We start from the raw sequence: 57,854 nt of genomic DNA on the forward strand, positions 1-57,854 counted from the left end.
AGCGCTGTCACGCAAACTATGCTAAGAAACTTAAACGTTCATAAAGAGTAGGGGAAGGAAAACTCGACACTTTTCGATCACAAAGCTTATACAATGCCGGGTCTCGTGATTATTTACCATTTTGTTTTAGGCTATATCATTTTAGGCTATATAAAAGTCATGAAGTTCTGCAAAACACCGTGACTTATTGGATTTTATGAAAGTTTATAACCCCTAGAAGGCAACTTGGTTTTGAAATACTGGAACAATATGCGGAGACGTCTGACCATTGCGTTGAACATACTAATAATGGCTAAGTATTTTGTAGGTCTCAAGTGATGGCACCAAAAGGCGGTTACAGGAAAATCTCTGGTGATGAAGATAAAAAAATCAGTTTTGTATCTTCTCTTTTTTTTCGTTGGATGAACGGAGTCCTCAAGGAGGGCAGTCAAAGACCTTTGGATCAAAATGACTTTTTACCCTTGTCAGACGAGAACTCTGGCCGTTTTGTCACCGACAAGCTTCAGAAGATCTGGAAGAGCGAGAAACATCATTGCAAGATGAATGGGAAACGGCCCAGACTTTGGAAAAGCGTGTTTGATATGCTTTCTGTCAAAGATGTTATCATCATTTTGACGGGGAATGTATTGTTTACAACTTCTCGCCTTCTCCTTCCTCTTTTTCTCGGGTATCTTGTTTCTAAGCTTATGTCAACTGAGGCAGAGAATACTTATCGGCTCTACGCCTGCGCGTTAGCTATGTGTCTCAATGGTTTGATCGGTGGTCTTGGTATGCACCAGCAAGACTACAGATGTGAAATATTGGGGATCAAAATAGGAAGCGCCCTGAGGGGACTTGTGTACCACAAGGTAGGCACGATCCTAAAGAGTATTCTATACATTTTTCAAAGGCTCAACCGATTTTTCTAATTCTCTAAACACCCAAATCAAGCCGAACAAACTCGAACACATTTATTCATGTGATAAAGAATGATTTTTTACAGAAATCTGATCGATTACAATCAGCTATGCCATATGGAGACCCAGGAGTAAAGGGTTATTAAACATCATCGCTTGCTTCTGCGAGAGCAAGCAATCCTACTCACCAACAAAAGCATCGAAGAAACAAACAGTTAATTAACCAGCAGTTAATGGGGAAGTAGGCTACAGAAATCATAACGTACAAGGCCGTGCTTTTCAGCGAGAATCAAAATGAAGCCTGAGTTGTTGCTCTTTTTACACATTTTAAGATAATTTGGTAAAGGTTTGGATACTCTCGTCTCCAAACGCAACCACGGATATCTTTATGCCGGTGATTAATTAAAATCATATGGTTTATGGAACAAAATCTCTCCTTTAATGTCTAATCTGTACTCTCTTTCAGACGCTTCTACTCAGCAAGCAGACGTTACTGAAATTTACTGCAGGACGCTTATTCGACCTGATATCCAATGATGTTAAAAGAATGGAAGAAGAGACAGTCAAGTTTTTTGTCTTAGCCGTTTTGGCAGTCCCTGCTTTTGCAGGGGCAATATTCCTTATCTACAATTTGATTGGTTGGCAGGCTGTTACGGGTGTGTTCCTCCTGTGTATTCTCATGCCATACTTTACCATCTTGTCCTATGCTAATGCTAAACTGCGTTTGCGCACAGCTGTAGTATCTGATCAGCGAATCTCCTTAATGAATCAAGTAGTTTCCGGGATCCGGGCGGTCAAAACACATGCGTGGGAGGACGAATATGGAGGAAAGATAAAACATGTAAGAAGGTAAGGTAAACTGTCAGTTTTTAACAAAAGTAGGCTAAAACAACTATCTTTATTCATTCCCTTAATTGTTGACCCAAATTATTCAAAATCCACAAATATGGTTTGTCTCAATTGAGAGCTTTATTAGCTAAGTAATTTAAACCAGCCAAAAAAACAAAAAAGCTTTGGACCGCGGTATGAGCCAATCAGAATTCCTCTTTTCAAAAAGAGTAAGTGTCTCATATAACCCATATCATAGCCGCAGGACTGGCCGGTCAGTTAAAAAATATCAGCATATACTGAGTAGATAGTGTTGAAAGTGCACTCTGATACATAATTGGCTACTCAAACTCTGAATAGCCTTTTCAATTCACCTTCGAGCTACTCGCGTGGGATTTGCGCCCGAAAATATTGTAATCGTTTTTACCCTTAGTGTCGATGAAAGGGGGTTGGATATCACCTCCACTTCGGAGAATAATCGTTCATTATTATAGGTAGAACATGTCAATGAATCTAATTTGACTTCATTTGGTATTATTTTTCATACGCTGTCGTAAGGTCGCAAGAGACGCTCTTTCACAAAGAACGACGAGGAAGGGTGCGGTTGCTGCCCGCTTACCTCGTTAATATTTCAAATTAGATATAACACTGAATGCCCACGCAACCTATGATAACCTTTTATCTTCAGAAATGAAATTAGCGTCATTTCCAAGAGGACAGCCATCCAGTCAAGTATCGATGCCTTGTTATACAGTGCAACACCACTGGCCACTCTGGTATCAGTAGTTACTATGGTGCTTACAGGCCAGACCCTCACGCCCGCCAATGTTTTCATGCTGCTGTCGTTTATGGGTGTTTTAAAATTTATTGGCATGTTGGTTATGACGTCTGGTCTAATGGTAACGTATGACGCCTACGTTTCCCTCGGAAGAATCGAAGAATTCCTTCTTTTGGAAAATCTTTTGGAAGCCTCAGAGAGTGGTAAAAGCAACGAGCCACAGCAAAAAGCGAAAAGGACCTCAGGTAGCCAAAGTCGCATTTACTTGGAAAAAGAAGCAGAAAATATGGAGAAAAGTTCCCTGTCTCGTGAAGCAACAGAATTAAGGCCTACTAATCTATGTGTAACAAATTTCAGCTACGCAAAAACGCATCGTGAAAACGAATTTATTCTTGAGGGTGTCAACTTCTTTGCACCTTCAAATAGTTTAACAGTCATCACTGGCCCGGTTGGAAGTGGTAAGTCTACTCTGCTCTCAGCGATCGCTGGTGAAATTTCGAACGCCAGTGGGACGATTGATTATCAAGGTTCTGTCATTTACTTGCCTCAGACTGCTTGGGTGTTCTCGGGAACGATAAAAGAAAACATTCTTTTTGGCCAGCCCTTCGAGGAGTCCAAGTACGAAAGAATAATCGACGTCTGCGCTCTGAAAGAAGACTTTCAGCGGCTACCTGATGGTGATCAAACAGTTGTTGGAGAACGCGGCGAGGTTCTGAGTGGAGGACAACAGGCGAGAGTAAGTTTAGCTCGTGCAGTTTATGCTGAAGGAGATATTTATCTATTGGATGATCCGCTGAGTGCTGTCGATTTTAAAGTTGGCCAACACATCTTTAACAAATGCATCAAAGATTTACTAGTGGATAAAATCGTTCTTCTCGTCTCGCATCAGCAACAGCACATGGAAAATGCTGATGAAGTGATTGTGTTGTACAAAAGGTGTATCCTCGACAAGGGACGCTTTACTGAGCTGCACGAAAAAGGTGTTATCAATTCAACCGTTGACCCACTCTATGAAGCAGCTCTGAAGGACAAAACAGAGTCATCTTGGCCGTTCGGCTCGGAAGATAAGGAGCAACACGATGATGCTGAAAAGTGCAAGAAAATACATCCTCTGCCTAATGAAGCGAGGAGTTTGGAGATAGCAAAGGAGGATCGTACAGTCGGAGTTGTGACATCCAGGCTTTATTGGGACTATTTCAGAAGTGGAGCACATCCTTTGATGATAACTGGAATGGTTGGTTTAAGTCTCATAACACAAGGTAAACTTATTATTAGGTTGAGTTAGAAACCTTGGGTCAGGCCCTAACAGGGAATACAGCAACCATTTTTCTATATTTCTTTTATTCTACTTCGTGCAAATCATTTGACAATGGCTATGCTTTTAACCAACAATACACGTTGTTTTTAGATTAGATGGTAGAGTTAAGAGACACTGCACAAATATCTGACCATGTTCCCGATATCTCATTTGCTCCTACAAGCACGAGGCAAGTACGAGTCGAACGTGAATAGCGAGTCACGTCCTCGCGTTTGCATTGCACTTGCCTCCACTCGCTTGAAAAAGGTAATAACTGAAAACTAATCGCTCTACAAACTAACTTTCTGAGACCGAATGTAGTTTTCTAACAATATTTAGGTGTAACATGGTTGACTGCTTTATTTATTCTGTGACGTTGTGGTGCTTGCATAAACATCCCCAAGATATTAACGGTAGTAGCTAATCAAGGCTAGTTGTGTCTAGGCCCAATAAATCTTACAATGTACAACCGAGTGATCATATAGAAATACATTTCAACCACTACATATTAATGTTGTTTCTTTCAGCCATTATAGTTGCTCCAGACTTGTGGCTTTCGTTTCTTGCAAGGCTAAACCAAGAGGATCAGAAGAACAAGACTTATCTATCTGTCTTCGCCTGTCTGGTTGGCGCGTGTTTTATATTTACTATCGTTCGGGCTTATGGATTCTTCCATGTTTGTCTAAAGTGCGCCGAGCGCCTTCACGATAAAATGCTTGTGGCCATTTTACAAGCACCTGTCCTGTTCTTTGATTCAAATCCAGTGGGAAGAATCCTAAATCGCTTCTCCAATGATATTGGCTGCGTAGATGAGTTGTTACCTAAAACATTCCTGGCGGCAATGCAGATGCTCTTGGTGATATTTGCCCAAATTCTGGTAACAGTTGCCACAAATGTTTGGCTGGTGTTTCTTGTTGTTCCAATTTCCGTGCTGGTCGGTTTTCTATCCAATTATTACTTGAAGACTGCCAGAGAACTAAAGAGGTTGGAGTCGATATCCCGAAGCCCAGTGTTTGCTCATTTTTCGGAGACCCTGATAGGACTGGACACGATTCGTACGAGAGGAAGACAGAGAGATTTTGTGGATGCACTGTACAGGTATGTTAGAGACATTGATTCAGGGTGTGGTGCCAGAGCCAATAAATGCACAGGGCACAAATGACTCATTATTCCTCATTTTCAGTGAGCTGTTTATTTTTTATTTACCGGCAATACACGCAATTGCATCACGCTTTCTTTTGTAATCCTATCTGGTATGTGCTAAGACACTGGTCAGCGGGCAGTGGACCTTTCCGTACAAGGCACGGTTGCGAAACGAAGTTATCCAGTGGTGAGACTACAGTACTTGCTCTGTGGGGTTTTCGTTCTTCTGATGGGATTTCAACAGACTCATAATAGGAACGGTCAATCAACAAGATCGCGGGATGCAGAAATTTCACGATTAGTCAAAAGTGTAGCAAATGTATCGAACGCGATTGGTTATCACCAGCCCGATTAGAGAACTAATAGGACAGTGTAAGTGTCATGACGAGTCATGCCCGCGTGTAAGTGTATGCGCGCGCTGTTGTCGGGAATTTCGCGGTTTTTTTAATGAAAACGTATAACTGTTGTCTAGTTTCTTTCTTTACTTTGTCATAGTTTTGATTAATTGGTAAGAGAACGTCATGTCGTCCAATTTTGTCTTTAATAATACTCGTAATTAAAAATATCAGACTCCCGCTTCGCAGTCGTCCTTTGTTAATCTTTCGTATATTCACTGACCGAATTGGACTCCATTATGAGTTTCTCCTTCTGATAAATGTTATACTTAGTATAAGAGATATAGTTGTGATAGTGAACAATTAAGAATTGGTTTTTTTGAGAATTTACCATTTTTAATGGAAGAGTATCCATATCGTTAAAAAATTCGGCTTTAGCGGTTCTCACTTCATCTCGACGAATGGAGCATACCTAAGAATAAGATGTGGTTACGGAAAAGATCTTTCGGATACTTAGCTAGAGGCTTACGGATGTTGATTGGAGAGTAACATCTTTTTGAGAGGGTGGGGTGTCGGGCAGAATTTGTTGAAGGACTCCATTACATTGTCAGACCAAAGGAGACACTGGTCTCACTTCAGTTTGCAGATCCGATGTAATCTATTTGAATTTTTTTTCGGAGTGATTGTCGTAAAAAAAATAATGCGATTTAACAACAACAAGCCAATCAGAGCAAAAGAGAAGATCACAATTAGTGACAGAGGACTTAACTTAAAAACAAGGAAACGGCATTGAACGTTGACAAACGCGTTCGACTAATAGGTTGGTTTTGCGCAAGTTTGCTGGACCAATCACTTAGCAAAGTAATAGAAAGCTCATACAATCCGGTTTATTGTCAACAGGCCACTAAAAAATCACTCTATTATTAAAACTTATTATGATTAAAACTCGTCCCCTCAGATATCAAGATGTTCATAATCAGGCGTACATTATGGTGATGGCCAGCGGTAGGTGGCTCGGTGCACGTTTGGATTGTCTCGCTTCCTTCCTCCTCGGTGCAGTTGCTCTGGCTGCAATCTTGGTATCTCAAGATGCTGGTAAGCTCAAGATTCTTAGTAAGGAACATTTTTTAATCTTTCTATGTAAAGAAAGAATTTATACAGTCGTGTATAAACACAGCATGAATAACTGAATAATTTTATGAAATAGGTGTAAATATACGTGCTCTGTCATCAACGGGTGGTTTCTAAACACAACAGAAAAGTTAGAGTCACTCGGCTGGCTTAAGTGCTAAGCAAAGTTTGAAATGTCTTGTATGATTTAAAAAGGGAAACTCGTGTTGATAACTCCTCTGCGCCTGCTAAGCTTGGAGTCAAAACAACGACGCTGAGAAAGATGTAAAAAAGACGCGTTATTTATTCTCTCCTTTTAAGTGACTGCCTGGACCAAGCTAGGTAACGTAGCCTTGTAAAGTTTTTCCTTTCGTCATATGTTTTGAGCTATCGAGAGAAAACAAGTCCGGAATTTATAGATTAAAGTTCAATTTTTCTTTTCAGCTTACGCTGGTCTCGCTCTTGTTTACGTCATCCAAACTCTGAGCTCGACTCAATACGCTGTTAGAAAAACCTCTGAAGTGGAAAACTACATGACGTCAGTTGAGCGAGTTATGACCTACACCCAACTCGATCAGGAGCCTGGATACGGGGAAGAACGAGCACCACCAAAAGACTGGCCTCGGAGAGGAAGTATTGTGTTGAGAGATGTATCATTGACATACTATCCGGGCGGACCTCAAGTGCTGAAGAACATCAATCTTAACGTCAAAGGAGGAGCAAAGATCGGAGTTGCCGGCCGTACGGGAGCCGGGAAGTCATCTTTTGTAGCAGCTCTCATGCGCATGCCTGATGCTGATGGGAAGATAATCATCGACGATATTCCAATTAAAGAGATAGGCCTCCAGCAAGCCCGACGAGGTATCTCGATTCTTGGCCAAAGTCCTGTTCTTTTTAGCGGATCTTTGAGGAAAAATCTCGATATTTTAGACAAGTTTGAAGACGCTGAATTATGGCAGGCTTTAGAGGATGTGCAACTGAAAGATTTTGTCGAGAGGCTCGAGGCCAAGCTGGATCACGAACTTCTGGAACATGGCGCTAATGTGAGTGTCGGAGAGCGGCAGTTAATTTGCTTGGCTCGTGTGCTGCTACAGCGAAGTAAAATCGTCATCTTGGACGAGCCAACTGCGCATGTTGACCCAAACACAGAGCAGACGATTTGGAATGTAGTGCGGGAAAAATTGAAGGAGTACACTGTGATCACTATAGCTCACCGTTTGAACACGATAAAAGACTGCGAGAAGATTCTGGTCTTGAAAGATGGAGAAGTTAAAGGATTTGACAGTTGTGACTCAATAATAAACATTAAGTGAGATGCGGTCTATTATATTGTGCGGTTTATAATCTTCTCCAGAGCTGGCATTTGATGTTATTGTTCGGTTCTGGCTCCTTTATACTCCTATGCATCCTTAAAATCTCTCTCGCTGTCATGCTTTGGGGTGTCAGGCAATGTCCAATTTGCCGTGGGTCTGTTCTATGATATATAGATTTAGCCAACCTAAAAGCGGAGCTCGCATTTTTTTTCCTGCACGTCTCAAGGGCACAACACCTTGCCCCGGCCAGGACTAGAAACCGAGTCGTCCGACTCGGAGCCCAGTGCACTGACCACTGGGCTACTGAACAAAGCCGTGGTGTTGGCTTGCCCGCGGTACAGATGACCACGTATGTTGAAAGTAGCACCTTGTACGGTTGTACGGTCGTACGGTCGTACATCCAAATTTTTTCGGCCTGATGGGTTACTACTATTTTGTATAATTATGGGGCTACGCTTTGCGAGCTTCGCTATTAAATCACAGACGAAGTCATAATGTGGTAAGAACAGCAAAACGGCACACTAGGCGCAGGCAAGTGTGTCACTGCAGTTCCAACTGCTCTATGACCTCCTCTGTGATCTATTAATGAACAGACCCACCGTAACATAGATAACATTTATTTTATGTAATAAACAAAGCAAATTTTTTTTCATGTGGACGTCACTTATCCGTCTGTCCCCCAACTGATCATAAGTAAAAGACCAATGGAGATGCCCTGGGAACGACTTACGAGCGCCACTTACCACCCAACGCAATGCGCACAAGAAACAAGATAACAGTTTATTCAGAAATAGAAAACTGTTCAGCAGTCTAGCTATGAGCAGATTTAGGGTCCGATATCAGAGAGTAACAGGTTGTCACGTCAACATTCGCTTTGGGTATAAATTTAGATCTCCTCGGATGAGCATGTCAGCATTTACGTTGGGTAAAAATTAAGATCTCCAGCTTGATCATCCTGTTACGCGTGGAAACATCAAATGTTACTCACATATTCAGATAATTACCTGAATCAAAAGTTATATATTTTTGAATAACCTGCTTCCTTGAATTGTGCTCCAGAAATAATAAATGGCATGAGAAATGAAACTTTGTCTTGAATGTTAATTGCAACGGCAATCAAAACACCTGCGAAGCTATAACAACAATTACCTCTCCATGTAAACAAACCATAATGAAGCATGACAAGAATAAATTAATCTCACCCAGTTTGAATGTAGAATCCAAAATCTAATTACCGAAGCTTAGTAACCAGACATCAGATCGGACGCGAACATCGGACACCTTTTTCAAATGTTCCCGCAGATAAGCCGCACCCACAATTTCTAGCGATGATTTTTGGAAAAAGGTGCGGCTTATCTGCGGGTTTTTATGGTAACTTACTGGTGAATAGGAAAAAGTTCAAAGCATTTTCACTGCTTCTGTCGTTCTAAATATTACATGTCAGTCACGCCACCAATTTCCCCTTTAACCCCTAAGAGTGACTAGCATCTAATTTCTCCCTATAATATCACCTCTGAATCATTCATTTAGGTCATGAGAAGAAAGGAAATGATCATCAACTAAAGAAGCTCTTGATTGTTAAACAAATTCTCCTTGTCAGAACCTTAGGAAATGTATGGAGAATGGTATGGAGAATATGCATAATGATCTTAGGGTGTGAAGGGTTAAGTGTGTTTTTTTTATGATGTGTACTTTTTCTTATGGACATCTAATTTTAGTATCTATCTTTTACCAGCTGACATATGAGAAGAATCAATTCCCCATTAGTAATTTGACACGTTGCAGGCAAGCCCTACAACTGATTACATTCTATTTGATAAAAAAACATGAAGGGCAATAGAGGAAATTAGCTGACACAATTCAAGTTTTCCTTCGCAAGTATTTTGTGATGTTTTTATCTATGATATGGTAAAATTTACAGTTTCCCTCATTTCACTGTCTTCTTTTCTTCTTCTCCTTTTCTTTTCTTTTTTTTTTACCTTTCTTCAGTAGGGCTTTCTCGGCATCGCTAAGGGACCTAGAAGATAAATTAATAACCCAGTTAGTTTTGTCAACATACGGTGTATCAACCGGTGACACAGCCGCCTGTATCTACGTGTAGCCAGGCTACGTGGACGATACCTTTACCATCCTGGATCGCGGAAAAGTGGATGTCTTCTTACAGCATCTAAACAACCAGCAGCCTTCCATCCGCTTCACCATGGAAACAAGAGAATGACAAAAAAAACTCGCCTTCCATCTGTCATCTGTTCTGGTTTCTACTGATTATCCTTTTTTCTTTCTTGCAGAAACTTATCGAGATCGGAAAACCAAAAAACAGTGCCGAACCCGTCAACGAGTTCAAGGCTACTGCGGTTTTACCTTATGTCAAAGGTCTGTCCGAACAGCTTCGCCGTTGCCTATCCCTGTGAATGCGGCAAGGTGGACAGCGGAGACAAAATTAAGGAGCACGATCGAGACAACCGACTCGCCCGTACCGAGACCGCCGCCGTTTCAGAGCATGCCCACAACACCGGACACAAGCCACTCTGGAACGAAATAAAGTTTATCGATCGTGACCCTTATTATTACATGCGCAGGGTCAAAGAGGCAATTTATGTAAGACTTCACCCTGACAACATCAACAGGGATAGTGGAATCGAAATTCCAGAAGCGTGGTTGCCCACGATCAAAAAACACAACAACAGGAGATCCGTGGGACAGCGGACCGCCGAGGGAGTAAATCACTGAGTGAAACAGGAAGGTTCGAAATGCACCAATCAGAGCAGTTGAAAGAAAAACTAATCACAGCAGAGCATCATGCTTTATAAGATCACACGAAGATTGGGAAAAACAAGGTTTGAATTTTTCTGGGCCTTAGCGTAAGAGAAAACCCAGATAAGACACGACTCACCTCCTTTTCTTTCTCAGATCCTTCGTGGTTCGCTTCTCTTTGTTGATGACCCCTTTTTAGTCTGTTTTCTGGAAACCCTTTATCCACGAACTTGAATTATAACAATTTCCTGCGGTTGAAAAAGCTTTAGTTCCGCCGGTGTGTTGCTTTGCGAGCTAATTAAAAGTTGCAAAGTACTGAGAATTACTGTAGAAATATAACATCAGCTATTTTGATCTCTCGCTCAAAACGCATGTTGCTAATTATTTGCTTCACATTTATTAGCCCACGTGAACCGCTCGTGTAATGCTTAACAGTGTGCACGCCGTACGCTGCGCTTAGTATCGGCACTGGAGTATGAGCACTTCATTGGGATCTACCGTTGTCTCCAGGCACTAGCGGGGTACCCTATTAACGCACACAATCGCGCCTGCGCATTACTTTCTCCTTGTCCCTTCCATTACGTACGTAATGGCTAAGATAGTGCCCGCAATGCAGTTAGCCGCGCATGCTAAAAGTAGCACCTTGTACGGAGGTCTGTACGGTGTCAACTCCAACTTGTTTCGGCCATGGGTTACTTCTATTTTGTATATCTATGGGGTTACGCTGCGCGCGCTGTGACCTCTGCTACTACAGTATCTCCCGGACATTTACCTCAAAGAGGAGTTCAAAGCTTCCAGAAGCCCCCCTTACCCTACCACACCCATTCACCTCTTACGAACAACGAACTTTGTGTCACACATTTAGTTGTCCTGACAACTGAGCACAAGCACGTTGAATCGGAAGCTTATTCTGTAAGAGTTTGATACACATTATTTTCCTAACGGAGTTTTCTGTAGCATCGTTCCTTTTCATTTCCTCAAACTAATGTCGCCGCAATGGCCGGCAAGCGAACCTTTATGTAAGAGGCAAGGTTGAAGAGCAAAGCTTTACGTATCCTCATCAACGGTAAGCCATGTTTTTACTAATTGGCCGTCTGAAAGAGATTCTAAAGTAATATTTTGAGTTTTAGCCCTTCGTCAGAGCGAAGAAATTCACCTATGAATGTCAATCAAATTAAGAATGATTAACGTATAGTACAGTTCCCAACACTCTAGCAAGCCACGAATTAATTTTCAGTGATTATTTTGTGGACGACAGCGCCTTCACCTTCAGAATACTACTTTTAAATCCAGGTTTATCTCCCGGAGTCAATTTAATTAGAATTTTTTGGCGAGTTTTCGTAAACAAAGTGGTCTATTGTGACAAAACATGGCGTTTTTGTCGTTTTCAAGCGGTAAACCTGTCTCGAGCGGTAAACCCGTTATTCCCCGTGGATAACCACCAAATACTGGTTCTACTCGGTATCTTAAATTGCGAATTTACTGCACCAAGGTTTTACAGATGTAGAATTACTGCATTTTGATGCCTGTTTCGTGACCAGATAACATGATAAGTTTATTATCATAAACATTTGGTTGAGGAGCCCTTGTCATGGTGAAAATTATCGTCGCACGCATTTGTCAAAGGGATGAATTAGCGCTTAAAGTTACTGGTCTGCTTATAAATTGAATACACTTCACTCTCAAAGTGCATCCCAGCAAAAGGGAGTACAATGATATCTACGGTATGACAGGGAAACCTTAGGAAAAGGGGAGGTTGAGCTATAATCGCTCCCACGGAAAGCAGTGATAAGTCTGGAGGGTGATGTCACTTTTGAGGAACGTTTTTGTTTTAAATTATTTTTATGCGGGGGAGTCCAGAATCAGTGCAAGTCAAGTTTAGTGCGATTGAAATTAAGGTCCAGTTTACTATTTTGCTAGAAAACTTTGAGGAGGACTTTAGACTTTTAATGAATGGTTTAACAAACTTATTAGAACGAAAGAATGTATGGCGCGGGACTATTTAGATAACAACTGAAGTCGAAAATTTCGATATGAACCATTAATTAAAGTCATATTGGGGTCCATTCTTCATTGGAAAAAACTTCCCGACAACATTTCCAAATTTTTTCTAGCCAACAAAAAAAAGGAACGAATGTTTTCCACTCACACTACAACGGTGGTCAACGGCGGCAGACAGATTCGAATGGACCTTGATCATGTAATTACCAAGAGCTTCGTTAAACCGCCAAAAAATTGAAAGAGCATTGATGAGAGCTTTTTCACTCTCTCGGAGAATTTGTCTACTAAAAAACCAAGTACATTTTTAGAATCGCATGACATTTCTAAACAAACACTCTGATCCTCTTTAGAGGTTTCAAGGAACCATTTAGTGGCACTTTGCAGAAAATTTCTGACTTTCGGGCATTTAGCCTTTACGTGACCGTGCCCGGCAATCTGATCAGAAGGGTCGACAACCGAACAATATTACAAGCTCGAAAAATTTGTCAACTAAAAGAGCAAGATAATTTTTGGAATCGCTAAACAATTCTGAGGAAGCATCTAATATTCCTACGAAGTTTGAAAGAACCTTAATTTCGGTGGAAATTCTGTGAACAATTCTGACTGCCGGGCATTTCGTCGTCTTGAGAGGTCGTTATTAAAACATGGAATGACCTAGATCTATCTAAAACCACCTACATCCACCTAAAATTACAAAAACCACCTGAAACCATGTTCCGAATATTATTTTTATCCTTTTGCCGGAGGCATTTTTGTGACAATTTTGTTGACAAATGTAAATACACGCGGAAAATGTTGTCTTGTTTTGCAGGTTCCCATTAATAGCGAAAACCAATACTATTGAAAATTAAGTCACTGTCTGCGACATTTGCCCATCCAACGGCTCGCATGAAAGTATTGGAAAAACACAAAGAGGGAAAAACACAAACAAAATTGTTTACTCAAGAGCAGCAGGAAGAACCTTAGGGCTTTTGGAGTAATATATAGACTACGCTTTCGAGGTCTGCTATTTTTAACGTCTGATAGAGTTCAACGGGACACCGGGTAGGTAGTGGGAAATTTGATGAGGTTGCGTAATATAACATCAGCTGTGATGTGTTTCATTGATACGGACGCTCTTACGGTGTCAAGTCCAAACATTTTTCGGCTTGATGGGTTACTACTATTTTGTATAACTATGGGACTACCTTTCGCGCGCTGCGAGCTCCGCTATCACAGTCTCTCCCCAACATTTTAAATCAAAGAGGAGTTCAAAGGCTCCAGGAGCCCCCCCTTACCCTACCACACCCTTATACCCCTTACGAACAGCGAGCTTAGTGTCACACACTTCGTTGTCCTGACGACTGAGCAAGAGCATGTTGAATCGGAAGCTTATTCTGTAAGAGTTTGATACACAATATTTTCCTAACGGAGTTTTCTGTAGCATCGCTCTTCTTCATTTCCTCAAACCAATGTCGCCGCAATGGCCGGCAAGCGAACCTTTATGTAAGAGGCAAGGTTGAAGAGCAAAGCTTTACGTATCCTCATCAACGGTAAGCCATGTTTTTACTAATTGGCCGTCTAAAAGAGATTCTAAAGTTACGTTTTGAGTTTTAGCCCTTCGTCAGAGCGAAGAAAATCACATATAAATGTAAATCAAATTAAGAATAATTAGCGTATCGTACAGTTCCCAACACTCTAGCAAAACCACGAAGTAATTGATAGTGATCATTTTGTGGACGACAGCGCCTTCACCTTCAGAATACTACTTTTAAATCCACGTTTATCTCCCAGAGTCAATTTTAGTAGAATTTTTGGTGGAGTTTTTGTAAACAGAGTGGTCTATTATGACAAAACATGGCGTTTTTTTGTCGTTTTCCAACGGTCAACCTATTTTAATCAATATAATATAAAATACTACTTTTAAATCCACGTTTATCTCCCAGACTCAATGTTAGTAGAATGTTTGGCGAGTTTTTGTTAACAAAGTGGTCTATTATAAGAAAACATGGCGTTTTTTTGTCGTTTTCCAACGGTAAACCCGTTATTCCCGTATGTAACCACTAAATACCGGCTCGACCCGGTATCTTAAATTGCGAGTTTACTGAGGCAAGATTTTACGGAAGTATACAAGCTGCATTTTGATGCTTGCTTCGTGAACAGAGAACATGATAAGTTTATTATCATCAACATTTGGTTTAGTGAAGAACCCCTCGTCATGATGAAAATTAGAGTCGCACGCATTTGTCAAAGGGATGAATTAGCGCTTAAAGTTACCGGTCTTCATGGTTCTTGGTTTCTGTGCTTATAAATCGAATACACTTCACTCTCAAAGTGCATCCCAGCAAAAGGGGAGTACAATGACATCTACGGTATGACAGGGAAACCTTAGGAAAAGGGGGGGTGAGTTATAATCGCTCCCACGGAAAGCAGTGATAAGTCTAGAGGGTGATGTCACTTTTGAGGAACGTTTTTGTTTTAAATTATTTTTATGCGGGGGAGTCTAGAATCAGTGCAAGTCAAGTTTAGTACGATTGGAAAAAAGGTCCAGTTCACTATTCTGCTAGAAAACTCTGAGCAGGACTTCAGACTTTTAATGAATGATTTGTCAAACTTACTAAAACGAAAGAATGTATGGCGCGGGACTATTCAGATAACAACTGAAGTCGAAAATGTCGATGTGAACCATTAATTAAAGTCATGCTGCGGTCCATTCTTCATTGGAAAAAATTTCCAGACAACATTTCCAATTGCAGAATACTATTTTTATCCTTTTGGGGAATTTTTGTGACAATTTTGTGACAAATACGCACGGGAAATGTTGTCTTGTTTTGCAGGTTCCCATGACGGCTTGCATGAAAGTATTAGAAATACACAAAGAGGGAAAAACACAAACAAAATTGTTTACACAGGAGCAGCAGCAAGAGCCTTAGGGCTTTTCGAGTAATATATAGACTACGTTTTCGAGGTCTGCTTTTTCTCTACGTCTGATAGAGGCCAACGGGACACCTTGTAGGTAGTGGGAAATTTGATGAGGTTGCGTAATATATAACATCAGCTGTGATGTGTTTCATTGATACGGACGCTCGTACGGTGTCAAGTCCAAACATTTTTCGGCTTGATGGGTTACTACTATTTTGTATAACTATGGGACTGCCCTTCGCGCACTGCGAGCTCCGCTATCACAGTCTCTCCCCAACATTTTACATCAAAGAGGAGTTCAAAGGCTCCAGGAACCCCCCCCCCCCCTTATCCCTACCACACCCTTACACCCCTTACGAACAACGAGCTTAGTGTCACACACTTCGTCGTCCTGACGACTGAGCAAGAGCACGTTGAATCGGAAGCTTATTCTTTAAGAGTTTGATACACATCATTTTCCTAACGGAGTTTTCTGTAGCATCGTTCCTCTTCATTTCCTCAAACCGATGTCGCCGCAATGGCCGGCAAGTGAACTTTTATGTAAGAGGCTAGGTTGAAGAGCAAAGCTTTACGTATCCTCATCAACGGTAAGCCATGTTTTTACTAATTGGCCGTCTAAAAGAGATTCTAAAGTAACATTTTGAGTTTTAGCCCTTCGTCAGAGCGAAAAAAATCACTTATAAATGTCAATCAAATTAAGAATAATTAACGTATAGTACAGTTCACAACACTCTAGCAAAACCACGAATTGATTTACAGTGATCATTTCACCATTAATTTGTGTCATTTTGTGGACGACAGCGCCTTCACCTTCAGAATACTACTTTTAAATCTACGTTTATCTCCCAGAGTCAATTTAACTGGAAGTTTTGGGCGCGTTTTTGTAAACAAAGAGGTCTATTATGACAAATACATGGCGTTTTTTTGTCGTTTTCCAACGGTCAACTTATTTTAAGCAGTAAACCCGTTATTCCCCGTGGGTAAATCCACGTTTATCTCCCAGAATCAATCTTAGTAGAATGTTTGGCGAGTTTTTGTTAACAAAGTGGTGTATTATGACAAAACATGGCGTTTTTTTGTCGTTTTCCAACAGTAAACCCGTTATTCCCCGTAGGTAACCACTAAATACCGGTTCGACTCAGTATCTTAAATTGCGAATTTACTGCGTCAAGATTTTACGGATGTAGACAAGCTGCATTTTGATGCCTGTTTCGTGAACAGATAACATGATAAGTTTATCATCATCAACATTTGGTTTAGTGAAGAGCCCTCGTCATGATGAAAATTATAGTCGCACGCATTTGTCAAAGGGATGAATTAGCGCTTAAAGTTACCGGTCTTCAAGGTGCTTGGTTTCTGTGTTTATAAATCGAATACACTTCACTCTCAAAGTGCATCCCAGGAAAAGGGAGTAGAATGACATTTACGGTATGACAGGGAAACCTTAGGAGAAGGGGAGGGTGAGTTATAATCGCTCCCCCGGAAAGCAGTGATAAGTCTAGAGGCTGATGTCACTTTTGAGGAACGTTTTTGTTTTAAATTATTTTTATGCGGGGGAGTCCAGAATCAGTGTAGGTCAAGTTTAGTGCGATTGCAATTAAGGTCTAGTTTACTATTCTGCTAGAAAACTTTGAGGAGGACTTTAGACTTTTAATGAATGATTTAACAAACTTATTTGCGGTCCATTCTTCATTGAAAAAAAAATTTCAGACAATATTTCCAAATTATTTCTATCCAAAAAAGTTTTCTGCTCACGCTACAACGGTCGTCAACGGCGGCAGACAGTTCGAATGGACCTTGATCATGTAATTACCAAGAGCTTAATTAAACCGCCAAAAAAATTGAAAGAGCATTGATGTTAGCTTTTTCACTAGCTCGGAGAATTTGTTAACTAAAAAACCAAGTTAATTTTTAGAATCGCATGACATTCCTTAACAAACACTCTGATTCTCTTTAGAGGTTTCAAGGAACCATTCAGTGGCACTTTGGAGAAAATTTCTGACTGCTGGGCATTTAGCCTTTACGTGACCGTGCCCGGCAGTCTGATCAGAAGCGTCGACAACCGAACAATATTACAAGCTCGAAGAATTTTTCAACTAAAAGAGCAAGATAATTTTTGGAATCGCTTAACAATTCTAAGCAATCATCTGATATTCCTACGAAGTTTGAAAAAAACCTTAATTTCGATGGAAATTCTGTGAAAAATTCTGACTGACGGGTATTTCGTTGTCTTGAGAGGTCGTTATTAAAACATGGAATGACCTAGATCCATCTAAAACCACCTACAACCACTTAACACCACCTAAAGCCACCTGAAACCACTAACAACCACGTTCAGAATACTATTTTTATCCTTTTGAGGCATTTTTGTGATAATTTTGTTGACAAATGTAAATACACACGGGAAATGTTGTATTGTTTTGCGGGTTCTCATTAGTAGCGAAAACTAATACCCCTGAAATTAAGTCACTGGCCCGATTTATACTAGAGACGGATCATCCGTCTAGACGGATCATCCGTCTAGACGGATCATCCGTCTAGACGGATCATCCGTCTAGACGGATCATCCGTCATACGGATAATCCGTCCAAGTATAAATCCGAAGACGAATTTTGACGAATAATCTGTCTAGATATAAATCGTTCGCGAGTTTCACGAAGGGTGTCTCGGTGTTGAGCCGAGTGGAAGCCTGGCGAGAGCTTAAATATGGCGGCTCTCGTAGCTTTGTTGATGAAATCGAGAAGAACAGCATTGGATATGGCGGTATATCAGAGAAGAATATCCTCTTTCAAGCGCATGTTTGAGCCAGAAAATAGCTTAATGAACTTCATGTTACCCTTTTCTCTCGCTAATCTTGCTCAAGATAGGAAGACAAGAAGTAGAGATGAGATAAGAAACAAGAAATGGTGGGAGGACGGCCTTCAAAACTGGTCGGAGTCGCAGTTTAAAAAAAGACTTCGAGTTAATCGAGACACATTTCATTTCATTCTTGGAGAATAGAAACCAGTCTCTCTCATATGGAAACTTCGTCAAAAACCGTCTTCGTTTTCCGTCTAGATAAAAATTTAGAGACGGATGATCCGTCTAAGACGAGCTATCCGTCTGTTAGCACGTCTTGAAGAAGTGCTGACAGACGGATCAGCCTGAGACGAATTTTGCTCCATAATTCGTCTTAGTACCGAATTTATATTTAGACGAGTTATCCGTCTGAGACGGATGATTCGTCTCTGACGGATAACTCGTCTCTAGTATAAATTCGGCCACTGTCTGCGACATTTGCCCATCCAATGGCTCGCATGAGCCATAGGAAAAATACAAAGAAGGAAAAACACAAAGAGGGAAAAACACAAAGAAAATTGTTTACACAGGAGCAACACCAAGAGTCCTTAGGCTTTTCGAGTAATACATAGACTATGTTTTCGAGGTCTGCTTTTTTCAACGTCGGACAGAGGTCAACGGAACACCTAGCAGGTAGTCGGAAATTTGATAAGGTTGCGTAAAATAACATCAGAGGTGATGTGTTACAGGGAAATCCGAACGGTCCTAACCATCTGAAATTGCTTCAAGTCGGGCTGCGGAGTAAGCGCACAACCGTGCAGACCATACAGATCGTGCAGACCGTGCAGACCATACAGATCGTGCAGACCGTGCAGACCGCGCTTTGTTGGCTCCAGAATTTTGACTGTTTCATTTCGCGAGACACTGATAAATTCATTCACGACCTATCACGCAAGCGTTTTACAGTATTATGCGGTTATTTTCAACTTGAGAGAAAAATTATTTTACGCCCCAGTGGACGTGAAATGAAAGTAAAAAAAATTTGATTTATTTTTATGAGTAATAGTTTGTCATGTATGCGACAAGTTCTTGCTTAGAGGAGACCCGAAGGAAATCGGGATGGTCAAAAATTGTAGAAACTCCATTCGGAGTGAAAAGTTGGTTCCACGCCGCTTCCTCAAATAATTACAAGATAATGTTCCCCCGTTATTCGGTTTCTATCTAAAGGGAGCCTGGAACTCAACAGGCTCACCCAAGCAAGGGGATCAATTTTGGCCGGCCACGCGCAAATATCCCGCGCAAAATTTTAAACAAAAACAAGGGCAGCTGACGTATTGAACCAATTGTTTTATAACATTTTCAACCCGAAGGAAAATTTTTTTCTCGAGGGATGTTTGCTGACGTCATGAGCGTGCACAATAGGAATATGAAGCACGCTCGCGCAATTGAATTTGATTAGAAAAATTTACTAGCTATGTTATAATTTGTTTTAGGCTATATAAAAGTCATGAGGTTCTACAAAACACGGTGACTTATTGGATTTTATGTAAGTTTACAACTCTTAGAGGGCAAGTTGGTTCCGAAATCCTGGAACAACATGCAAAGGCATTTGGTCATTGCGTTGAACATGCTAATAATGGCTATGTATTTTGTAGGTCTCAAGTGATGGCACCAAAAAGCGGTTACATGAAAATCTCCGGTGATGAAGATAAAAAAGTCAGTTTTGTATCTTTACTTTTTTTTCGTTGGATGAACGAAGTCCTTAAAAAAGGCAGTCAAAGACCTTTGGACCAAAATGACTTTTTACCCTTGTCAGACGAGAACTCTGGCCGTTTTGTCACCGACAAGCTTCGAAAGAGCTGGGAAAGCGAGAAACATCATTCCAAGATGAATGGGAAAAGGCCCAAACTTTGGAAAAGCGTGTTTGATGTGCTTTCTGCCAAAGATGTTATCATCATTTTGACGGGGAATATATTGTGTACAACTTCTCGCCTTCTCTTTCCACTGTTTCTCGGATATCTTGTTTCTAAGCTTATGTCAACTGAGGAAGAGAATAATTATCAACTCTACACCTGCGCGTTAGCTATGTGTCTCAATGGTTTGATCGGTGGTCTTGGTGTGCACCAGCAAGACTACAGATGTGAAATATTGGGGATCAAAATAGGAAGCGCCCTTAGGGGACTGGTGTACCACAAGGTAGGCACGATCCTAAAGAGCATTCTATGCATTTTTCGAAGGCTAAACCGATTTTTCAAATACCCTTAACACCCCAAAATAAGCCGAACAAACTTGAACACTAGTATCTATCCGCTATAGAATGATTTTTTCTAAAAATCTTATCGACTGCAATCGGCTTATGCCATGGAGACATAGAAGGAGAGGGTTCTTAAACATCATCGCTGGTTGCTGCTTCTGCGAGAGCAAGCAATTCTGCTCACCAACAAAAGAATCGAAGAAACAAACAGTTATTTACTCTGCAGTTAAGTAGGCTACAGAAACCATAACGTATACGACCACCCTTCTGAACGAGACTCAAAATGAGTTGTCGCTCTTTTTATACATTTAAAGATAATTTGGTAGAGGTTTGGTTACTCTCGTCTCGAAACGCATTCATGGATATCTTTATGCAGGAGATTAAACTCAGATGGTTTATGGAACCTACTTCTTCTTTAATGTTTAACCTGTACTTTCTTTCAGACGCTTCTACTCAGTAAGCAGACGTTACTGAGGTTCACTGCAGGGCGATTATTCGATCTGATATCCAATGATGTTAAAAGAATGGAAGAAGAGACAGTCAAGTTTTTTTTCTCAGCCGTTTTCGCAGTTCCTGCTTATGCAGGGGCAATATTCCTTATCTACAATTTGATTGGTTGGCAGGCTGTTACGGGTGTGTTCCTCATGTGTATTCTCATGCCATACTTTGCCGTCTTGTCCTATGCTAATGCTAAGCTGCGCTTGCGCACAGCTACAGTATCCGATGAGCGAATCTCCCTAATGAATCAAGTAGTTTCCGGTATCCGCGCGGTCAAAATGCATGCGTGGGAGGACGAATATAGACGAAAGATAAAACATGTGAGAGGGTAAGGTTATTATCATCTTTATCAAGAAGTAGGCTCCAACAACTAGCTTAATTCATTCCCGTAATTGTTGACCCAGATTATTCAAACCCCGGAAATAGATAGCCACTTCATTAGCTAGACAGTTTAAACATGCCCCCCGCCCCCCCTCCAAAAAAAAAGTCTTCGGACCGCTGTATGAGCCAATAAGAATGCCTTTTTCCACAAAAAATAAGTGTCTCTTGTAACCCATATCATAACCGCAGGACTGTTCGGTCAGTTAAAAAATATCAGTATATACTGAGTAGATAGTGTTAAAAACGCACTCTGATAATGATCAGCTACTCAAACTCCGAATAGCCTTCGCGGGATTTGCGCCCAAAAATATTGTAATCGTTTTTACCTCAGTGTCGGTGAAAGGGGGCGGATATCACTTCTACTTCAGATAATAGTCGATCATTATTATAAAACATCTCATCGAGTCTAACTTGTCTTCAAGTTAGTATTACTTTTTATACGCTGTTATAAGGGTGCACTTGCCGCTCGCTCACCTCATTAATATTTCAAATTAGAGAGAACTCTGACAACGAGCTGGTTCGACAGAATGCCCACATAACTTATGATAACCTTCTATCTTCAGAAATGAAATCAGGGTCATTTCGAAGAGGACGACCATTCAGTCAAGTATCGATGCCTTGTTATACAGTGCAACGCCACTGGCCACTCTGGTGTCAGTAATTACTATGGTACTTACTGGTCAGACCCTCACGCCTGCCAATATTTTTATGCTGCTGTCGTTTATGGGAGTTATAAAATTGAGTGGCATGTTGAATATGACAGATGGTTTAATGGTAACGTATGATGCCTACGTTTCGCTCGGAAGAATCGAAGAATTCCTTCTTTTGGAAAATCTGTTAGAAGCCTCGGGGAGTGATGAAAGCAACGAGCCCCAACAAAAAGCGAAAAGTACCTCAAGTAACCAAAGTCGTAGTAACTTTAAAAAAGAAAAGGAAAATACGGAGAAAGTTTCCCTCCCTCGTGAAGCAACAGAAATAGGGCCCACTATACTATGTGTGTCAAATTTAAGCTACGCAAAAACGCATCGTGAAGATAAATTTATTCTCGAGGGTGTCAACTTCTTTGCACCTTCAAATAGTTTAACAGTCATCACTGGCCCGGTTGGAAGTGGTAAGTCTACTCTGCTCTCAGCGATCGCTGGTGAAATTTCGAACGCCAGTGGGACGATTGATTATCAAGGTTCTGTCATTTACTTGCCTCAGACTGCTTGGGTGTTCTCGGGAACGATAAAAGAAAACATTCTTTTTGGCCAGCCCTTCGAGGAGTCCAAGTTCGAAAGAATAATCGACGTCTGTGCTCTGAAAGAAGACTTTGAGCGGCTACCTGATGGTGATCAAACAGTTGTTGGAGAACGCGGCGAGGTTCTGAGTGGAGGGCAACAGGCGAGAGTAAGTTTAGCTCGTGCAGTTTATGCTGACGGAGATCTTTATCTATTGGATGATCCACTGAGTGCTGTCGATCTTAAAGTTGGACAACACATCTTTAACAAATGCATCAAAGATCTCCTAGGGGATAAAATCGTTCTGTTTGCCTCTCATCAGCAACAGCACATGGAAAATGCTGATCAAGTGATTGTGTTGTACAAAGGGCGTGTCATCGACAAGGGACGCTTTACTGAGCTGCACGAAAAAGGTGTTATCAATTCAACCGTTGACCCGCTCTATAAAGCAGCTCTGAAAGACAAAACGGATCCATCTGAGCCGTTCTGCTGGGAGGATAAGAAGGAACAAGATGATAATGAAAAGTGCCAGATAATACATCCCCTGCCCAACGAAGCAAAGAGTTTGGAGATAGCAAAGGAGGATCGGGCAATCGGTGTCGTGACATCCAAGCTTTATTGGGACTATTTCAGAAGTGGAGCACATCCTTTGATGATAACTGGAATGGTTGGTTTAAGTCTCATTACTCAAGGTAAACTTATTGTTAGAGTGAGTTACCTTGTGTCAGGCCCTAATTTCTTTTATTCTATTTCGTGTAAATCATTTCACAATAACTGTGCTTTTTACCAACAATACGCGTTATTTTTAGATTAGATGGTAGAGTTAAGAGACACTGCACAAATTTCTGACCATGTTCTTAATAACTCACTCGTACAAGCGCGAGGCAAGCGCGAAGAATGGCGAGTCACGCGCGAAAGGGAGAGGTGGTGTTTTTCTCCTCGCGTTTGCTTTGCACTCGTCTCCACTCGCCTGAAAAAAGTTTACAAGAAAAAAAAATCGCTCTGCAAACTAACTTTATGAGACCAAATGCAGTTTTCTAACAACATTTATATGTAACATGGTTGACTGCTTCATTTTTTCTGTGGCGTTGTGATGTTTACAAAAACATTCCCAGGATTTAGTAGTAACTAATCCAGGCGAGTTGTCTCTGGGCCCAATAAATCTTACAATGTTCAACTGAATGATCATATAGAAATACATTTCAACCACTACATATCAATGATGTTTCTTTCAGCCATCATAGCTGCTCCAGACTTGTGGCTCTCGTTTCTTGCAAGGCTAAACCCTGAGGATCAGAAGAACAAGACATATCTATCTGTCTTCGCCTGTTTGGTTGGCGCGTGTTTCACATTTACCATCGTTTGGGCTTATGGATTCTTGAATGTTTGTCTAAAGTGCGCCGAGCGCCTTCACGATAAAATGCTTGTGGCCATTTTACAAGCACCTGTCCTGTTCTTTGATTCAAATCCAGTGGGAAGAATCCTAAATCGCTTCTCCAATGATATTGGCTGCGTAGATGAGATGTTGCCCAAAACATTCCTGACGACAATGCAGATGCTCTTGGTGATATTTGCCCAAATTCTGGTAATAGTTTCCACAAATGTTTGGCTGATGTTTCTTGTTGTTCCAATTTCCGTGCTAGTCGTTTTTCTATCCAATTATTACTTAAAGACTGCCAGAGAACTAAAGAGGTTGGAGTCGATATCCCGAAGCCCAGTGTTTGCTCATTTTTCGGAGACCCTGATAGGACTGGACACGATTCGTACGAGAGGAAGACAGACAGATTTTGTGGATGCACTTTACAGGTATGTGTGAGACATTGATTCAGTGTGTGGTGTCAGAGCCGATAAATGCACAGGGCACAAATGAGTTATAATTGCTCATTTTCTATGAGGTATTTATTTTTTATCTACCGCCTATACACGAAATTGTATCACGTGTCTCTTGTGATCCTATCTGGTATGTGCTGAGACACTGGTCAGCAAGTGGACCTTTCCGTATACGAGGCACGGTCGTGGAGCGAAGCTATCCGAAAGAAGCACGAAGGGCATTACTAGTGGTAAGACTACAGTAATTGCTCTGTGTGGTTTTCGACCTTCTAATAGGATTTCAACAGACACATAATATGGACGGTCAATCATTAGGATCGCGCAACGCAGAAATTTCACGATTAATCAAAACTTTAACAAATTTATCGAATGTGATTGGTTATCACTGGTCCGACAGTGTAAGTGTCATGCTCGTAATTAATCAGTGTAATAGGACAGTTGACAAGACATGCCTGCGTGTAAGCGTATGCGCGCGCTGTTGTCGCGAATTTCGCTGAGTATTTTTTATGAAAACGTATAATCGTTGTCTAGTTTCTTTCTCTAACTTTGTCATAGTTTTGATTAATTTTAAAGACAACGTCATGTCGTTCAATTCTGTCCTTAATAGTACTCGTGGTTAAAAAATCAGACTCCCGCTTAGCAGTCGTCCAATTTTGTTAATACACTCGTGTGATTACTGACCAAATTGGACTCCATTATGAGTTTAACAGAAAATATACTAATATACTTAATATGCAAGATGTAGTTGTGATAGTGAACAATCAAGAATTGGCTTTTTTGGAGAATTTACCATTTTTAATGGAAAAGTTTTCATATCGTTAACAAATTCGGCTCTAGCGGCTTTTACTTTATCTGGGCGATGGAAAATAGCTAAGAATGAGATTTGGTTCCGGAAATGATCTTTCGGACAGTTAGCTAGAAGCTTACAGATGTTTCTTGGAGAGTAACATCTTTTTATGGGAGTAGGGTGTCGGGCGGAATTTGTTGAAGGGCTCCGTTACATTGTCAGGCCGAAGGGGACTCTGGTCTCACTTCGGTGTTCAGACCCAATGTAATCTCTTTGAGGTCTTTTTGGAGTGATTTTCTTAAAAAAATACAATTTAATGATAACAAGCCAATGAAAACAAAAGAAAAGATCACAAGTAGTGAAAGAGGACTTAACTTTTTAACAAGGAAGCGGTAAGGAGCGCAGTAAAACGCGTTCGACCAATAAGCGGTTGGTTTTGCGCAAGTTTGCTGAAAAAATCACTTATTAAAGTTATACAAAGTTGATACCATTCGGTTTTCTTGTCATCAATCAATTGAAAAATCCCTTCATTATTAAACTTGTTATGATAAAAACTCGTCCCCTCAGATATCAAGATGTTCATAATCAGGCGTACATTATGGTGATGGCCAGCGGTAGGTGGCTCGGTGCACGTTTGGATTGTCACGCTTCCTTGTTAGTCGGTGCAGTTGCTGTGGCTGCAATCTTGGTATCTCAAGATGCCGGTAAGCTTAAGATTCTTAGTAACGATTTTGAGTCTTTGTATGTAAAGTAAGAATCTATATAATCGTGTATTAACACAGCATGAACAGCTGAATAATAAAATTAGTATGAATATACGTGCTCTGTCATTAAAGGGTGGTTTTTAAACACGACAGAAACGTGAGAGTCACTCGGATGGCTAAAGTGCTAAGAAAACTATCCAGGCTAGGTAACCTAGCTCTGTAAAGTTTTCGTTATATGTATATGGACTTAAGTTCGAATTTTTCTTTTCAGCTTACGCTGGTCTCGCTCTTGTTTACGTCATCCAAACTCTGACCATGACTCAATACGCTGTTAGAAAAACCTCTGAAGTGGAAAACTACATGACGTCAGTTGAGCGAGTTATTACCTACACTAAACTTGACCGGGAGCCTGGATACAAGGAAGAACGAACACGCCCAAAAGACTGGCCTCGGAGAGGAAGTATTGTTTTGAGAAATGTGTCATTGACGCACTATCCAGGGGGGCCTCAAGTGCTGAAGAACGTCAATCTTAGCATCAAAGGAGGAGCAAAGATCGGAGTGGCCGGCCGAACGGGAGCTGGGAAGTCATCTTTTGTAGCAGCTCTCGTGCGCATGCCTGATGGTGATGGAGAGATAATCATCGACGATGTTCCAATTAAAGAGATAGACCTCCAAGAAGCCCGACGAGGTATCTCGGTTCTTGGCCAAAGTCCTGTTCTTTTTAGCGGATCTTTGAGGAAAAATCTCGACGTTTTAGACAAGTTTCAAGACGCTGAAATATGGCAGGCTTTAGAGGATGTGCAACTGAAAGATTTTGTCGGGAGGCTTGACGCCAAGCTGGATCACGAACTGCTGGAACATGGCGCTAATTTGAGTGTCGGAGAGCGGCAGTTAATTTGCTTGGCTCGTGTGCTGCTACAACGAAGTAAAATCGTCGTCTTGGACGAGCCAACTGCACATGTTGACCCAGACACAGAGCAGACGATTTGGAATGTAGTGCGGGACAAACTGAAGGAATCCACTGTCATCACTATAGCCCACCGTTTGAACACGATAAAAGACTGTGAGAAGATTTTGGTCTTGAAAGATGGAAAATTTAAAGGATTTGACAAATTTGATTGAATAATGAACAATAAGTGATAAGCGTTCTAAGGTTGAAATACTTCGACTGTCACGCATGTCCTGCAGAACATTAGAAGTTATACAAATTATAATCTTCTCCAGAGCTCTAATTTTACACATTGGAAAATAATTACATTTGATGTTTTGCTCGGTTTTGACTCCAATGCATCTTTAAAATTTCTCTCGCTGTCATGTTTCGGGGTGTCACGCAACGTCCATTTTCCCGTGGGTCTGAAGTCATATTATGGTAAGAACAGAAAAACCGGCACACTAGGCGCAGGCGAGTGCGTCACTGATGTTCCTACTGCTTTATTACGTCCTCTGTGATCTATTAATGAACAGACCCACCATAGCGTAGATTACATTTGTTTTATGTGATAAACAAAGCAAAATTTTTCTCATGTGGACGTCAATTATCCGTCTGTCCCCCAGATGATCATATGTAAAAAACCAATGTAGATGCCTTAGGACCAACTTACGTGCGCCGCTTACCACCCAACGCAATGCACTCAAGAAACAAGATAGCAGTTTATTCAGAAATAGGAAACCGTTTAGCAGCGTAGCTATGTCCAGATTTAGGGCCATATATCAGAGTTACAGGTTGTCATGTCAACATTTACCTTGGGTGTAAATTTAGATCTCCTCGGGTGAGCATATAAACATGATTCACGTTGGGTATAAATTTAGATCTTCTCGGACAAGCGGATAGAATGAGAGGAGATGCAGGTCTACGAGATAACCTATTATTTACATCTGAAAGCCGCGAGCAAATAACATGACAGGACGGAAAACGCGTGCACTGTAAGTACCTCCCGTTGTCCCATACAAAGCCTTAGAAAAGTTTTCTAAGGCTTTGTATGGGACAACGGGAGGTACTTACAGTGCACGCATTTTCCGTCCTGTCATGTAAATTTTTAGTTCAAATGTGCATTGCATTAACCATAAAGCGTGACGTGGCACTATCTGCTTTCGTGTATCGAAGTGCTCAGGAAATGCAGAAACAAATTTGACGGTTTAGTGTACGAAATGCTTTTTATAACAGCCTTAAAGCCAAATCTCAACATGCAATCAGACTCCATTCGGGCAAAAGTATTTTCATAATCTTCGCACCCTTTGATGTTAATCTTTCACGTTAATTATTCGCGCCAAAATCGCTTTAAATGCTGTAATTTGCATGATCTTAAATATTTGTGAGGGTTAGGATAACCCTAAGCAATTTAGACCTTGATGAAGGGGTCATGAACACTCCGAAACGTCGGAATTTATGTTTCGTTTTTCGTCTAAATACGCACTTGATTAAGACTAAGAAAAATCTCTCAACAAAAATTAAATTAACGTTTATCTCCCAGAATCATTGTTAATAGTATTTTGGGCGTGAATATATCTTAGGTAATGTAAAAGACACGCAATGTTAAAAAGCACGTGATCAGTGACTGAATCAACTCTTTCTCGCAGTTGCTGGTTTGGTTACATACAGCTAAACTTAGTGATCAAATGATAAACTGCTCGTAATCGTGTGCGTAGCTCACTTATAAAGATTATCTTCACTATCGAGCCGATAATAAGGACAGTGAGTAAACTGAAATGGCGGGAAAGAAATTCAACTGAAGAACTTCTTAATTGTTAAACAAATTCTCCCTGCCAGCACATCAGGAAATGTATAGAGAACAGTATGGAGAATATGCATACTGATGTTGGGGTGTAAAGGGACATCATGTAATCAGTTTTATATTTTTAGAGTTTTGCTTGAATATGTGATTGTGGTAAGTGCAAGTGCCTAGTAAACATCGTTCTACGGTCATCTACTCTTCCACCTTGGAGGGTGCCTTGTGCACACAAAAATTGAAGTTCAGTGCCTTTAGTAGCTTTTTCGGCTACAAAGATCTACAAAGATCGACAAAGAACAACAGCCACGCCAAAAAATATTTTTCATGAAAGACACCTCTACAATGGTAGGTACACACAACTGACATGTTTGACTAAAGCATGTCTAACATTAAGGTGTGATTGTCAGTTTGCTTTTCATTACTTGCAAAGAGCTTTTTTCTATTAGCTTTGAAAATTTCTGTATCCTCGCTTTCGAAGAAAATCGTTTCCCATGAACGTTTAAACATCAAAGACATAGGCTACCAGCAACAGGTTTTTCCACTGTTTCACAACATTAGATTCTCTTCACATTTTTTTAATTTAAATTTTAAAAGTATAAGAAAATTTTAATCATTACAATATAATGAAATCCCCCATTTTAACTGTTTTAGTCCCACTAGTGACCAAGACAGAATTTCTCCTTACACTATCAGTACAATATCAAGCAGACTATTAATGAGAAAAAAGAAAAATATAAATTAGGGAGAATTGGTTGATCCAAATCCAAATTCTCCAACCTAACATCACATAAATTGTATGGCAGACAGTAAAGAGAATTACTAATGAAATCTTGAAAGTTAAAGGGTTATGTAATCATATGTACCAGGAAGACAGCAAATAAATGTGACATACTTCAGTAAAGTGTTCTTATGTACAATGAAGTTTCAAACTCATTGAAGTTAAGTTGACGTCATGATTCAGATTTTAGTTTAAGAAATGTGTAATATCTCTTTACATGGATGAAAACAGCGGAAACCGGACTCTCCATGGTGGCGTTGTCTTTTTGCTCGTAAATCAATCCGTTATACTGGAAGTACGTGGATCTCAATACGAAGGTCAAAAGGTCAGCGATCTGTGCAGGCGTTAGCGTGGTGCGGTCTGCAAAGCAAGGGCCATTCTCGAGTTTCTGCAGTGCGGCTTGTACAGCGGCGTCGATAGGAACGTTGGTAAACAGCGACTCTACGTCGAAAGATACCATGATCTCGTTGTCTAGGTTCGTCTCATTGCTGACGGTGGATACGAAGCGAGCTGAATTGGTTACCGTTTACTCTGAGTTTCCTGTTAAAGGAGACAAGATGTTGGTTAGGTAAGCGGATAAATCATATGCAAAGGTGTTTACGCACGACACAATAGGTCTTAGCAGTACATCGGCCTTATGAATCTTCGGTAAACCGTTGATTCTGGGCGGCTGTTTGTGTCGGGGTCTGATCTTGTTGCAAACGGCGTCTGATAGATATCCGCTTCGCTTCAAGGTAAGCAGCTTTTCCGACAACTTGCAAGTCAGACAGTCTGTCGGATCTTTATTGAGGAGCTGATACGGTCCGTTCTCAATAAGCGTAGACATCTTAGCTCGGTAGGTGTCGGTATCCATGACTACGCTAGCGCGCCCTTTCTGTACTGGGAGAACCATGATGGACGCGTCTTCTTTCAGACTTTTAAGTGTATCTCGCATCTCCTTCGTGATGTTAGCCTCTGGTGGTTCTGCCTGTTGAAGGATACCGTTAACAGCTCTTCTAACATGATGATCTCTGTGGCAGGAATATTCGCAGGAGTTACGGTGAAGTTCAGTCCTTTCTTCAGTAGGGCTTTCTCGGCATCGCTAAGGGACCTAGAAGATAAATTAATAACCCAGTTAGTTTTGTCAACATACGGTGTAACAACCGGTGACACAGCCGCCTGTATCCACGTGTAGCCAGGCTACGTGGACGATACCTTTACCATCCTGGATCACGGAAACGTGAATGACTTCTTACAGCATCTATACAATCAGCAGCCTTCCTGGACACCGCAGTTTTAAGAGAACCTGACGGCCGCCTCACCACCAGCGTATACGGGAAGCCCACGCACACCGATTAATACTTAGCGTATGATTCACACCACCCTCGATCAGTAAAACGCGATATTGTTAAGTGCCTTTACGAGCGCGCCAAACGTCTCGTAACAAAACCCTCTGTCATCTCCAAGGAGGAAAAAACATCTGTCATCTGTTCTGGTTTCTAATGATTATCCTTTTTTTCTTTTTTGCAGGAACTTACCGAGATCGGAAAACCAAACAACAGTGCCGAACCCGCCAACGAGTTCAAAGCTACTGCGGTTTTACCTTATGTCAAAGGTCTGTCCGAACAGCTTCGCTGTTGCCTATCCTTGTGAATGCGGCAAGGTGTACATCGGAGAGACTGGAAGACCCATGCAAGACAAAATTAAGGAGCACGATCGAGACATTCGACCCGCCCGTACCGAGACCGCCGCCGTTTCAGAGCATGCCTACAACACCGGACACAAGCCACTCTGGAACGAAATAAAGTTTATCGATCGTGACCCTTCTTACTACATGCGCAGGGTCAAAGAGGCAATTCATGTAAGAATTCACCCTGACAACATCAACAGGGATAGTGGAATCGAAATTCCAGAAGCGTGGATGCCCACGATCAAAAAACACAACAACAGGAGAGCCGTGGGACAGCGGACCGCCGAGGGAGTAAATCACTGAGTGAAACAGGAAGGTTCGAAATGCACCAATCAGAGCAGTCGAAAAAACAACTAATCACAGCAGAGCATCATGCTTTATAAGATCACAAGAAGATTGGGAAAAACAAGGTCTGAATTTTTCTGGGCCTTAGAGTAAGGGAAAAGCCAGATAAGACACGACTTACCCCCTCTTCTTTCTCAGATCCTTCGTGGTTCGCTTCTCTTTGTTGATGACCCCTTTTCAGTCTGTTTTCTGGAAACCCTTTCTCCACGAACTTGAATTATAACAATTTCCTGCGGTTGAAAAAGCTTTAGTTCTGCCGGTGTGTTGCTTCGCGAGCTAAGTAAAAGCTGCAAAATACTGAGAATTACTGTTCAAATACAACCTCAGCTATTTTGATCTCCCGCTCAAACGCATGTTGCTAATTATTTGCTTACGCATCCTCGTAATGCCAAACAGTGTGCGCGCAGTGCGCTGCGCTTAGTATCGGCAGTGGAGTATGAGCACTTCATTGGGATGTACTGTTGTCTCCTGGCACTAGCGGGGTATCCTATTAACGCACACAATCGCGCCTGCGCATTACTTTCTCCTTCTCCCTTCCATAACGTAATGGCTAAGATAGTGCCTGCAATGCAGTTAACCGCGCATGCTAAAAGTAGCACCTTGTGCGGAGGCCCGTACAGTGTCAAATCGAACTTTTTTCGGCTATGGGTTACTACTATTTTGTATAACTATGGGGCTACGCTGCACGCGCTGTGTCAAAGAGGAGTTCAAAAGCTCCGGAAGCCCCCCCTCCCCCCCCCCTTACCCTACCACACCCCCTCACCTCTTACGAACAGCGAACTTTGTGTCACACATTTAGCACGTTGAATCGGAAGCTTATTCTGTAAGAGTTTGATACACATTATTTTCCTGACGGAGTTTTCTGTAGGATCGTTCCTCTTCATTTCCTCAAACCAATGTCGCCGCAATGGCCGGCAAGCGAATCTTTATGCAAGAGGCAAGGTTGAAGAGCAAAGCTTTACGTATCCTCATCAACGGTAAGCCATGTTTTTACTAATTAGCCGTCTAAAAGAGATTCTAAAGTAACGTTCTGAGTTTTAACCCTTCGTCAGAGTGAGAAAATCACATATAAATGTAAATCAAATTAAGAATAATTAACGTATCGTACAGTTCCCAACACTCTAGCAAAACCACGAAGTAATTTACAGTGATCATTTTGTGGACGACAGCGCCTTCACCTTCACCTTCAGAATACTACTTTTAAGTCCACGTTTATCTCCCAGAGTCAATTTTAGTAGAATTTTTGGGTGAGTTTTTTTAAACAAAGTGGTCTATTATGACAAAACATGGCGTTTTTTGTCGTTATCAAGCGGTAAACCTGTTTCGAGCGGTAAACCCGTTATTCCCCATGGATAACCACTAAATGATGGTTCTACTCGGTATCTTAAATTGCGAATTTACTGCGCCAAGGTTTTATGGATGTAGACAAGCTGCATTTTGATGCCTGTTTTGTGAACAGATAACATGATAAGTTTATTATCATCAACATTTGGTTGAGGAGCCCTCGTCAGGATGAAAATTATCGTCGCACGCATTTATCAAATGATAGATTAGCGCTTAAAGTTACGGGTCTCAAAGTGCTTGGTTTCTGTGTTTATAAATTGAATACACTTCACTCTCAAAGTGCATCCCAACAAAAGGGAGTACAATGACATCTACAGTATGACAGGGAAACCTTAGGAAAAGGGGAGGGTGAGTTATAATCGCTCCCCCGGAAAGCAGTGATAAGTCTAGAGGGTGATGTCACTTTTGAGGAACGTTTTTGTTTTAAATAATTTTTATGCGGGGCAGTCCAGAATCAGCGCAAGTCAAGTTTAGTGCGATTGAAATTAAGGTCCAGTTTACTATACTGCTAGAAAACTTTGAGCAGGACTTCAGACTTTTAATGAACGATTTGTCAAACTTATTAGAACGAAAAAATGTATGGCGCGGGACTATTCAGATAACAACTGAAGCCGAAAATTTCGTTATGAACCATTAATTAAAGTAGAATTTGTCTACTAAAAAACCAGTTAATTTTTAGAATTGCATGACATTTTTAAACAAACACTCTGATTCTCTTTAGAGGTTTCAAGGAACCATTTAGTGGAACTTTGGAGAAAATCTCTGACTGCCGGGCATTTAGCGTTTACGTGGCCGTGCCCGGCAATCTGATCAGAAGCGTTGACAACCGAACAATATTACAAGCTCGAAGAATTTGTCCACTAGAAGAGCAAGATAATTTTTGGAATCGCTTAACAATTCTGAGCAATCATCTGATATTCCTACGAAGTTTGAAAGAACCTTAATTTTGGTGGAAATTCTGTGAAAAATTCTGACTGCCGGGCATTTCGTCGTCTTGAGAGGTCGTTATTAAAACATGGAATGACCTAGATCCATCTAAAACCACCTACATCACCCTAAAACCACAAAAACCACCTGAAACTACGTTCAGAATACTATTTTTATCCTTTTGAGGCATTTTTGTGACAATTTTGTTGACAAATACACACAGGAAATGTCGTCTTGTTAAGCAGGTTCCCATTAATAACGAAAACCAATATTATTGAAAATTAAGTCACTGTCTGCGACATTTGCCCATCCAACGGCTCGCATGAAAGTATTGGAAAAACACAAAAAGGGAAAAATACAAAGAAAATTGTTTACTCAAGAGCAGCAGGAAGAGCCATAGGGCTTTTCGAGTAATATATAGACTACGTTTTCGAGGTAAGTGTTTTCGAGGTCTGCTATTTTCAACGTCTGATAGAGGTCAACGGAACACCTAGTAGGTAGTGGGAAATTTGATGAGGTTGCGTAATATAACATCAGCTGTGATGTGTTTCATTGATACGGACACTCGAACAGTGTCAAGTCCAAACATTTTTCGGCTTGATGGGTTACTACTATTTTGTATAACTATGGGGCTACCTTTCGCGCGCTGCGAGCTCCGCTATCACAGTTTCTCCCGAACATTTTACATCAAAGAGGAGTTGAAAGGCTCCAGGAGCCCCCCCCCCACCCCTTACCACCACACCCTTACACCCCTTACGAACAGCGAGCCTAGTGTCACACACTTCGTTGTCCTGACGACTGAGCGAGAGCATGTTGAATCGGAGGCTTATTCTGTAAGAGTTTGATACACATTATTTTCCTAACGGAGTTTTCTGTAGCATCGTTCCTCTTCATTTCCTCAAACCAATGTCGCCGCAATGGCCGGCAAGCGAACCTTTATGTAAGAGGCAAGGTTGAAGAGCAAAGCTTTACGTATCCTTATCAACGGTAAGCCATGTTTTTATTAATTGGCCGTCTAAAAGAGATTCTAAAGTAAAGTTCTGAGTTTTAGCCCTTCGTCAGAGCGAAGAAAAACACATATAAATGTAAATCAAACTAAGAATAATTAACGTATCGTATAGTTCCCAACACTTTAGCAAAACCACGAAGTAATTTACAGTGATCATTTTGTGGACGACAGCGCCTTCACCTTCAGAATACTCCTTTTAATTCCACGTTCATCTCCCAGAGTCAATTTTAGTAGAATTTTTGGGTGAGTTTTTTAAACAAAGTGGTCTATTATGAAAAAACATGGCGTTTTTTTGTCGTTTTCCAACGGTCAACCTATTTTAATCAGTAAACCCGTTATTCCTCGTTGGTAAATCCACGTTTATCTCCCAGACTCAATGTTAGTAGAATTTTTGGGCAAGTTTTTGCGAACAAAGTGGTCTATTATAACAAAACATGGAGTTTTTTTGTCGTTTTCCAACGGTAAACCCGTTATTCCCCGTAGGTAACCACTAAATACCGGTTCGACCCGGTATCTTAAATTACGAATTTACTGCAGCAAGACTTTAGGGAAGCATACAAGCTGCATTTTGATGCTTGTTTCGTGAACAAATAACATGATAAATTTATCATCATTATCAACATTTTGTTTAGTGAAGAGCCCTCGTCATGATGAAATTATCGTCGCACGCATTTATCAAAGGGATGAATTAGCGCTTAAAGTTACGGGTCTTCAAGGTGCTTGGTTTCTGTGTTTATAAATTGAATACACTTCACTCTCAAAGTGCATCCCAGCAAAAGGGAGTACAATGACATCTACGGTATGACAGGGAAACCTTAGGAAAAGGGGAGGGTGAGTTATAATCGCTCCCACGGAAAGCAGTGATAGGTCTAGAGGGTGATGTCACTTTTGAGGAACGTTTTTGTTTTAAATAATTTTTATGCGGGGGAGTCCAGAATCAGTGCAAGTCAAGTTTCGTGTGATTGAAATTTAGGTCCAGTTTACTATAGTCTTAGAAAACTTTGAGCAGGACTTCAGACTTTTAATGAATGATTTGTCAAACTTATTAGAACGAAAGAATCTATGGCGCGGGACTATTCAGATAAGAACTGAAGCCGAAAATTTCGTTATGAACCATTAATTAAAGTTATGCTGCGGTCCATTCTTCATTGGAAAAAATATCCAGAAATTTCCAAATCATTTCTGGCCAAAAAAAAAAGGAACGAATGTTTTCCGCTCACACTACAACGGTCGTCAACGGCGGCAGACAGATTTGAATGGACCTTGATCATGTAATTACCAAGAGCTTAATTAAACCGCCAAAAAATTGAAAGAGCATTGATGTTAGCTTTTTCACTTGCTCGGAGAATTTGTCTACTAAAAACCAAGTTAATTTTTAGAATCGCATGACATTTCTAAACAAACACTCTGATTCTCTTTAGAGGTTTCAAGGAACCATTTAGTGGCACTTTTGAGAAAATCTCTGACTGCCGGGCATTCATGAGGGGACGCAAATCGTCTGCACTGTAAGTACATATCAAGCTCCGTAGGTGATTTAATACCATTAAATATGAGATATTTATGTCAGCGTTTGCATGGTTAGTATCGTTAGCGCCTCTTCCGGTTGGATCTGGACAATGTTTGGTTTTTTTTCCCAGATTGCTTTTCAGTGCATGTAGTTTCCGATGTGCATGAAGATTTTCCAGATATTCCCCTCAAAATGGCGCCGAGGAAAGGTTTTTCGACCTTCTCTCGCGTGGTCAGTTAGGGATTAAGCGATCAGAGTTACTGGTACGTGCTCACAACTGAAATTTGTGGAATAATTCCCTTACAATATTTAAAGCGATCGCCGATCGTGAAAACTTTTCCTGAAGATTTCTGCAGAGTTGAAAGGGGCAAACTTCGGCTTCTTGATGGGCGCCCTTTCGTCAACAAGAAAAGTTCAAGTGCATTCGAAGTTGTTTGCTCGTCTTTTGGGCTTGTATCGGCTATTCTGAGGAAGAAAACAAGTTCTGAAGAACGAGGATCCGCCGCGATTTATAAAGTGAAAGAATTTCTGAATGGCTTGGCTTTTAGTTCCCTTAAAGGAGACGGCGACGACGTGGACGTGAATTGCGAGCGACCACGTGCAGCTCGGCGCCTTTCAATGCCTCCTCAATTCAACACTCCTAAGACGAAAGAAACGCCTGTCCCGGTTCATTTGACTCCTCCAAGCAGTGGCAGTCTTAGTTCCCCAAATCTTAAGGAGATTTGTGAAAGAAATGATTTGGAGACCCCAGAAAAGACTTTCCTTATTAAAAAGAGGGGGAGCCGCGTTCTCCAAGATGTACAAGGCATCTGTGAAAGGAGCCGGGAAAATTTGTCAACGGTGCTTTCCAGCATGTGTGCTTTTGGTGATCCTGAGGCGAAAGCTATCGTAAATGAGATTGTGGAGGATGTGGCCCTGAAGAAAGGAGTTAAAAGGACGGTGGAAGAGCTTGTTGGTGATGAAACGTTTTCTTTATACGTGGAAAGCCTGCGAGTTCCAGATTGGGTGTTACTATATTTCAAGACCAAGGCAAGGATATCTGGTAATACTTGGCAAGCCGTAATCAATATCACCAAACTTGGAAGGACAGGGGTAAGGTTTATTCTTAGTAATCAATGTTACAAGGCTAAATGTTTTGCCTACTTTATGGCGACCGCTATCACAAATCAATAACCAGCCTCAAGGGAAGTTCCTAACAGTCACATTCGCTCTTTTCAAAAAGCCTTTTTTTTTTGACAAATTGTCATTATTTGCTTGAAGTTTAGTCGCTCATGAAAATTTCCGTTTTAAGATACAGTAGGATCGGTGGTAAAAAGGCTTTAAAAGTTTTAGAATTTTGGCTTCTCTGCCTCTAAGATGTAGAAAGACCATTGACACCGAAAACTGCCCTGAAGAGTTTTTGAGACTGAGAAATTGTTGCCAGCTTAGCACAACTTTAGGATGGCGTCTATCATTAATTTCAAGGGTGGAGGGGCAGCATTGCATAGTGTTGATCTCTCAGAAGGGCTCCTTCTTTTGTAAAGGACATGTCTGCACTCAGATTTATCCCAACTTGGAAGCAGTGCTATAGTAACAAATTAAATGCTTGAAAGTGATTCAAGAAGTGAAAGTCTTATTATTATTTATTATTACAATGATAATGGCTGATTTTTTAACCCTCAGTTATCAATGTGTTTTCCATGTTAATTTTGTTGTTTTTAATTTTTGTTTTGCTCTCTTTCTTTGGTATCCATTTTAGAAATCCTCTGACACACCAATATTGTTAAATCTTAATCAAATGAAGGCTGCCAAAAAAGTGATCTTTGGAGTTTGTAAAGAATACATGGATGTGAAAAAGGTGCCAACTCCTTTACAAGGTTATCAGGTGGATTTGTATCCTGTTTTGGAGCTGATTGTTTGTGAGCAAAGACTGCATAAGGTGTGCTCACCAACTCTCAAACTTCTGATCAAGATAGATGGAAGACCCTTTTGTGGTAAATACAGACTGTCAGGTTTAAGTATGCTGTTATAAACTATAGAACAAACTCAGAGTAAATGTGTAGCTGTGTATAATTTTGGTCCCATGAATGTGAATGAATAACTGTTTCTATTATTATTTTTTTATGATCAGGGAGAAATCAGGTGTTGGTAGGTCTGGTTTCCCGTCTTAATCCTGTATACAGCATACAGAGTGCAAAGTCTGTTTACCCACTGGCCATTGCCAATTGTAAAGAAAACAGGTTCATCATCAATTTCTATTCTATGTTACCAAAATACTTTTTCTCCTTTGCTTGGCATGGTTATGAACTGTTTACCACCCACAGTATAGACACTTTTCCATTTAAGCTTTCCTTACTGAAAGCCTGTAGTTTTGTAGACTATATATGACAGTTTTCATTGTTGTAATGTTGGCTTTCCAGTGGCTCCAAGATCTGACAAATGTAACACACACACACAACAAAAAAATACCCACACATAATTAGACAGAAAGAAAAAAAAAACTACAAACCCTTTTGCAATATAAGAACCTTACCCCAACACAAGCTCAATAAATAACAAGTTTCATTGATTGTCTTTATGCCTAATGTTATTTTGATAGGGAAAGCCTGAAGGTACTTTTAAAGGATGTAAATGATCAAAAGAGAATTATCAAGAACCAAGGAATTTTTGTTGATGGCATTAAGTTCAATGTAGAATTTGATGGTAAGATGTTTCTGCCAGTTTATCGCATAAAGGTTGTTTGCAAGAACAACCCTGATCTTTTAAGGGAGGGGGGGATGCTGACTTTCTTTTTTTGAAACTTGAGGGTTTTTTTTCCATTATCAGTGTAGCTGACCAATATTTTAAACAATAAGTTATTTTTCTACATGTATGTCATCATAATTCTTTATTATTGTTGTTTTTTGTCATATCTTAGTTTCATTGGACTACAAAGCACTGATCCTTCTTTTGGTAAAGAAAGGGGATCTTGATTTTCAACTTGGTGGTCGTGGGGTAAATGTGGAATTTTGCTTTATATGCAATGCAATCAGGGTTAGTATTTGTGTTGGTGTACATGTGGATGTATAAGGATTTTTTTAGTTGTTGAAGTTCATCAGTTGCAATACACAAGCTGCAGTCTTCACTAATAATGCAACCACAAAATTTTGTAAGATAATATTAATTTAATTTGAGATAATTCCATTCCCCATTAGGGTTGCAAATGTCATGATGTAGCCCCAGATGAAACCTGCCTGGAATGCCTACGAAGCAAGTGTAACATAGGCAGGTATATTTTTAGTTTAGCCTTTCATGATCATTACTTAATGAACAGGCTTACTTAGGAAGTGCTTGTGGCCTTTTGGGTATCAGAGTTGATGCATTGGTGAGAGCAGCCACCTTCCACCAATCTGGATCTGTTCCTAGACAAAGCACAGTATGATTTGTTGGCTCTCTAATCTCCTCTGAGAGATTTTTTATCCAGGCACTCTAGTTTTTCCCTTTAATGGAAAACCAACATTTGACTTCATTGATTTTGGGTTGTCTCTTTTTGTTTAATTATTAGTCAAGAGCACTTGTGCTTGGCTAAATACCCTTGAGACTTGAAAATCATCATTGTCATTTTTATTTAACATTGTTTCTTGAGTTTAAGATTCATTGAGTTATTCCCATTTATTTATTGCCATGGTCTTCATGAGACTATTAATTTTTTATTTATAAATACATTGTAAATGCATCATTGTTATTCATGTATTTGCAGATCAACTGGAATTCGGGATGATCTCCTTTTTCTCCTTGATGAAGAGCTTACTAGCATTCAGTTGTGTGCTCTCCATATGGAGATGCGCAATACTGAGCAGTTGCTTGCGTCCATTGGTCTGATTGCCTACAAGATTGGTTCACTTCCAGAAGCCAATCAAGCCCTGAAGTGCTTTGGCCCAGAGTCTTTTCATGGTGATAGAATTTCTGTTAAGAAGAAGAGTGGTCAGGAGTCTGCCATTTCAAAACAGAACATTCATGTGAGCTCTATGTCAGGTGCGTGAGTGGTTGAATTACTGGCTTTGTGTGTATTTTAAAATTGATTTGCTTTGTGGGTATCTATTATTTTTCTCATTGTGATAAACACATTTCAGGTCCAACAGAATTTGAAATTCTTCAAAACCTTGAAGAGATTGTGGGACTCTCCCTTCCACTGGACAAGTTAAAGCTCTCCTACATGGATGTAAACACTGCCAAGAATTTCATTCTTAACCGTGTTACATTTTGTCAGTCCCGTATTGATGTAAGTCTTTGATAGCAGATGTGGCATTGGCAAGTACCTTCACTTGTGGTTCAACAGTTCATGTTTATTGTTCTTTAAGTTTAGAGGTGTGGTTTATGTTGTGCAGCGCCCAGATGTTTCATCGGAGAGCGCTATCAAAATGGGCACCATTTGTAAGTACTTGCTTCCTTTTCAATTTCACACTATGCACTAGTTACCTTTCCTAGGAGATCCATGAACTTAGAGTTTCTTTCTTGCAAAAGGTCTTTCAAAGATCTTATTTAGTAGGCTGTACTTTGAGGTGGCACACCCAAAAGTGCAGTATAACCCAGCATTTTTGTATTTTTACACTCTTTCAATGATCTTATTTAGTAGGCTGTACTTTAAGGTGGCACACCCAGAAGTGCAGTATAACCCAGCATTTTTGTATTTTTACACTCTTTCAAAGATCTTATTTAGTAGGCTGTACTTTAAGGTGGCACACCCAAAAGTGCAGTATAACCCAGCATTTTTGTATTTTTACACTCTTTCAATGATCTTATTTAGTAGGCTGTACTTTAAGGTGGCACACCCAAAAGTGCAGTATAACCCAGCATTTTTGTATTTTTACACTCTTTCAATGATCTTATTTAGTAGGCTGGACTTTAAGGTGGCACACCCAAAAGTGCAGTATAACCCAGCATTTTTGTATTTTTACACTCTTTCAATGATCTTATTTAGTAGGCTGCACTTTAAGGTGGCACACCCAAAAGTGCAGTATAACCCAGCATTTTTGTATTTTTACACTCTTTCAATGGTCTTATTTAGTAGGCTGCACTTTTAGGTGGCACACCCAAAAGTGCAGTATAACCCAGCATTTTTGTATTTTTACACTCTTTCAATGATCTTATTTAGTAGGCTGCACTTTAAGGTGGCACACCCAAAAGTGCAGTATAACCCAGCATTTTTGTATTTTTACACTCTTTCAATGATCTTATTTAGTAGGCTGTACTTTAAGGTGGCACACCCAAAAGTGCAGTATAACCCAGCATTTTTGTATTTTTACACTCTTTCAATGATCTTATTTAGTAGGCTGCACTTTTACATTTCGAGCATGTCTAATCAGCACGACTTATCTAATATGAGAGGAACTGTGAGAAATGTTAACTTGTAGAGGTGAGTCAGTGGAGTTATGGTTATCCTCCCACCTTTAGATTTTTAGCGCGAACATAGCTTACATACACGGATACACAGGATAGGTACGAGATGAGAGATGAATATACAAAAATGTTTCAGGGATGAGGCCTTCTGTGCCACTTGGCGCGAAGAAGTTAGGTGAAGGTGAAGTTGCCACAATAAAATTTAATAATTGAAAGAAAATATAACTAACATACCTTGGTTTTTCAATCATTAATTTTAAGAGAAGGCTTTGGCTTTGGCTTGTGAAAATGCTTGCAAATAGATCATAAATTTTAGAAAAAGGGAAAAGTCTCTGCTTAAACTCAAAGCCTAAATGCTGACTCTTAGGTTCCAGCAGGCAGTGTCCTAATACAAAGTTTTTTGAGCCACAGCATCCTTGTTTTATTCCTAAGTTAATTTTTGGCCTTTGCCAGTGGACTGCAAGAGTTATTGTTACAATAGCAAACAGAAACTGGCAAAAAGATGAGTCATCTTGGCAGTCCTGTTGATAAAAGATGTGACATCTTCACAACAGGAATACTGATTTGCTAAAGTAACAATGGAAACAGAATTTTATCTTGCATATGCCTAATTCTTCTATTCTTGATTATTTTCTTCTTCCTTTCTTTCCCAATATTTCAACTACAAGAAGGCTTAGGCTCAAATAATTTATTATACCATTTTTGCCTACATTTATGTCATTCTAGATCTCACAGTGAACACTAATGTAATAGGGAACACAGTTGTGTGGCAGATGATAATGATCAAATGAATAAGTCTACTGAATTCATTTAAAAGTACTATGTTTACAGACTAGATGGACAGTACCATTGACATGGATAAGTCTCAAACCAGGTCAAAGCCTATCATTTGGTCAGATAGAAACACACCCAAACTACTGTGTCATGCACCAGGTCTGTTAGTAAGGGCTATTCTTCAGGGTTCTGTTATTCAAAATTACACCAGAGTTAAGATAGTGTGCACTTATTTCTAAGAACTCAGAAAGCAACCCACCCAGTTTTAACTTTGTTTATTTACTTTTAGATATGCAAACAAGTTATACTTGGTTTTACTTCCAATTGGTCAAGAAATTGGCATTAATGTCTAACAATGGAAAGCCAATATGATGATAATTAGTTATCATTACAGAAAACTATACCATAAAATTTGACACTGAGTTACTGAAAACAACTCGTACTTCATCATATGGGATTAACACAGACATGCTGGTACACATTTTGCAATTTATTTTCCAATTGTATACCTGGCCATCCATCCAACATTGTGGCCTTTCTGTGCTGCTGGAACTGTTTTTGTGATAAATTTTTTTTGTTTTTAATTTACTGTAGTGTGACTTTCCCTAATCCAATGCAATAAAATAGTATACTGACTGTTGCGGATGTATTTTCTTCCCCTTTGAACTCCATCACTAGAGATATAGGCTCTCTTTCAAGCTGGATTCCTATTATTGCAGGAATGTTTTTGTGTGTGAGAGTCTACATGATTTGTGCCTCCTTTACCATCTCTTTAGTGCTTTGCATCAGACATTGTTTTTCTACCACAAGAACGTTTAATCTTTTGAGAGATTTTAAAATGCACCAGCCATATGAACCCTGTCCTAGTATTAGTTCCTTTTCACTGATTGGTTGAAGCTCAGATGGGTCAATTAAAATTAACAGTGGCAAATTTGCTACTGGGTGGTCCTGATTTTGTATTCCTGTCTCTAATCTGGAATAAAGTAATAAACAGAAGAAAAGTGAAGCTGGTCAGCTAGATTGTGTAATAAGTGGTAATAGGACTGAGTAGTTTTGGTCTGTAATCATATGAGTGATAAAAAAATCAGACGACTGCATAGTGGGAGTACAATTTGTTTATCACGAGTGTGATTACAGACCGAAACGAATGACACAAAGTCCTTTTACCAATTAATCATAAAAATTACAATTTCCAAATTAAAAAGAACACTTAAATATTGTCTTTGCTCAAGGGAAACCAATTCTCTGTTTTGTAGAAAGCCCCAATTTAGGAATCTGTACACTGTTTCTATGGTGATTGAAACCAAGGTTGTGATCGATTGATTTAAACCACAACTTTGAATGTGATTGGTTGACTTAAATTACAACTTTGAATGTATTTGGCTTATTGAACTGTCCAACAACAACTTGGCAAGTGAATTAGTGGAAAATAGGAGTTTTTAAAACTAATCACAATCGAGGAAATTGTAATTCCCATGTTAATAGATTTATTGATAAACTTTATCCCTTTCATATAATACAAACAGAACTTTCCAAAATTCCCTGACTATTAAGGTACTGACCTATCCATGATAAAAATAAAATTTCCCTGATGAAACGGATACAAAATGTCCAGTCTCCTCTTCATTAAAACATTGCTAAGATCATCTGAAATATTTCTTCCAGCATGGTATGAAACTCAGTGGTGTAAAAACTTTAATTTCCCTGACTTTTCCCTGACCTTGAAATTTCTATCCCTGGCCATTTTTTGATCTGTGGTAACCTTGGTAGGGCAAGATCAACACTACATGGCAAGATGGAAGGGAAAATGCTCAAAGCTCAATGACTGTCCTTTTCAGACGAAAGTTTAGCCTGTCTGCTTGGTAAACAGAAATGAATGAATTCCCGCTAAATCATTTCAGATGAGGCAATTTCAAATGGGGATTCCTTGCCTTATTTTATGAAAATGATTGTAGTTTTTTTTTCATTTCATCATAAAAAGGAGAAGAATTTTGAGGGCTACACTCTCCCCTCCCCCTATGAGTTTATGTTTAAGTCAACCCCAGGACGTTTTGTACAATGCAAGACAATGCTAGTTTGATTACGTTCAGCGTCAGTTCGGTGATATCGTTTTTTGTAACCAACTGCTCATTTTCTGATATCTATTTTATTCTATTTTGACGCTAACCGAGTACCTACCTTGGTTTTGTCCAGGGTCTTTTTATTCTGTTCGACTAATGCTTTCCATTTGCTATAATACATTCGCGCCAAGAATATGCATCTCTTTCCTTTTGTGTTCTCATTTCTCTGTTCTCCCTTTCCCTAGCTGTCCTTGACAATCGTTCACGTTTCCTCCTTTGATTTCGCATGCTGCGTTTTTTTTCGATTGTACTTTCCCGAGATCGTCGTGGCATGATTACTTTGCCAAGCACGCGCCAAGCGCGCGCTTTTTGTTGGCGATCGTCTTCGGTACTCGATTCCCTGTGGCTGAGTTTGTGCCCGCGTTTCCATACTGATATAATGTTGTAGAAAATTCTAGTGGACAGCGGCCTATCTCAACGGGATAAAACGATAAAAATTAACCGGAAAGCTTTGTTCGCAGTGAATGTACAACTACGAAGAATTAATGTGGATGAAACAGGGTACAAGGTTTATGCAAGGACTACCAGAAAAAAAAAAGCAGTTGAAATCCTCCAAGTATAAAGTTTTTTTCAATGTAAAATGCATTTTCCACGCGTTTCAATATCACCCGACCTGCCACAGACTTCTGATCAGATTTATTTATTATTCCCTCATCGGTAGTAGTATATCCTGTGCCAATTACGTAAGTGAAAGTCATGTTTACTGACAAAGTTTGACAAGCGATGACGTGTCATTGATGCCTAACATTCCCTCATCGGAAAATTGAGACATGTATAGGTCTGTTGGTGTTCTGGTTCACTTTCAGTTAAACGACATTTCTGTCACAAAGTGACGAGATTATGACGCCTTGCGGTAAGCATATTGAAGCAACCTGGAGCGCTACCAGATACTCCAGAAAAAAAGCCCATACAAAGCCTTAGAAAAGTTTTCTAAGGCTTTGTATGGGACAACGGGAGGTACTTACAGTGCACGCGTTTTCCGTCCTGTCATGAGCGTTTACGTGACCGTGCCTGGCAATCTGATCAGAAGGGTCGACAACTGAACAATATTACAAGCTCGAAGAATTTGTCCACTTAAAGAGCAAGATAATTTTTGGTATCATTTAAAAATTCTGAGGAAGCATCTAATATTCCTACGAAGTTTGAAAGAACCTTAATTTCGGTTGAGATTCTGTCGAAAATTCTGACTGCCGGGCATTTCGTCGTCTTGAGAGGTCGTTATTAAAACATGGAATGACCTAGATCCATCTAAAACCACCTACATCCACCTAAAATTACAAAAACCACCTGAAGCCACGTTCAGAATACTATTTTTATCCTTTTGCCGGAGGCATTTTTGTCACAATTTTGTCGACAAATACACACGGAAAATGTTGTCTTGTTTTGCAGGTTCCCTTTAATAGCGAAAACCATACTATTGAAAATTAAGTCAGTGTCTGAGACATTTGCCCATCCAACGGCTCGCATGAAAGTATTGGAAAAACACAGAGAAAATTGTTTACTCAGGAGCAGCAGGAAGAGCCTTAGGGCTTTTCGAGTAATATATAGACTACGTTTTCGAGGTCAGTGTTTTCGAGGTCTGCTATTTTCAACGTCTGATAGAGGTCAACGGGACACCTAGTAGGTAGTGGGAAATTTGATGAGGTTGCGTAGTATAACATCAGCTGTGATGTGCTTCATTGATACGGACGCTAGTACGGTGTCAAGTCGAAACATTTTTCGGCTTGATGGGTTACTACTATTTTGTATAACTATGGGGCTACCCTTCGCGCGCTGCGAGCTCCGTTATCACAGTCTCTCCCAAACATTTTATATCATAGAGGATTTGAAAGGCTCCAGGAGCCACCCCCCCTTACCCTACCACACTCTTACACCCCTTACGAACAGCGAGCTTAGTGTCACACACTTCGCTGTCCTGACGACTGAGCAAGAGCATGTTGAATCGGAGGCTGATATTCTGTAAGAGTTTGATACACATTATTTTCCTGACGGAGTTTTCTGTAGCAACTTTCCTCTTCATTTCCTCAAACCAATCTCGCCGCAATGGCCGGCAAGCGAACCTTTATGTAAGAGGCAAGGTTGAAGAGCAAGGCTTTACGTATCCTTATCAACGGTAAGCCATGTTTTTACTAATTGGCCGTCTAAAAGAGATTCTAAATTAACGCTCTGAGTTTTAGCCCTTCGTCAGAGCGAAGAAAATCACTTAGAAATGTCAATCAAACTAAGAATAATTAACGTATCGTATAGTTCCCAACACTCTAGCAAAACCACGAAGTAATCTACAGTGATCATTTTGTGGACGACAGCGCCTTTACCTTCAGAATACTACTTTTAAGTCCACGTTTATCTCCAAGAGTCAATTTTAATGGAATTTTTGGGTGAGTTTTTGTAAACAAAGTGGTCTATTATGACAAAACATGGCGTTTTTCTGTCGTTTTCCAACGGTCAACCTATTTCAAGCAGTAAACCCGTTATTCCCGTGGGTGAATCCACTTTTATCTCCCAGACTCAATGCAAGCAGAATTTTTGGGCGAGGTTTTGTTAACAAAGTGGTCTATTATGACAAATCATGACGTTTTTTTGTCGTTTTCCAACGGTACACCCGTTATTCCCCGTAGGTAACCACTAAATACCGGTTCGACCCGATATCTTAAATTGCGAATTTATTGCCTCAAGATTTTACGGAAGTATACAAGCTGCAGTTTTGTGCTTGCTTCGTGAACAGAGAACATGATAAGTTTATCATCATAAACATTTTGTTTAGTGAAGAGCCCTCGTCATGATGAAATTATCGTCGCACGCATTTATCAAAGGGAGGAATTAGCGCTTAAAGTTACGGGTCTTCAAGGTGCTTGGTTTCTGTGTTTATAAATTGAATACACTTCACTCTCAAAGTGCATCCCAGCAAAAGGGAGTACAATGACATCTACGGTATGACAGGGAAACCTTAGGAAAAGGGGAGGGTGAGTTATAATCGCTCCCACGGAAAGCAGTGATAGGTCTAGAGGGTGATGTCACTTTTGAGGAACGTTTTTGTTTTAAATAATTTTTATGCGGGGGAGTCCAGAATCAGTGCAAGTCAAGTTTAGTGCCATTGAAATTTAGGTCCAGTTTACTATACTCCTAGAAAACTTTGAGCAGGACTTCAGACTTTTAATGAATGATTTATAAAACCTATTTGCGGTCCATTCTTCATTTGAAAAAAGTTTTCAGGCAACATTTCCAAACGGAGGAGTCCAGAATCAGTGCAAGTCAAGTTCAGTGCGATTGAAATTAAGGTCCAGTTTACTATAGTGCTAGAAGACTTTGAGCAGAACTTCAGACTTTTAATGAATGATTTGTCAAACTTATTAGAACGAAAGAATCTATGGCGCGGGACTATTCAGATAACAACTGAAGCCGAAAATTTCGATATGAACCATTAATTAAAGTCATATTGCGGTCCATTCTTCATTGGAAAAAGTTTCCAGACAACATTTCCAAATTATTTCTAACCAAAAAAAAAGGAACGAATGTTTTCCACTCACACTACAACGGTGGTCAACGGTGGCAGACAGATTTGAATGGACCTTGATCATGTAATTACTAAGAGCTTAATTAAACCGCCAAAAAATTGAAAGAGCATTGATGTTAGCTTTTTCACTAGCTCGGAGAATTTGTCTGCTAAAAAACCAAGTAAATTTTTAGAATCGCATGACATTTCTAAACAAACTCTCTGATTCTGTTTAGAGGTTTCAAGGAATCATTTAGTGGCACTGTGGAGAAAATCTCTGACTGCCGGGCATTTAGCGTTTACGTGGCCGTGCCTGGCAATCTGATCAGAAGCGTCGAGAACCCAGCAATATTACAAGCTCGAAGAATTTGTCCACGAAAAGAGCAAGATAATTTTTGGAATCGCTTAACAATTCTAAGTAATCATCTGATATTCCTACGAAGTTTGAAAGAACCTTAATTTTGGTGGAAATTCTGTGAAAAATTCTGACTTAAGTTCTTGCTTAAAGGAGACAAGAAGGAAAGCAGAATGGCGAAAAAATGTGGAAAATCCATTCTGAATGAAAAGTTGGCTCCACGCTGCTTCCTCAAATAATTGCACGATAATGTTCTCCCGTTATTTGGTTTCTATCTAGAGGGAGCCTGGAACTCAACAGGCTCACCCAAGCAAGGGGATCAATTTGGCCGGCCGCGCGCAAATATCCCGCGCAAAATTTTAAACAAAAACAAGGGTTGCAACGCTGTCACGTGAAACTTAAACGTTCATAAAAAGTAGAGAAAGGAAAACTCGACACTCTTCGAGCACAAAGCTTATTCAATGACGGGTATCCTGATTATTTATCATTTTGTTTTAGGCTATACCATTTAAGGCTATATAAAAGTCACGAGGTTCTACAAAACACCGTGACTTATTGGATTTTATGTAAGTTTAGAACTCTTCGAGGGCAAGTTAGTTCTGAAATCCTGGAACAACATGCAAAGACATTTGGCCGTTGCGTTGAACATGCTAATAATGGCTACGTATTTTGTAGGTCTCAAGTGATGGCACCAAAAGGCGGTTACAGGAAAATCTCTGCTGATGAAGATAAAAAAGTCAGTTTTGTATCTTCACTTCTTTTTCGTTGGATGAACGGAGTCCTTAGGGAGGGCAGTCAAAGACCTTTGGATCAAAATAACTTTTTACCCTTATCAGAGGAGAACTCTGGCCGTTTTGTCACCGACAAGCTTCGAAAGAGCTGGGAAAGCGAGAAACATGATTGCAAGATGAATGGGAAAAGGCCCAGACTTTGGAAAAGCGTGTTTGATATGCTTTCTGCCAAAGATGTTATCATCATTTTGACGGGGAATGTATTATGTACAACTTCTCGCCTTCTCTTTCCACTGTTTCTCGGGTATCTTGTTTCTGAGCTTACGTCAAGTGAGGCAGAGAATACTTATCGGCTCTACACCTGCGCATTAGCTATGTGTCTCAATGGTTTGATTGGTGGTCTTGGTATGCACCAGCGAGACTACAGATGTGAAATATTAGGGATCAAAATAGGAAGTGCCCTGAGGGGACTGGTTTACCACAAGGTAGGCACGATCTTAAAGAGCATTCTATGCATTTTTTGAAGGCTCAACCGATTTTTCTAATACCCTAAACACCCCAAATTAAGCCGAACAAGCTTGAACACAACTATCTATCCGATATAGGATAATTTTTTTTTTTAGAAATCTGATCGATTGCAATCGGCTTATGCCATGGAGGCCTAGAAGGAGAGGGTTATAAAACATCCTCGCTAGTTGCTGCTTCTGAGAGAGCAGACAATCTTGCTCACCAACAAAATAATCGAAGAAACAAACAGTTATTTAGCCTGCAGTTAAGTAGGCTACAGAAACCATAACGTATACGGCCGCATTTCTGAACGAGACTCAAAATGGCTGAGTTGCCGCTCTTTTTACACATTTAAAGATAACTTAGGAGAGGTTTGGTTACTCTCGTCTCGAAACGCATTCATGGATATCTTTATGCAGGAGATTAAACTCAGATGGTTTATGGAACCTACTTCTTCTTTAATGTTTAACCTGTACTTTCTTTCAGACGCTTCTACTCAGTAAGCAGACGTTACTGAAATTCACTGCCGGACGCTTATTCGATCTGATATCCAATGATGTTCAAAAAATGGAAGAAGAGACAGTCAAGTTTTTTTTCACAGCCATTTTCGCAGTCCCTGCTTATGCAGGGGTCATATTCCTTATCTACAATTTGATTGGTTGGCAGGCTGCTATGGGTGTGTTCCTCATGTGTATACTCATGCCATACTTTGCCGTCTTGTCCTATGCTAACGCTAAGCTGCGCTTGCGCACAGCTACAGTATCCGATGAGCGAATTTCCCTAATGAATCAAGTAGTTTCCGGGATCCGCGCGGTCAAAATGCATGCGTGGGAGGAGGAATATGGACGAAAGATAAAACATGTGAGAAGGTAAGGTAAATTATCATTTTTATTCAGAAGTAGGCTCCAACGACTGGCTTTATTCATTCCCGTAGTTGTTGACTCAAATTATTCAAACCTCGGAAATAGATAACCAAAATCTGTTTTGTCTCCACTGAGAGCTTTATTAGCTAGGCAGTTTAAACATGCCCCCCCCCCCCCCAAAAAAAAAATGTCTGTGTACCGCTGTATCAGCCAATCAGAATGCCTCTTTTCACAAAAAATAAGTGTCTCTTGTAACCCATATTATAACCGCAGGACTGGCCGGTCAGTTAAAAAATTTCAATAAATACTGAGTAGATAGTGTTAAAAGTGCACTCTGAAAATGATTGGCTACTCAAACTCCGAATAGCCTTTGCAATTCACCTTCGAGCGACTCGCGCGGGAGTTGCGCCCGGAAATATTGTAATCATTTTTACCTCAGTGTCGGTGAAAGGGGGTGGATATCATCTCCACCTCAGAGAATAATCGATTATTATTATAGGTAGAACATCTCATCGAGTCTAACTTGTCTTCAAGTTAGTATTATTTTTTATACGCTGGTATGAGGGTGCGCTTGCCACCCGCTCACCTCGTTAATATTTCAGATTAGAGAGAACACTGACCACGAGCTGGTTCGACAGAATGCCCACATAACTTATGATAACCTTCTTTTTTCAGAAATGAAATCAGGGTCATTTCGAAGAGGGCAGCCATTCAGTCAAGTATCGATGCCTTGTTATACAGTGCGACGCCACTGGCCACTCTGGTGTCAGTAATTACTATGGTGCTTGGAGGCTACATCCTCACGCCCGCCAATGTTTTCATGCTCCTGTCGTTTATGGGTGTTATAAAATTGAGTGGCATGTTGAATATGACATATGGTTTAATGGCAACGTATGACGCCTACGTTTCGCTCGGAAGAATCGAAGAATTCCTTCTTTTGGAAAATCTGTCAAAAGCCTCGGAGAGTGATGAAAGCAACGAGCCCCAACAAAAAGCGAAAAGAACCTCAGGTAACGAAAGTTTCAGTAATATGAAAAAGGAAGAGGAAAATACGGAGAAAGTTTCTCTGTCTCGTGAAGTAACAGATAAAGGGTCCATTATACTATACGTGTCAAATTTAAGCTACGCAAAAACGCATCGTGAAGATGAATTTATTCTTGAGGATATCAACTTCTTTGCACCTTCAAAGAGTTTAACAGTCATCACCGGCCCGGTTGGAAGTGGTAAGTCTACTCTGCTCTCAGCGATCGCTGGTGAAATTCCGAACGCCGGTGGAACGATTGATTATCAAGGCTCTGTCACTTACTTGCCTCAGACTGCTTGGGTGTTCTCAGGTACGATAAAAGAAAACATTCTGTTTGGTCAACCCTTCGAGGAGTCCAAGTACGAAAGAATAATCGACGTCTGTGCTCTGAAAGAAGACTTTACGCAGTTACCTGATGGTGATCAAACAGTTGTTGGAGAACGCGGCGAGGTTCTGAGTGGAGGGCAACAGGCGAGAGTAAGTTTAGCTCGTGCAGTTTATGCTGACGGAGATATTTATCTATTGGATGATCCACTGAGTGCTGTCGATTTTAAAGTTGGCCAACACATCTTTAACAAATGCATCAAAGATTTACTAGGGGATAAAGTCGTTGTGTTTGCCTCTCATCAGCAACAGCACATGGAAAATGCTGATCAAGTGATTGTGTTGTACAAGGGGCGTGTCCTCGACAAGGGACGCTTTCCTGAGCTGCACGAAAAGGGTGTAATCAGTACAACTATTGACCCGCTCTATAAAGCAGCTCTGAAGGACAAAACGGACTCATCTGAGCCGTTCGGCAGGGAAGATAAGGGAGAAGACGATGATGCTGAAAAATGCCAGAAAACACATGCTATGCCCAATGAAGCGAGGAGTTTGGAGATAGCGAAGGAGGATCGGGGAATCGGAGTTGTGACATCCAGGCTTTATTGGGACTATTTCAGAAGTGGAGCACATCCTTTGATGATAACTGGAATGGTTGGTTTAAGTCTCATTACTCAAGGTAAACTTATTGTTAGAGTGAGTTACAAACCTTGGGTTAAGCCCGAATTTCTTTTATTCTATTTCATGCAAATCATTTCACATTGACTATGCTTTTTATCAACAATACGCGTTGTTTTTGAGATTAGACGGTAGAGTCAAGAGACACTGCACAGATTTCTGACCATGTTCTTGATATCTCACTTGCTCGTACAAGCGCGAGGCAAGCGCGAGTGAATGGCGAGTCACGTGCGAATGGAAGAGCTGGTGTTTTTCTCCACGCGTTTGCCTTGCACTTGTCTCCACTCGCCTGAAGAAACTTAAAAAAAAAACACTCGCTCTACAAAGTAACTTTATGAGACCAAATGAAGTTTTCTAACAATATTATATGGAACATGGTTGACTGCTTCATTTTTTCTGTGACGTTATGGTGTTTACAAAAACATTCCCAGGACACCAACGGTAGCAACTAATCCAGGCGAGTTGTCTCTAGGCCCAATAAATCTTACATTGTTCAACCGAGTGATCCTATAGAAATACATTTCAGCCACTTCATATTAATGATGTTTCTTTCAGCCATCATAGCTGCTCCAGACTTGTGGCTCTCATTTCTTGCAAGGTTAGACCCAGAGGATCAGAAGGACAAGACATATCTATCTGTCTTCGCCTGTTTAGTTGGCGCGTGTTTCACATTTAGTATCGTTTGGGCTTATGGATTCTTGAATGTTTGTCTAAAGTGCGCCGAGCGTCTTCACGATAAAATGGTTGTGGCCATTTTACAAGCACCTGTCCTATTCTTTGATTCAAATCCAGTGGGAAGAATCCTAAATCGCTTCTCCAATGATATTGGCTGCGTAGATGAGATGTTACCCAAAACATTCCTGACGACAATGCAGATGCTCTTGGTGATATTTGCCCAAATTCTGGTAACAGTTGCCACAAATGCTTGGCTGGTGTTTCTTGTTGTTCCAATTTCCGTGCTGGTCGTTTTTCTATCCAATTATTACTTAAAGACTGCCAGAGAACTAAAGAGGTTAGAGTCGATATCCCGAAGCCCAGTGTTTGCTCATTTTTCAGAGACTTTGATAGGACTGGACACGATTCGTACGAGAGGAAGACAGAGAGATTTTGTGGATGCACTTTACAGGTATGTCAGAAACATTGATTCAGTGTGTGGTGTCAGAGCCGATAAGTGCACAGAGCACAAATGAGTTATGATTGCTCATTTTCTATGAGGTATTTATTTTTTATCTACCGCCTATACACGAAATTGTATCACGCGTCTCTTGTAATCCTATCTGGTATGTGGTAAGACACTGGTCAGCAAGTGGACCTTTCCGTATACGAGGCACGGTCGCGGAGCAAAGCTATCCGGAAGAGGCATGAAGGGCACTACCAGTGGAAAGACTACAGTAATTGCTATGTGTGGTTTTCGTCCTTCTGATAGGATTTTAACAGACGCATAATATGGACGGTCAATCATTAGGATCGTGCAACGCAGAAATTTCACGATTAATCAAAACTTTTACAAATTTATCGAATGTGATTGGCATGCTCGTAATTAATCAGTGTAATAGGACAGTTGACAAGACATGCCTACGTGTAAGTATATACGCGCGCTGTTGTCGCGAATTTCGCTGAGCTTTTTTTTATGAAAACGTATAATTGTTGTCTAGTTTCTTTCTCTAAGACAACGTCATGTCTTTGAATTCTGTCCTTAATAGTACTCGTGGTTAAAAATATCAGACTCCCGCTTAGCAGTCGTCCAATTTTGTTAATACACTCGTGTGATTACCGACCGAATTGGACTCCATGATGAGTTTAACAGGAAATACAGTCAAGCGCCACTCGTCTTCTCCTTCTGATAAATGTTATACTTAGTATAATAGATGTAGTTGTGATAGTGAACAATTAAGAGCTGGCTATTTTTGGAGAATTTACTATTTTTAATGAAAAAGTATCCAAATTCGGCTCTAGCGGCTCTTACTTTATCTGAGCGAATGGAGAATACCTAAGAATGAGATGTGGTTACTGAAATGATCTTTCGGACAGCTAGCTAGAAGCTTACGGATGTTTCTCGGAGAGTAACATCTTTTTAAGGGAGTGGAATGTCGGGCGGAATTTGTTGAAGGGCTCCGTTACATTGTCAGGCCGAAGGAGACTCTGGTCTCACTTCAGTGTGCAAACCCGATGTAATCTCTTTGAGGTTTTTTTGGAGTGATTATCTTAAAAATACAATTTGCTAATAACAAGCCAATGAAAACAAAAGAAAAGATCACAAGTAGTGAAAGAGGACTTAACTTTTTAACAAGGAAACGGCATCGGGCGTACTAGTAGAAAAACGCGTTCGACCAATAGGCGGTTGGTTTTGCGCAAGTTTATTGGACCAATCACTTAGTTAAGTAATACAAAGCTGATACAATTCGGTTTATTTTCAACAGTCAACTAAAAAATCACTCCATTATTAAAACTTGTTGTGATAAAAACTCGTCCCCTCAGATATCAAGATGTTCATAATCAGGCGTACATTATGGTGATGTCCAGCGGTAGGTGGCTCGGTGCACGTTTGGATTGTCTCGCTTCCTTGTTAGTCGGTGCAGTTGCTCTGGCTGCAATCTTGGTATCTCAAGATGCCGGTAAGCTTAAGATTCTTAGTAACGATTTTGAGTCTTTGTATGTAAAGTAAGAATCTATATAGTCGTGTATTAACACAGCATGAACAGCTGAATAATAAAATAAGTGTGACTATACGTGCTCTGTCATTAACGGGTAGTTTTTAAACACGATAGAAACGTGAGAGTCACTCGGGTGGCTTAAGTGCTGAGAAAACTTTCAAGTGTCTAGGTTAGGTAACCTAGCCTTGTCAATTTTCGGTATATGCTTTGAGCTATGGAGAGAAAACAAGTAACAAGTCCGGAATTTATGGACTTAAGTTCCCATTTTCTTTTCAGCTTACGCTGGTCTCGCTCTTGTTTACGTCATCCAAACTCTGACCATGACTCAATACGCTGTTAGAAAAACCTCTGAAGTGGAAAACTACATGACGTCAGTTGAGCGAGTTATGACCTACACCAAACTTGACCGGGAGCCTGGATACGAGGAAGAACGAACATCCCTACAAGATTGGCCTCGGAGAGGAAGTATTGTTTTGAGAAATGTGTCATTGACGCACTATCCGGGGGGGCCTCAAGTGCTGAAGAACATCAATCTTAGCATTAAAGGAGGAGCAAAGATCGGAGTTGCCGGCCGTACGGGAGCTGGGAAGTCATCTTTTGTAGCAGCTCTTATGCGCATGCCTGATGCTGATGGAGAGATAATCATCGACCATGTTCCAGTTAAGGAGATAGGCCTCCAACAAGCTCGACGAGGTATCTCGGTTCTTGGCCAAAGTCCTGTTCTTTTTAGTGGATCATTGAGGAAAAATCTCGATTTTTTAGACAAGTTTCAAGACGCTGAATTATGGCAGGCTTTAGAGGATGTACATCTGAAAGATTTTGTCGGGAGGCTTGACGCCAAGCTGGATTACGAACTGCTGGAACATGGCGCTAATGTGAGTGTCGGAGAGCGGCAGTTAATTTGCTTAGCTCGTGTGCTGCTACAGCAAAGTAAAATCGTCGTCTTGGACGAGCCAACTGCGCATGTTGACCCAGACACAGAGCAGACGATCTGGAATGTAGTGCTGGAGAAACTGAAGGAGTCCACAGTCATCACAATAGCCCACCGTTTGAACACGATAAAAGAATGCGAGAAGATTTTGGTCTTGAAAGATGGAAAAGTAGAAGGATTTGACAAATTTGATTCAATAATGAACAGTAAGTGACGTGCCGTCTAAGGTTGAAATACCTCGATTGGCACGCAAGTCTTGCAGAGCATTAGATGTTTTATAGTTGATAATCTTCTCCAGAGCTCTAATTCTGCACATCATGGAAAAGAATGACCTCCGATGTTTTTCTCTGTTTTGACTCCTAAGCATCTTTAAAATCTCTTTCGCTGTCATGTTTCGGGGTGTCACACAACGTCCACTTTGCCATGGGTCTGTTCAGTAATAGACCACAAATGAAGTCATAATGTGGTAAGAACTAGGCGCAGGCGCACACTAGGCGCAGGCGAGTGTGTCACTGATGTTCCTACTGCTCTATGACGTCCTCTGTGATCTATTAATGAACAGACCCACCATAACGTAGATTACATTTGTTTTATGTAATAAACAAAGCAAAATTGTTCTCATGTGGACGTCACATATCCGTCTGTCCTCCAGCTGATAATATTTAAAAAACCAATAGAGATGCCTTAGGAATGCACTCAAGAAACAAGATAGCAGTTTATTCAGAAATAGGAAACTGTTCAGCAGCGTAGCTATGTTATATGCTATAAAAAGTAAATTAGCCACCGTAACGGGTAAAAAAGCTAAATCAGCTTTTTTACCCTTTACGGTGGCTAATTTACGTTTTCAACCCAGTTGTTAACACTAAATTACCTGCTATACTCTCCCACCGACGCAGCACCACAGTTTCTTTAGAAACTTACCCCTTTAAACATTAATTCACGTTGGGTATAAATTTAGATCTTCTTGGACTAGCGGAAAGAATGAGACGAGATACAGGTCTACGAGATAGCGGCACAGATCAGTTAAATTCCATGTATGAGAAATAACTCATTAGTCTCTCCTAAACATCTTACCTTAAAGATGAATAATCATTTATGCGTGACATAGCATTATTCGCGCGGATTTGAGACGCATTTAAACTAACTTTTCTTAGAGAACTTTTCTACTAATGTAATAGTAGTCATAGTAGTAGTAACCATAGGTTAAAATAGTTGGGAAATCATAGGCTTTGAAGGTGCGGGCAATGGCTGGAAAACCTATTATTTAAATCTGAAAGCCGCGAGCAAATAAACTAAATTTTTGGTTCAAATGTGCATTTCATTAACCATAAAGCGTGACGGGGCACTATCTGCTTTCGCGTGTCGAAGTGCTCAGGAAATGCAGAGACAAATTTGACTGTTTAGTGAATGAAATTCTTTTTATAACAGCTTTAAAGCCAAATCTCAACGTGCAATCAGACTACATTCGGGCGAAAGTATTTTCATAATCTTTGCACTCTTTGATGTCAATTCTTTGATGTTAATTCTTCGCGCCAAAATCGCTGTAAGTGCTGTAATTTGCATGATCTTATATGTATTTGTGAGGATTAGGGATAGGGTCAGGGTTAGGGTAACCATAAGCAATTTAGACCTTGATAAAAGGGTAATGAATACTCCGAAACGTCGGAACTCATGGTTCGTTTTTCGTCATAATATGCACTTGATTAAGACTAAGAAAAATCTCTCAATAAAATTAAATTAACGTTTATCTCCCAGAATCATTGTTAATAGTATTTTGGGCGGGAATATTTCTTATGTAATGTAAACGACACACAATGTTAAAAAGTACGCGATCAGTGCGGACTGAATCAACTCTTTCTCGCAGTTGCTGGTTTGGTTACATACAGCTGAACTTAGTGATCTAATGATAAACTGCTCGTAATCGTGTGC

General features: G+C 40.4%; 5 protein-coding genes across 10 annotated transcripts; 4 read left to right on the top strand and 1 right to left on the bottom strand.

The window, feature by feature from the left end:
* Positions 1 to 317: 317 nt before the first annotated feature.
* Positions 318 to 7,848, top strand: LOC136279096 (ATP-binding cassette sub-family C member 4-like). Its single transcript, XM_066162528.1, has 6 exons — positions 318 to 848; positions 1,363 to 1,745; positions 2,413 to 3,761; positions 4,327 to 4,897; positions 6,236 to 6,372; positions 6,832 to 7,848. Exons 1-6 carry the CDS (start codon positions 318 to 320, stop codon positions 7,698 to 7,700), a joined length of 3,840 nt encoding a protein of 1,279 aa, XP_066018625.1. The 3' UTR covers positions 7,701 to 7,848.
* Positions 7,849 to 19,799: 11,951 nt separating this feature from the next.
* Positions 19,800 to 26,930, top strand: LOC131778830 (ATP-binding cassette sub-family C member 4-like). Its single transcript, XM_066162664.1, has 6 exons — positions 19,800 to 20,330; positions 20,832 to 21,214; positions 21,831 to 23,179; positions 23,723 to 24,293; positions 25,672 to 25,808; positions 26,080 to 26,930. The coding sequence occupies exons 1-6, from the start codon at positions 19,800 to 19,802 to the stop codon at positions 26,928 to 26,930; spliced, it is 3,822 nt and encodes a 1,273-aa protein (XP_066018761.1).
* Positions 26,931 to 29,487: 2,557 nt separating this feature from the next.
* LOC136279021 (uncharacterized) lies at positions 29,488 to 30,249 on the bottom strand. Its single transcript, XM_066162360.1, has 2 exons — positions 29,921 to 30,249; positions 29,488 to 29,803 (listed from the first exon to the last, which is right to left on the bottom strand). The coding sequence occupies exons 1-2, from the start codon at positions 30,247 to 30,249 to the stop codon at positions 29,488 to 29,490; spliced, it is 645 nt and encodes a 214-aa protein (XP_066018457.1).
* A 5,835-nt stretch (positions 30,250 to 36,084) lies between these two features.
* On the top strand, positions 36,085 to 42,673 carry LOC131786023 (uncharacterized). 6 transcript variants are annotated; one of them, XM_066162475.1, is made up of 11 exons: positions 36,085 to 36,114; positions 36,247 to 37,208; positions 37,855 to 38,089; positions 38,227 to 38,335; positions 38,695 to 38,798; positions 39,013 to 39,128; positions 39,290 to 39,363; positions 39,835 to 40,109; positions 40,208 to 40,356; positions 40,441 to 40,508; positions 41,404 to 42,121. In XM_066162475.1, exons 2-11 carry the CDS (start codon positions 36,735 to 36,737, stop codon positions 41,486 to 41,488), a joined length of 1,689 nt encoding a protein of 562 aa, XP_066018572.1. In that variant the 5' UTR covers positions 36,085 to 36,114; positions 36,247 to 36,734; the 3' UTR covers positions 41,489 to 42,121. The 6 variants fall into 6 exon arrangements, with proteins under 6 accessions (XP_066018572.1, XP_066018576.1, XP_066018578.1 ...); XM_066162479.1 differs by lacking the exon at positions 36,085 to 36,114 and adding an exon at positions 42,538 to 42,673 and having other exon boundaries at positions 36,172 to 37,208; positions 40,436 to 40,508; positions 41,404 to 41,490; XM_066162481.1 differs by lacking the exon at positions 36,085 to 36,114 and adding an exon at positions 42,538 to 42,673 and having other exon boundaries at positions 36,172 to 37,208; positions 40,436 to 40,508; positions 41,407 to 41,490.
* Positions 42,674 to 48,901: 6,228 nt separating this feature from the next.
* Positions 48,902 to 56,139, top strand: LOC136279163 (ATP-binding cassette sub-family C member 4-like). Its single transcript, XM_066162692.1, has 6 exons — positions 48,902 to 49,432; positions 49,941 to 50,323; positions 50,993 to 52,341; positions 52,896 to 53,466; positions 54,819 to 54,955; positions 55,271 to 56,139. The coding sequence occupies exons 1-6, from the start codon at positions 48,902 to 48,904 to the stop codon at positions 56,137 to 56,139; spliced, it is 3,840 nt and encodes a 1,279-aa protein (XP_066018789.1).
* The last annotated feature ends 1,715 nt before the right edge of the window (positions 56,140 to 57,854 follow it).

Source organism: Pocillopora verrucosa, chromosome 2 (genome assembly GCF_036669915.1).
Source record: "Pocillopora verrucosa isolate sample1 chromosome 2, ASM3666991v2, whole genome shotgun sequence".
Lineage (NCBI taxonomy): Eukaryota > Metazoa > Cnidaria > Anthozoa > Scleractinia > Pocilloporidae > Pocillopora > Pocillopora verrucosa.

Coding starts and splice junctions, on each gene's coding strand:
- LOC136279096 (XM_066162528.1), top strand. CDS start 318: ATGGCACCAAAAGGCGGTTACAGGAAAATCTCTGGTGATGAAGATAAA. Junction 1,746..2,412: donor AAGATAAAACATGTAAGAAG/GTAAGGTAAACT, acceptor TTTTATCTTCAG/AAATGAAATTAGCGTCATTT. Junction 4,898..6,235: donor TTTGTGGATGCACTGTACAG/GTATGTTAGAGA, acceptor TCGTCCCCTCAG/ATATCAAGATGTTCATAATC.
- LOC131778830 (XM_066162664.1), top strand. CDS start 19,800: ATGGCACCAAAAAGCGGTTACATGAAAATCTCCGGTGATGAAGATAAA. Junction 20,331..20,831: donor GGGGACTGGTGTACCACAAG/GTAGGCACGATC, acceptor ACTTTCTTTCAG/ACGCTTCTACTCAGTAAGCA. Junction 24,294..25,671: donor TTTGTGGATGCACTTTACAG/GTATGTGTGAGA, acceptor TCGTCCCCTCAG/ATATCAAGATGTTCATAATC.
- LOC136279021 (XM_066162360.1), bottom strand. CDS start 30,249: ATGCGAGATACACTTAAAAGTCTGAAAGAAGACGCGTCCATCATGGTT. Junction 29,804..29,920: donor CTGCTAAGACCTATTGTGTC/GTGCGTAAACAC, acceptor ATCCACCGTCAG/CAATGAGACGAACCTAGACA.
- LOC131786023 (XM_066162475.1), top strand. CDS start 36,735: ATGCCTCCTCAATTCAACACTCCTAAGACGAAAGAAACGCCTGTCCCG. Junction 37,209..37,854: donor CCAAACTTGGAAGGACAGGG/GTAAGGTTTATT, acceptor TATCCATTTTAG/AAATCCTCTGACACACCAAT. Junction 39,364..39,834: donor AGCAAGTGTAACATAGGCAG/GTATATTTTTAG, acceptor ATGTATTTGCAG/ATCAACTGGAATTCGGGATG.
- LOC136279163 (XM_066162692.1), top strand. CDS start 48,902: ATGGCACCAAAAGGCGGTTACAGGAAAATCTCTGCTGATGAAGATAAA. Junction 49,433..49,940: donor GGGGACTGGTTTACCACAAG/GTAGGCACGATC, acceptor ACTTTCTTTCAG/ACGCTTCTACTCAGTAAGCA. Junction 53,467..54,818: donor TTTGTGGATGCACTTTACAG/GTATGTCAGAAA, acceptor TCGTCCCCTCAG/ATATCAAGATGTTCATAATC.